The sequence below is a fragment of the Apostichopus japonicus genome, chromosome 20 (assembly GCF_037975245.1).
Source record: "Apostichopus japonicus isolate 1M-3 chromosome 20, ASM3797524v1, whole genome shotgun sequence".
NCBI lineage: Eukaryota > Metazoa > Echinodermata > Holothuroidea > Aspidochirotida > Stichopodidae > Apostichopus > Apostichopus japonicus.
The window spans coordinates 29,455,478-29,509,526 of record NC_092580.1 but is presented as its reverse complement, the minus strand read 5'-3'; the positions used below and the strand labels follow the sequence as shown (position 1 = coordinate 29,509,526).

The 54,049-nt window shown below is 39.0% G+C and overlaps 3 protein-coding genes across 3 annotated transcripts; all 3 read right to left on the bottom strand.

Moving 5' to 3' along the window:
• Positions 1-22,903: 22,903 nt before the first annotated feature.
• Positions 22,904-23,626, bottom strand: LOC139961370 (putative nuclease HARBI1). Its single transcript, XM_071960515.1, has one exon. It carries the CDS (start codon positions 23,624-23,626, stop codon positions 22,904-22,906), a length of 723 nt encoding a protein of 240 aa, XP_071816616.1.
• Positions 23,627-30,750: 7,124 nt separating this feature from the next.
• Positions 30,751-45,204, bottom strand: LOC139961521 (cytochrome P450 2J6-like). Its single transcript, XM_071960740.1, has 3 exons — positions 44,505-45,204; positions 35,251-36,204; positions 30,751-34,778 (listed from the first exon to the last, which is right to left on the bottom strand). The coding sequence occupies exons 1-3, from the start codon at positions 44,908-44,910 to the stop codon at positions 34,600-34,602; spliced, it is 1,539 nt and encodes a 512-aa protein (XP_071816841.1). The 5' UTR covers positions 44,911-45,204; the 3' UTR covers positions 30,751-34,599.
• A 4,185-nt stretch (positions 45,205-49,389) lies between these two features.
• LOC139961518 (cytochrome P450 2J6-like) lies at positions 49,390-53,780 on the bottom strand. Its single transcript, XM_071960739.1, has 3 exons — positions 53,207-53,780; positions 50,107-51,060; positions 49,390-49,707 (listed from the first exon to the last, which is right to left on the bottom strand). Exons 1-3 carry the CDS (start codon positions 53,544-53,546, stop codon positions 49,526-49,528), a joined length of 1,476 nt encoding a protein of 491 aa, XP_071816840.1. The 5' UTR covers positions 53,547-53,780; the 3' UTR covers positions 49,390-49,525.
• Positions 53,781-54,049: the final 269 nt, after the last annotated feature.

Sequence of the window (54,049 nt, the reverse complement as noted above, 5' to 3'; positions counted from 1 at the left end):
CACGCAAACGACAATCAGACGACAATCAGACAATCAGACGACACGCAGACACGTAAACGACACACAGACGACACTCCGACAATCAAACGACACGCAGACGACAATGACACAATCAGACGACACGCAGACGACAATCAGACAATCAGACGACACGCAGACGACACGCAGACGACAATCAGACGACTATCAGACACGTAAACGACACGCAAACGACACTCAGACAATCAAACGACACGCAGACGACAAGAACACAATCAGACGACACGCAGACGACAATGACACAATCAGACGACACGCAGACGACAATCACACGACACGCTGAAGACAATCAGATGTCACGCAGACGACAGTCAGACGACACGCAGGCGACAATCAGACGACACGCAGACACGCAGACGACAATCAGACGACACGCAGACGACAATCAGACGACACACAGACGACAATCTGACGACACGCAGACACGCAAACACGCAGACGACAATAAGATGACAATCAGGCGACACGCAGACGACAATCAGACTATCAGACACGTAAACGACACGCAAACGACACTCAGACAATCAAACGACACGCAGACGACAAGAATACAATCAGACGACACGCTGAAGACAATCAGATGACAATCAGGCGACACGCAGAAGACAATTAGGTGACAATCAGGCGACATGCAGACGACAATCAGACACGTAAACGACACGCAGACGACACTCAGACAATCAAACGACACGCATACGACAATTAGATGACAATCAGGCGACACGCAGACGACAATCAGACTATCAGACACGTAAACGACACGCAAACGACACTCAGACAATCAAAACACATGCAGACCACAAGAACACAATCAGACGACACGCAGACGACAATCACATGACAATCAGACGACACGCAGAGGACAATCGGACGACAATCAGACTACACGCAGACGACAATTAGATGACAATCAGGCGACACGCAGACGACAATCAGACTATCAGACACGTAAACGACACGCAAACGACACTCAGACAATCAAAAGACATGCAGACCACAAGAACACAATCAGACGACACGCAGACGACAATCACATGACAATCAGACGACACGCAGAGGACAATCAGACGACACGCAGACGACAATCTGACGACAATCAGACGACATGCAGACACGCAGACTACAATTAGATGACAATCAGGCGACACGCAGACGACAATCAGACGATACGCAGACACGTAAACGACACGCAGACGACACTCAGACGATCAAACGTTACGCAGACGACAGTCAGACAATCAGACGACACGCAGACGACAATGACACAATCAGACGACACGCAGATGACAATCAGACGACACGCTGAAGACAATCAGATGACACGCAGACCACAAGAACACAATCAGACGACAATCAGACGACAATCAGACGACACGCAGACACGTAAACGACACGCAGACGACACTCAGACGATCAAACGACACGCAGACGACAGTCAGACAGTCAGACAATCAGACGACACGCAGACGACAATGACACAATCAGACGACAATCAGACGACAAATAAGACGACATGCAGACGACAATCAGACAATCAGACGACACGCATACGACAATCAGACGACAATCAGACTATCAGACACGTAAACGACACGCAGACGACACTCAGACAATCAAACGACACGCAGACGACAATCTGACGACAATCAGACGACACGCAGACGACTCGCAGACGACAGGCAGACGACAATCAGACGACAATAAGACGACACGCAGACGACAATCAGACGACACGCAGACGACAATCAGACGACAATAAGATGACAATCAGGCGACACACAGACCACAATTAGACGACAATCAGACTATCAGACACGTAAACGACACGCAAACGACACTCAGACGACACTCAGACCATCAAAAGACATGCAGACGACAAGAACACAATCATACGACACGCAGACGACAATCACATGACAATCAGACGACACGCAGACGACAATAGGATGACAATCAGACGACACGCAGACGACAACCTGACGACACGGAAACGACACGCAGACACGTAAACCACACGCAAACGACAATCAGACGACAATCAGACATTCAGACGACACGCAGACGACAATCAGATGACAATCAGGCGACACGCAGACAACAATCAGACGACAATCAGACAACACGCAGACACGCAACGACAATCAGATAACAATCAGACTACACTCAGTCGACACGCAGACGACACGCAGGTGACAATCATACGACAATTAGACGACACGCAGACGACAATCTGACGACAATTGGACAATCAGACGACACGCAGACGACAATAAGATGACAATCAGGCGACACGCAGACGACAATCAGACTATCAGACACGTAAACGACACGTAAACGACACGCAGAAGACAATCAGACGACACGCAGACACGCAGACGACAAGAACACAATCAGACGACAAGCAGGCGACAATCAAATGACAATCAAACGACACGCAGAGGACAATCGGACGACAATTAGACGACACGCAGACGAGAGTCTGACGACAACCAGACGACACGCAGACACGCAGACGGCAATTAGATGACAATCAGGCGACACGAAGACGACAATCAGACGACAATCCGACAATCAGACGACACGCAGACACGCAGACGACACTCAGACAATCAAACGACACGCAGACGACAATGACACAATCAGACGACACGCAGACGACACGCAGACGACAATCAGACGACAATCAGACGACACGCAGACGATAATCTGACGACAATCAGACGACACGTAAACGACACACAGACGACACTCAGACAATCAGACGACACGCAGACGACAATCAGACGACACGCAGACGACAATCAGACGACACGCAGACGACAATCAGACGACACGCAGACGATAATCTGACCACAATCAGACAATCAGACGACACGCAGACACGCAGACGACAATCAGACGACAATCAGGCGACACGCAGACGACAATCAGACTATCAGACACGTAAACGACACGCAGACGACATGAACACAATCAGACGACAAGCAGGCGACAATCAAATGACAATCAAACGACACGCAGAGGACAATCGGACGACAATCAGACGACACGCAGACGAGAGTCTGACGACAACCAGACGACACGCAGACACGCAAACACGCAGACACGCAGACGGCAATTAGATGACAATCAGGCGACACGCAGACGACAATCAGACGACAATCCGACAATCAGACGACACGCAGACACGCAGACGACACGCAGACGACACTCAGACAATCAAACGACACGCAGACGACAATGACACAATCAGACGACACGCAGACGACACGCAGACGACAATCAGACGACACGCAGACGATAATCTGACGACAACCAGACGACACGCAGACACGCAGACGGCAATTAGATGACAATCAGGCGACACGCAGACGACAATCAGACGACAATCCGACAATCAGACGACACGCAGACACGCAGACGACACTCAGACAATCAAACGACACGCAGACGACAATGACACAATCAGACGACACGCAGACGACAATCAGACGACAATCAGACGACACGCAGACGACACGCAGACGACAATCAGACGACACGCAGACGACAATCAGACGACACGCAGACGACAATTAGATGACAATCAGGCGACACGCAGACGACAATCAGACGACAATCAGACAATTTGGCGACACGCAGACGACAATCAGACTATCAGACACGTAAACGACACGCAAACGACACTCAGACAATCAAACAACATGTAGACGACAATCTGAAGACAATCTGACGACAATCAGACAATCAGACGACACGCAGACACGCAGACGACAATCAGACGACACTCAGACGACACGCAGGTGACAATCATACGACAATTAGACGACACGCAGACGACAATCTGACGACAATTGGACAATCAGACGACACGCAGACGACAATAAGATGACAATCAGGCGACACGCACACGACACGCAGACGACAATCAGACGACACGCAGACACGCAGACGACAATAAGATAACAATCAGGCGACACGCAGACGACAATCAGACTATCAGACACGTAAACGACACGCAAACGACACTCAGACAATCTGACGACAATCAGACGACACGTAAACGACACACAGACGACACTCAATCAGACGACACGCAGACGACAATCAGACGACACGCAGACGACAATCAGACGACACGCAGACGACAATCAGACGACACGCAGACGACAATCAGACGACACGCAGACGATAATCTGACCATAATCAGACAATCAGACGACACGCAGACACGCAGACGACAATCAGACGACAATCAGGCGACACGCAGACGACAATCAGACTATCAGACACGTAAACGACACGCAGACGACATGAACACAATCAGACGACAAGCAGGCGACAATCAAATGACAATCAAACGACACGCAGAGGACAATCGGACGACAATCAGACGACACGCAGACGAGAGTCTGACGACAACCAGACGACACGCAGACACGTAAACACGCAGACACGCAGACGGCAATTAGATGACAATCAGGCGACACGCAGACGACAATCAGACGACAATCCGACGACACGCAGACACGCAGACGACACGCAGACGACACTCAGACAATCAAACGACACGCAGACGACAATGACACAATCAGACGACACGCAGACGACACGCAGACGACAATCAGACGACACGCAGACGATAATCTGACGACAATCAGACGACACGTAAACGACACGCAGACGACACTCAGACAATCAAACGACACGCAGACGACAATGGCACAATCAGACGACACGCAGACGACAATCAGACGACAATCAGACGACACGCAGACGACACGCAGACGACAATCAGACGACACGCAGACGATAATCTGACCACAATCAGACAATCAGACGACACGCAGACACGCAGACGACAATCAGACGACAATCAGGCGACACGCAGACGACAATCAGACTATCAGACACGTAAACGACACGCAAACGACACTCAGACAATCAAACGCACGCAGACGACAAGAACACAATCAGATGACACGCAGACGACAGGCAGACGACAATCAGACGACACGCAGACGACAATCAGACATTCAGACGACACGCAGACGACAATCAGATGACAATCAGACGACACGCAGACGACAATCGGACGACAATCAGACAATCAGATGACACGCAGACACGCAGACGACAATCCGATGACAATCAGACGACACGCAGACGACAATCGGACGACAATCAGAAAATTAGATGACACGCAGACGACAGGCAGACGACAATCAGACGACACGCAGACGACACTCAGACAATCAGACGACACGCAGACGACAATGACACAATCAGACGACACGCAGACAAAGATTAAACGCGGATAAATATCTGTGGCTTAGAATGATTACGAATAGGATTAAACTATAAATATCTGTGGCTTAGAATATTTACGAATAGGTTTTAATTACGAATAGGCTTAAGATATGAATATCTGTGGCTTACAATACTTACAAATAGGATTAAACTATGAATATCTGTGGCTTAAAGTACTTACCAATAAGATTAATATATGAAATATCTGTGGCTTACAACAGTTACATAGCTTATTTAGTTATGAATATCTGTGGCTTAGAATACTTACAAATAGGATTACACTATAAATATCTGTGGCTAAGAATACTTACTAATAGGATTAAGCTATGAATATCTGTGGCTTAGAATCATTACGAAGAGGATTAATCTATGAATATCTGTGGCTGAGAATATTTACGAATAGTATTAAATTATGAATATATGTGGCTTACAGCAGTTACATAGCTAATTTACTGATGTATATCTGTGGCTAAGAATACTTACGATAAGGATTGAACTATGAATATATTTGGCTTAGAACACTTACGATCAATAGGCTTAAACTATGAATCTCTGTGGCTTAGAATACTTACGAATGGGATTAAATTATTCATATCTGTGGGTTAGAATACTTACAAATAGGATTAATCTATGAATATCTGTGGCTTAGATTAATTACGAATGGGATTCATCTATGAATATCTGTGGTTTAGGATACTTACGAATAGGTTTAAACTATGAATATCTGTGGCTTCGAATACTAACGAATAGGCTTTACTCACAAATAGGCTTAGGATATGAATAAATGTGGCTTTTACGAAGAGGATTAATCTATGAATATCTGTGGCTTAAAATACTTACAAATAGAATAAAATTATGAATATCTGTGGCTTAAAATGAATAGGATTAATCTATGAAATATATGTTGCTTTAAAACAGTTACACAACTAATTTACTTATGAATATCTGTGGCTTTGAATATTACGAATAGGAGAAATCTATCAACATCTGTGGCTTAGAATACTAACAAATAGGATTAAGCTATGAATATATGTGGCTTAGAATACTTAAGAATAGGCTTAACTAAGAATATCTGTGGCTTAGAATATGACAAATAGGATTAAGCATTGAATATCTGTGGCTTAGAATACTTACGAATATGAGTAATCTATCAACATCTGTGGCTTAGAATACTAACAAATAGGATTAAGCTATGAATATATGTGGCTTAGAATACTTAAGAATAGGCTTAACTAAGAATATCTGTGGCTTAGAATATGACAAATAGGATTAAGCTATAAATACCTGTGGCTTAGAATACTTACGAATATGAGTAATCTATGATTATCTATCGCTTAGAATATTTACGAATAGGCTTAAACTATGAATATCTGTGGCTTAGAATACTTATAGGAGTAATCTATGAATATCTGTGGCTTAGAATACTTACGAATAGGCTTAAACTTTGAATATGTGTGGCTTACAATAATGACAAATAGGATTAAGCTATGAATATCTGTGGCTTAGAATACTTAGGAATATGAGTAATCTATCAACATCTGTGGCTTAGAATACTAACAAATAGGATTAAGCTATGAATATCTGTGGCTTAGGATATGTACGAATAGGATTAAACTATGAATATATTTGGCTTGGAATACTTACGAATAGGATTAATCTATAAATATCTGTAGCTTAGAATACTTACGAATAGGCTCAAGCTATGAACATCTGTGGCTTAGAATACTAACAAATAGGATTTGGCTATGAATATCTGTGGCTTAGAATACGTACGAATAGGATTAAACTATAAAAATCTGTGGCATAGAATACGTACCCCTAGGATTAAAATATGAATATATGTGGCTTAGAATATTTACGAATAGGCTTAAGCTGTGAATATCTGTGGCTTAGAATTATAGGATTAATCTATGAATATGTGCCGCTAAGAATACTTACGAATAGGATTAAGCTATAAATATCTGAAGCCTAGAATACGTACGATTAGGTTTACCTATGAATATATGTGTCTTAAAAAACTTACGAATATGCTTAATCTATGAATATTTGTGGCTTAGAATACTTACGGATAGGAATAAACTATGAATATCTGTGGGTTAGAATACTTACAAATAGGATTAAGCTCTGAATATCGGTGGCTTAGAATACGTACGAATAGGATTAAACTATAAATATCTGTGGCTTAGAATACGTACGTCTAGTATTAAAATATGAATGTATTTGGCTTAGAATACTTACGAATAGGCTTAAGCTATGAATATCTGTGGCTTAGAATAATAGGATTAAGCTATGAATATCTGTGGCTTAGAATACGTACGATTAGGTTTACCTATGAATATATGTGGCTTAGAAAACTTACGAATAGGCTTAATCTATGAATATCTGTGGATTTGAATACTTACGAATAGGAATAATCTATGAATATCTGTGGCTTGGAATTTGAACGAATAGGCTTAAGTTATGAATATCTGTGGTTTAGGATACGTACGATTAGGTTTAAACTATGAATATCTGTGGCTTGGAATTTTAACGAATAGGCTCAAGTTATGAATATCTGTGGCTTAGGATACGTACGATTAGGTTTAAACTATGAATATCTGTGGCTTAGAATACTTACGGATACGAGTCTTAAGCTATGAATATCTGTGGCTTAGAATACTTCAGCTAAGAATATATATGGCTTAGAATACTTACGAAGAGACTTAATCTATAAATATCTGTGGCTTAGAATAATAGGATTAAGCTATGAATATCTGTGGCTTAGAATACGTACGATTAGGTTTACCTATGAATATATGTGGCTTAGAATACTTACGAATAAGCTTAAGCTATGAATATCTGTGGCTTAGAATACTAACAAATAGGTTTAAACTATGAATATCTGTGGCTTGGAATTTTAACGAATACACTTAAGTTATCAATATTTGTGGCTAAGGATACGTATGGTTAGGTTTAAACTATCAACATCTGTGGCTAAGAATACTTCATCTATGAATATCTGTGGCTTAGAATACTTACGATTAGGTTAAAAAAATGAATATCTGTTGCTTAGAATACTTACGAATAGGCTTAATCTATGAATATCTGTGGCTTAGAATACTGACAAATAGGATTAAGCTATGAATATATGTAGCTTAGAAAACGTACGATTAGGTTCAAACCATGAATATCAGTGGCTTAGAATACTTACGAATAGGCTTAAGCTATGAATATCTGTGGCTTAGAATACTGACAAATAGAATTAAGCTATGAATATCTGTGGCTTAGAATAACAACGAATAGGCTTGAACTATTAATTTATGTGGCTTAGAATACTTACGAATAGGATTAATCTATGAATATCTGTGGCTTAGAATACTAAGGAATAGGTTTAAGCTATGAATATCTGTGGCTTAGAATACTTACGAATAGACTGAGGCTATCAATATCTGTAGCTTAGAATACTAACAAATAGGATCAAGCACTGAATATCTTTGGCTTAGAATACGTACGATTAGGTTTATACTATGAATATCTGTGGCTTAGAATACAAACGAAAAGGCTTAAGCTATGGCTTAGAATGTGTACGATTAGGTTCGAACTGAATATTTGTGGCTTGGAATCTTAACGAATATGCTTAAGCTATGAATATCTGTTGCTTAGGATACGAACGATTAGGTTTCATCTATGAATATATGTGGCTTAGAATACTAACCAATAGGCTTAAGCAATGAATATCTGTGGCTTAGATCACGTACGATTAGGTTTGAACTATGAATATATGTGGCTTACAATACTTACGAAGAGGCTTAATCTATGAATATATGTGGCTTAGAAAAGTTACGAATAAGCTTAAGCTATGAATATCTGTGGCTAGAATACTAACAAAGAGGTTTAAGCTATGAATATCTGTGGCTTAATATACTTACGCATAAGCTTAAGCTATGAATATCTGTGGCATAGATTTCAAACGAATAGGCTTAAGCTATGGCTTAGAATGCGTGCTTAAACCATGAATATCTGTGGCTTAAAATACTTACGAATGGGCTTTATCTATGAATATCTGTGGCTTAGAGTTTTGAAAATAGGATTAAGCTATGAATATTTGTGGCTTAGAATACGTACGATTAGGTTTAAACTATGAATATCTGTGGCTTAGAATAATAACGAATAGGCTTAAACTATGAATATCTGTGGCTTAGAATACTAAGCAATATGTTTAAGCTATGAATATCTGTGGCTTAAAATAATAACGAATAGGCTTAAACTATGAATATCTGTGGCTTAGAATACTAAGCAATATGTTTAAGCTATGAATATCTGTGGCTTAGAATACTTATGGCTTAGGATACGTACGATTAGGTTTAAACTATGAATATCTGTGGCTTAGAATACTTACGGATACAAGTCTTAGGCTATGAATATCTGTGGCTTAGAATACTTCATCTAAGAATATATATGGCTTAGAATACTTACGAAGAGACTTAATCTATGATTATCTGTGGCTTAGAATACTTACGAATAAGCTTAAGCTATGAAGATCTGTGGCTTAGAATACTAACAAATAGGATAAAGCTCTGAATATTTGTGGCTTAGAATACATACTTATAGGAATATATTATAAACATCTGTGGCTTAGAATACTTTCGTATAGGATTAAAATATGAATATATGTTGCTAAGAATACTTACGAATAGGCTTAAGCTATGAATATCTGTGGCTTAGAATAATATGATTAAGCTATGAATATCTGCGGCTTAGAATACGTACGATTAGGTTTACCTATGAATATTTGTGGCTTAGAATACTTACGAATAGGAATAATCTATGAATATCTGTGGCTTAGAATACAAACGAAAAGGCTTAAGCTATGGCTTAGAATGTGTACGATTAGGTTCGAACTATGATATCTGTGGCTTGGAATTTTAACGAATAGGCTTAAGCTATGAATGTCTGTGGCTCAGGATACGAACGATTAGGTTTATCTATGAAAATATGTGGCTTAGAATACTTACGAATAGGTTTAAGCTATCAATATCTGTGGCTTAGGATAATAGGATTTACCTATGAATATCTGTGGCTTAGAATACTTACGAAAAGTATTAAATTATGAATATCTGTGGCTTAGAATACTTACGGGTACAAGTCTTAAGCTATAAATATTTGTGGCTTAGAATACTTCATCTAAGAAAATATATGGCTTAGAATACTTACGAATAGGCTTAAGTTATGGTTAACTGTGGCTTAGGATACGTACGATTAGGTTTAAACTATGAACATCTGTGGCTTAGAATACTTCAGAATAGGCTTAATCTATGAATATCTGTGGCTTAGAATACTGACAAATAAGATTAAGCTATGAATACCTGTGGCTTAGAATACTTATGAATAGGAATAATCTATGAATATCTGTGGCTTAGATTACTAAGGAATAGGTTTAAACTATGAATAACTGGGGCTTAGAATACGTACGATTTGGTTCAAACTATTAATTTCTGTGGCTTAGAATACTAACAAATAGGATTAAACTATGAATATCTGTGGCTTAGAATACTTACGAATCGGTTTAATCTATGAATATCTGTGGCTCAGAAAACTGACAAATAGATTAAGCTATGAATATCTGTGGCTTAGAAAATTTACGAATAGAAGTTATCTGTGAATATATATATATATATATATATTTTTGTGGGCTACAATATACTAACATAAAAGCTGTATCTATGAATATATGTGGCTCACAATACTAACATATAATAGATGTATCTACGAATATATATGCCCTAACACACTAACATATACTAGATGTATCTGTGAATATATATGGCCTACAGCACTATCATATAATAGATGTATCTATGAATATATGTGGCCTACAACACTAACATAACAGCTGTATATATGAATACATGTCGCCTACAACACTAACATAACAGCTGTATCTATGAATATATGTGGCCTACAATGCTAACATAAACACTGTATCTATGAATAAATGTGGCCTACAATACTAACATAACAGCTGTATCTATGAATATCTGTTGCCTAAAACGTTAACATAACAGCTGTATCTATGAATATATGTGGCCTACAATACTAACATAAAAGCTGTATCTATGAATATATGTGGCCTACAATACTAACATATAATAGATGTATCTATGAATATAGGTGGCCTACAACACTAACATAACAGCTGTATCTATGAATATCTGTGGCCTAGAATACTAACATGTAATATATATATATATATATATATATATATATATATCTATGAATATATGTGGCCTACAACACTAACATACAGCTGTTTCTATGAATATCTGTTGCCTAGAACATTAACATAACAGCTGTACCTATGAATATATGTGGCCTACAATACTAGAATAAAAGCTGTACCTATGAATATGTGGCCTACATTACTAACATATAACAGCTGTATCTATGAATATATGTGGCCTACAATACTTACATATAATAGATGTATCTATGAATATAGGTGGCCTACAACACTAACATAACAGCTGTATCTATGAATATCTGTGGCCTAGAATACTAACATGTAATATATATATATATGTATATATGAATATATGTGGCCTACTGCACTAACATACAGCTGTTTCTATGAATATCTGTTGCCTAGAACATTAACATAACAGCTGTACCTATGAATATATGTGGCCTACAATACTAGAATAAAAGCTGTACCTATGAATATGTGGCCTACATTACTAACATATAACAGCTGTATCTATGAATATATGTGGCCTACAATACTTACATATAATAGATGTATCTATGAATATATGTGGCCTACAACACTAACATAACAGCTGTATCTATGAATATCTGTGGCCTAGAACATTAACATAACAGCTATATGTATGAATATCTGTCCTACAGCACTAACATAAAAGCTGTATCAATGAATATATATGGCCTACAATTCTAACATATAATAATATATCTATGAATATATGTGGCCTACAGCACTAACATAACAGCTGTATCTATGAATATATGTGGCCTACAATTCTAACATATAATAATATATCTATGAATATATGTGGCCTACAACACTAACATAACAGCTGTATCTATGAATATTTTTTAGGCCAACAACATTAACATAATATATGTATCTATGAATATCTGTGGCCTTCAACACTAACAACAAATGTATCTATGAATATATGTGGCCTACAGCACTAACATAACAGCTGTATCTATGAATATATGTGGCCTACAATTCTAACATATAATAATATATCTATGAATATATGTGGCCTACAACACTAACATAACAGCTATATCTATGAATATTTTTTAGGCCAACAACATGAACATAATATATGTATCTATGAATATCTGTGGCCTTCAACACTAACATAACAAATGTATCTATGGATATATGTGGCCTACAACACTAACAAAACAGTTTTATCTATGAATATATGTGGCATACAACACTAACAAAACAGTTGTATCTATAAATATATATACTACAACAATAGAGCATTTATAAGCCTACACTTTTTACATAAATACAAGCAACTTGTGACAAGAATAAAACAATGTTGTGATAATTAGATAACTTACTGTATACTGACATCACCGAAAAGTGCACATAGCAAATTGAACTTGACACGGTTTTATTTTCATGATCGGTTGTAGCTGGTGTAACCGGTTTCAGAATGCTTCGGTATTGTCTCTATTTGACGATACCGTCCATACCGCATCGAGAATGGAATCGACATCGGCAGGTATGGAACTGCCGTTCGGTATAGTGCGTTTTTACATACATATAAATACACTTGCTGTATTATCCCTTCGTGGTCTTCCGTTCGCAGTTATTTTGCACAAGTGCATGAGTTACATCTACGTCATACCTTTTCTGAAATGGAAGATAAGGTGTGGTGGAATTCCAAGGTAATGTTACGTGGTTGGAAAAGTAAAACCAAACGAGCTGATGTCTGGAACATTTCTTTGAGATATTTCCTAACGAGGCACGGTGTGGATATAATTGGGTGAAACGCTCGTACCCAAGCGACATATTTTCATGAAACAAACTTTTGTACTGTTTCACTGAAAACTGGGTCCTTTAATGAAGTAGATATTTCAAAAAAAAAATGTATTACTGAACTTTAAATGCAAGTGTAATGTCATAGTAACGCCTTCAGCTACATAATAATGTTCCCCCGCCCTAAAAAATACTTTACAAACGTGCGCTTTCTGTAAAAATAGAATTAAAAAGTGGTGTACAGCAAAATCCTAAATTTGTTCTTTTCGCCATCAGCGATAAAGATACAAGTGAGCTACGAGGCAAAGGAAATGATTGATACTTTCGTGGTCTTCCAATTTGGAGAACGTAACAATAATGGGAATGGAACTGAATAATTAAGCACGTTTTGTATCTATTAAAGTTGTTTATATTCCCGTTTGTAATTAGATACTTAAAAATTGTTTAAATAAGTCCGAGTTTTGTTTACACATTTTGTTTATCGATAGAATAAATGGCTTATTTTTGAGTTTGATTTATTTCCACATAAAATAAATACAATGGTGAATATTTAATATACAAGGAGGTGGAGAAAGGCCAGTGGCGGACATTTGGGCAATGCCCGGTGGGTCGGTGGGCTGGGGAGCCTGGTAAAAATTACAGCCCATTTTCACAGTATTTAATAGAATACAGACGGGCTGTGTAAAAATATATTTTTAACTGTGGGGATCAGCTCATGAAATCACCATGTTAGTTAGGCTGTTAGTTCGTAACAAAACAACGTGCCATTGGCAACCCGTCCTTCGTAATATTTTTACGACAAGATGTACGGTGAACAATGCATTCTGACATATACATAGCATTGGCAGAGAATACAGATTGTATTAATCTGCACCTCGTCCTCCAGAAAAACGAAGCAAAAAAAGGTAAAATCTTATTAGATTATTTGGATATCACTCAGTAGCTAAGTCCTGAGAGATTATGTATGAATAAAAATGACCCACACACAGTAGGGTGTTTGTACAATGACACAAGAACATCTTGAGGCGTTCATGTTGATGTCTGTGGAAAAAAAGGATCTTGGCCAAACTTGACACTAAAAATATCATTGATGGTGTGGCTGTCAGAAGTAGCGAGCTGCGTAGGCTCCTGTGCTCGTGTTATTGAACATATATGTTTTAGTGGACTTTATGTAGGTTTTTATCCATATTTTCAAGCGAGTTGTCACAAAATGCTTGAAAAACTAAATAAAATCCAGTCTAAAACATATATTTTTGTCTATTTTTGTTTGCCTTTTTAACTTTTCTCAGTTTAATCAAGTGTTACTTCTGGAAAATGACTTTTAATGATGATAAAATGACTGCTTAATGGAGAGTAAACAGGCGATTAAGGTAAGATGAATAGATGTTTCCCCAAATTATAATGCAATAAGACAGCTTTGAATTAATAAGGGAATCGTACAGTGTTTTAAGTGTATGCAATGGTACAAAATAGCGAATTCCAATAATTTTTGAGATATAAGGGAGCATAGGCTGTGAATATGATACTTCCAGGTAAGATTTGAGTCAAGATGATTACCCCAAAATTTAACTTTTTCAGCAAGAGTAATATCACCATTATCATTACATATACGTTAACTGTATCAACCCTTCGCTGAACAGGACGAAATATAATGAAATTTGTTTTGCTTACATTTAAAGACAACTTATTTGCTTTAAACCAGTTAGATACAGAAGATATAGTTACAGAGTTAACGACACGAGCAGCACAATGAATATCACTGTTTTTAAAAGGAATACTTGTGTCGTCTGCAAAGAGTGTAAAGTTAAGGATATGAGAACAGTTACACATTTCATTTATGTAGATAAGAAAATGTAGTGATCCAAGTACAGAACCCTGTGAGACGCCGCAGCTTACTGTACTGGTCTTAGAAGTTTGATCATTAATGCGTAAAATCTGTTCTCTCTTGAAAAGATAGCTTTCAAACCAATCATATGCAACCCCACTGTTTCCATAATGGCTAAGTTTTTTTTAGTAAGATGTTATGGTTGACAGTGACGAATGCTTTAGAAAGATCTAGAAATACACCAATAGTAAATTCATTGTTATTGAAGCCATATAAGTGGAAAGATTCTCACGAAAACCAAATTGTCGTGATGAAATGATATCGTTCTTGTCTAGGAAGTCTGTGAGTTTCTTATACATTATTTTCTCACTTTAGAAATTGTTGAAAGAATCGAGATTGGTCGGTAGTTTGAAAGCACCGAGTGATCACCAGTTTTGAAAAAAAGGCGTTATTCTAGCAATATCTTGACTATGCGTAGTTAGTTTGGAATTACAAATAATTATTTATAATTATGTTGGGATTTGTAATTCATTACGCTTTGTTTCGCATCCGTTGAATAAATGTTTTAAATGGGTCTTAAATGGGGTGTCAATGTAGGTCAATAACAAATTTTGAGTGCGACTTCTTCCAGTGTTAGTCAGACGATCCGGAACATTTAGTATAGAAAAAGTGTACTCACGGTTTTTCTTCCTCATCTGTTCCCTTCCTTTCCCCCTCGGTTCCCTTACTGTCCCTAGATACTTACCACGGACCGGTTAAGTAAAAGATCAGTTGGTCACCACGATTGACAAATAGAATCCGACACAACTTAGATTGGGAATAAAGATATCCAATGAAATTATCCAGATCAAAGGAATTCAAAATGGCGCCGTTTGATTGTTTGTGTTCGGTACGGTGTATGGGCAGAGAGCCTCCTTATCCGGGGCAGAGGGTTGCCATAAAGTAGTTCATTGATCTACACAGGTTCCTTTTTGAATCCAATCACTCCGAGAACGCACGAAAATCCTGTGAAAGTTTGGTTCCGAAAATCCTGCAAATACATAAAAAACAATTTCCATGAATATCGGTGGCTTACATCCCTTAAATAATAGATGAGTCTATGAATATCTGTGTCTTAAAATACATACGAAATTCGTTTAGCCTATCTATGAATATTTGTGGCTGAGACAATTATTACATCACTTACATAGCATTTTTACATAGATGAAAATGTGTGGCTTAGAAAACTTTTAGAGTTAATTATTAATATCTGTGGCTTACATCACTTACAAACTAGATGTACATTGAATATATGTATACATATACGAAACATACTTGGCCTTATCTAACTTGTAAAAATATCGACTCACAAAATGGACAGAGAGCCTCATTATTTGGACGAAGGGTTGCCATAGGCAGCTCATTGATCTACGCAGGTTTCGTTATGAATTCAATCACTCTGAGAGCGCAAGAAAATCACGTATTTAGTTCGAAAAATCCTGAATTTAGTTCCGAAAATCCTGTATTTAGTTCCGAAAACCCTGAATTTAGTTCTGAAATCCTGTAATTAGTTCCGAAAATCCGGTATTTAGAACCGATCGAAAAGCCTGTATTTAGTTCAGAAAATCCGGTATTTAGTTCCGAAATTCCTGAATTCAGTTCCAAAGATGTTCAATTTGGTTCCAAAATGTAGAATGCAGTTCCGAAATGCCTGTTTTTAGTTCCGAAAATCCTGTTTAAATTCCTTTACGAAACCCATTAGCCTCCAGCAGCTTGTTCATGTGGAATAAACGCGAGTTATTCCGGTTATACTTTCTGCCAATGATAAGATATATAATATTGTTCTACTGGAAACCGCGATAAGGAAAATTTGTCCGTAAATATTATTGGTACTAACATAAAGATAATTCGGTACCAAAACTTTGGAGAAAATAAGATATTCCGAAGTGTGCAAATGAAGTTTCTATTAAAGAAATGTCACCCAAAATAGAGCCTGTGTAACAAACAACTTGTTCACTCTCAACCCCAGTCCCATTGAAGTTATAGTGGTTCAGATAACGTCTACTAATAAAGGCTATATACCGAAAGCCCGCGTACAGTGTACACAGACAGGCCTGCACGTGTACAGTGCATCGATAGATCAGATAAATTTAAATAACAATATAGCAGTTAAATTCCTGCATACATTGATGAATAGCTGATGAACGCACAAGCTGGTAACGACATTCGGGATTAGTATCTGAACAAGGTATACTTACCCTGCCTGATCTAGCATTGATGCGCTTAATCCGACCACTGCAAATAAAAAACAAAAAGAGAAAAGCCTTTTATAACAGTTTGGATGAAAGCATCATGCAACAGACTGAACAAATACCCAAATTCTGCCGCCAAGAAGGACAAAAAAGAAGAACAAGATGATTTAGCTTTATATTGGCTATATTGTATTTACACTGATTTAATTGTGAGCGTTAAACAAACTAACATTCCCGTAACATTATGAATATTCCGGCACACTTTATTTTTCTCGTATCATAACGATCAAGTTATATCTTCTGAAATTCTTGCACAGATTTCAATAGATTAGTCTTTACCAATGCTAGAAGTATTCGTAAAAATTTTGCTGAATTTACTGTGCTTCTCGAGGATCTGAAACCGGATGTGTTTGGTATCACCGAGTCTTGGTTAAGGGAGGACATTGATAGTGCTGAGGTTTCTCACCCGGGAATGTTGTGTATTGTCAGGACAGAAGGGATACTCATAATGGGGTTGGTGGGGGAGTTTTACTGTATGTTAGGGATGACATTGTAAGTGTTGAGAAATCTCAGTTGCAAGGGTCTTTTGTTAATTCTGTCTGGTGCGAGTTGTCCACAAACAACTCCAAGAGGTACAGGGACGTTATCACTGTGGGTGTTGTTTACCGCTCTCCCAACAGCAGCGATGATAATGATGTCGTGCTGTTTGAATCAATTAGAAAGGCTGCTAAAGGTGATGTTGTTATAATGGGCGACTTTAATTTTCCTGACATTAATTGGATAGATGGTTCTAGTAGTAGGAAAGGTAGTAATTTTCTAGACGTTGTGCATGATTGCTTTTTACATCAACATGTTACTTTCCCTACTAGGGGGGATATCATCCTGGATCTTGTTTTGAGTTCTAATCCAAGCAATGTTGTTGATTTGACCGGTCTAGGAAAACTAGGAACTAGTGATCATGATATACTAGCTTTTGATGTTGTTTGCAAGGTCGTAAAGTTCTGTTAGCAAGGAAAAAGTCCCTGATTTTTCGAAATCAGATACAGAGGCAATTGAAACTTTACTAAAGGGTACAGATTGGATTAATTTGTTTAGTGATATGAGTGCTTCTCAGTCTTGGATTTGTTTCACTGATAAATTAAAGGTCATTATGGAAAATCATGTTCCGTGGAAGAATCGTCGTCGTAAATGCAGTATGCCTCACTGGATGAATAAGAAAGTTAGATGTGCAATTAGGCAAAAACGTAGAATGTGGAAGTTGTTTAGGAGGACTAAATCTGAATCTCTTTTGGCCAAGTTTAAAATTCATCAGCTGAAGGTAGAATGCTTAGTCTCTGATGCAAAATTGAATTTCGAAAAGAGCATTGCCCTAAAAATTAAGGATAACCCAAAGGCCTTCTTTTCTTATGTCAGGTCAAAGCAGAAAGTGAAAGATGCAATTGTTTCCCTTAGGGCACCACAGGCTGATAAGATAGTTGCTGATAGTCAGGATCTTGCAGAACTTTTGAACGACTATTTTGTGTCGGTTTTCACAAGGGAAGATAGGAGTAGTATTCCAGATTTTCAGGGGGACAGTGATAGGCCTAAACTGGATACGGTCTTATTTTCGGATGACGTTGTCTTAAAGGAGCTGCTTCGTCTAAATGTTTCTAAAGCTTCTGGACCGGATGCAATCCATCCGTATTTGTTGAAGACTTTTGCACACTATTTCTGCGTTCCACTCTCGTTGATTTTTAGTAAATTTATGGATGAAGGTTATGTTCCTAGGGACTGGAGATGTGCTAATATTACCCCAATTTTCAAGAAGGGTGATAAGACTAAGCCCTGTAATTATAGGCCCGTTAGTCTCACTAGTGTAGTTTGTAAGGTCATGGAGTCTATTGTTAAAAAGTCTTTGGTCTGTCACTTCAGCAGTCAGTCTTTGATCAGAGAGTCTCAGCATGGCTTTTGTCAAAAAAGGTCTTGTCTCACTAATATCCTTGAGTTTATGGAAGATGTAACAAGCTCACTAAATAGGCAGAGGTCTGTAGATGTTGTGTTCCTGGATTTCCAGAAGGCCTTTGATAAAGTTCCTCACCAGCGTCTTTTACTTAGGCTGAAGAGCATGGGTGTCATAGGGAATTTACTGTCTTGGATCGGGAATTGGCTTGGTAATAGGGAACAGAGGGTGGTAATTAATGGCTGTGCTTCTTCTTGGCAGAACGTTACTAGTGGGGTTCCACAAGGGTCTGTATTAGGTCCCCTGTTGTTTGTTGCCTATATAAATGACATCGACAGAGATGTTTTGTGTACAGCTAAGAAGTTTGCTGATGACACCAAATTGTATTCTGAGGTCTCTTCCAAAAGCGATTCTGAGAAATTTCAAGCGGATTTAGATAAGATTTTTTCTTGGTCTCAGGGGTGGCAAATGCTTTTTAATATTGATTAATGTAAGGTAATGCACATTGGTAGTAGTAACCAAAAGTGTACATACAATCTAAATGGTGTGGAGTTACAGGAGGTCTCTGTTGAAAGAGACCTAGGTATCTACATTGACTCGTCTCTGCAACCTTCCAAACATTGTCTTGAAGCTGCTAAAAGAGGTAATAGGGTTTTAGGTATGATCAAGAGGAACTTCAGTTTTCTGAAAGAGGACATCGTAGTTAGGCTTTATAAGCAGTTGGTTAGGCCTCATCTGGAGTATGCTGTGCAGGCTTGGAACCCTTATTTTGCTAAGGATAAGGAAGTACTTGAAAAGGTCCAGAGGAGAGCTACTAGGATGATTAGTTCCTTAAAGAGGGTTCCTTATTATAGGCGGTTACAACTGTTGAATCTCACCACACTGGAGCTTAGGAGGTTACGTGGGGACTTGATCCAGGTTTTCAAGATTGTGTATGGTTTCGACAATTTATCCTTTACCGACTTTTTCATGTTTGCAAACAATAGTTGTACTAGAGGTCATTGTCTTAAACTTCAAAAGTCGCATAGTAGGATTAATATTCGGCATAACTTTTTTCTAATAGGGTTGTGAATGAGTGGAATAGTTTGCCTGAGAAAGTTGTACTTGCAAGTAGTGTCAATGGGTTTAAGAATGTTTTGGACAAGCACTTTAAGCATTGTAATCGGGTCTGAGTGTTTGTGTCTTCAGTTTTTTTCCCTCTCTTTATAGGGTCCTTGATGGGGACTTAAGTGTCCCTTCTGATCCTTTTTTCTACTAAACTAAACTAAACCATTGATCAGAGTTCTTTAGTTGGATTTGCCTCTGACATCACGACAGATAACGGCGCGTTATGGAAAGATATGACTGTAAGACCGACAATAGGTGCATTCGACTCCTCTACTCGAGTTACACGAGTTCAGCTGATAAACGTTCGGCTTGTGGAAACGTCACGAAAACGTCACAACTCGAGTAGCAGAAAGTAACCACCTCCGGGGGTCGGTTACTTGTGTAGGTATGACGTTATTTACGTTACAATTAAGATGGCAACACACGAAGTAACACTGCCTTCGGGCAAAACAGTGCCAGTTAGATACAAAGTGGCCTAGAGGAAACATTCTCAAAAAGTAAGTTTGTTATGGGTACAGAGTATTAAGTACCAGAGATCTCCACGTCAGTGTTTACGGCCCATTTGGCTTGTAAACCAGCACATGGCCCTTCATTTTGACCTACGAATAAGATCTCGAACGTGTTGACAACTGACATGCATGATCGGTGTCCCGTATCTGTAGTGTAGGCTATTACTCTAGCTTATACAGTATATTGATTGAGATTTGTCAACATAAGATTATTATGGAAGTTAAGGTAGGCTAGTACCCTCCAGAAGCGAATAGTGCTAGACATTACAGGCTATCGAACGAGATCCAGCGACCCATTGTTGCCTGTTAATGTTACGATAACAAATATAACCATATATTTGTACTAGTAAATTGACAGTCAAATTAGGTAAGCTATACATGCATAGTCTAGAGAGATAAAACATTCCAGATTTATAATTAGGTCACGCCAGCATCGCATCGATTCATTGGCCTTCGGCAACCAAAAGTCCTACGTTTGGTCTACAAAGTCATACGTATGTTCTGTTTTATTGAAAATTTTGTTGATCCTACTTTTTCACCCGGGTCCACTTGAAGGCCTGCCAGTAATATTTTTAATGACTGCTTAATATTCTGTCTGGCCAACAGTATAAGAACAGTATTAGAACAACTGTGTAAAATTTTGATCTCACAGTAAGTATCAGTTTACAGTTGTATTCTATGTGCATCATATTTTAAATATATTAATCTTCTGATTTCCAGACTTTGCAAGAGTTGTGCAGGTTCTACAAGACTTACCGCAGGGTGTAAGCTACCCGCTAGCCCTTGACTTCAGTGAGAAGGCTGCAGTAAGTACACCAGCTGCATTGAATGACATTCTTCTCCAGCCTTCAAAAGCTTCATCTACTACAACCATCACACCATCTACCGAACCCAAGACAAGTGAACCAGTAGCGTCATGTACCCCATATACAGAGTTGGTTTCATGGGAAGATAGCCAGGTAAAACTCTACTGAACATCATACAGGAAAAGAAGGACCTACTCAAGGTAAAAAACACGAAACCAATCTGGAAAAATATTTCATCTGAGCTGTCTGACACACTTGGTGTGAAAGTAACTGCTGATCAGTGCTATGACAAATACAGAAACATTAAACAGGCTCTGCGCAAACATGAAGATAAACGTCGTCAAACAGGTAATGGTCAACCGAAGCCGTTCAAATTTCCAGACATTTATGATATAGTTGGTGATGACCCCTCTCTTCAACCAGCCTATACCTGTGATTCAGATGGAAACATGTCAGAAATTGGGGGCCAGCTAACAAGTGATGAGGACACAGAACCCACGCGTAAGAAGATTAAAACTCGAAACCGGTCATCTCTCATAGTAAATGAGATGAAGGGTATGTTCATGGAAAGCCAAACACAGTTGCAAGAAACCCTAATGACTATGCACAATGAAAACAAGGCCCTTCTTACAAAACTTATTGATAAACTGTAGATGCATTTGAGCTCAGATAGCATAGGTGTTTTTGTTGAACAAGTTTAATCTTTAATTTTTGTTCTTTCTTTTATTAACTTCATGTATTAACTTCATCTTGAAAAGAGGTCGGATTTTACAAAAGGAGAAATTACTAGACTACATAATCAATAAATTAAAAAATGATCCTGTTGAACAAAGCACTTAGAAGACAAATGTTGTACTAGAAAGATAACCTTTGGAGAAGTTGTAACATAGTTTACAAGAAAAAAAAAGGACAAAAAAAGTTATCTATAATCTCATACTTAAAGAATTATAAGAGCTGCCTTAAATTGTTTGTTGTTTAGTAATAACTTTACAAAAAATGCTTTCCAGTGTATTTTTAGTTTTATTTGCATATGTAATTGTTCTGTTAGCATCATGCTTTTAATCTGCTAGAAAGCAAACAAGCTTATAATGTTAGTTGAACAATGCCATAAGCTCCTGTCGCCTCTCCTGACCTGTTACTTCCTCGTTGTAAGGATAATCCTGCTGCTCTCTGTCATGGTCACGGTTTTCGTGAAACTCCTCCATAAGCTCATGATGATGCACACATTATGAAGGGTGCAGGTTGCCAGTATGGTCTTACAAAGAAATGTTGTATCCTCTGCTCTAAAAAATTGTAGGCGAAGAAACCGCCCCTTCAAATGACCAAACGCACGCTCTATGACATTCCGTTGGCGACTCAATTCTTGATTGAATCTTCTTTCCTCAAATCCCAGATTTCCATAATCTCTAAAGGGAGTTATGAGGTACCGCAAAAGTGGGTAGGCAGAATCACCTAACAAGTAATATCCAGGAGGGAATTTGTTATCATCCCCCATTAAAGAGCAATTTCTGAACACTCTTGCATCGTGAACACTGCCAGGCCATCCCGTCAGGACGTGTGTGAAAAGTAAATTACTGGTACAAACTCCCTGTAACTGCATTGAATAGAAGTGCTTCCTATTGAAATATGACTGTGGGAACTCTCTCGGTGCTGTTATTCTGATGTGTGTGCCGTCGACTGCACCAAGGGTATTTGGCAGCCTCCCAATCCTTCGGAATCCTTCAGATACAGCTCGCTTGCTAGCATCACTAACTGGCCAGGAAACAAGTCGTGGCATAACATCTGTTACTATGGCTTCAGCAACTCTGCAGCAAACATTGTGATATGTGGACTGAGACACCCCAAATCTGTCAGACATTGTCCTGAAGCTCTCAATGTTGCCTATAGAAAAAGAAAATGTGATCTTACTAAAAGATTATTAAGCCACTCTAAAACAGCCCAATCAAAGCCTGCTGGTCGGCCTGGCATCTAGGTAAAGCTCATATGGACCTATATATACATCGGCATGCTGGCCAGGGTACTTTACAAAGAGTACGTACGGGCCGGACCAAGCTTATAAAAGTTGTTTACTAGCATAACTTTATGATGACTGATGTATGCGGGTCAATGGAGGCACGTACGGGGAAACGGATAGTGTTGTAGGTGCAGTACCAGTGTCACACCATTTCTTGGAATGAATTTCAAGGGAGACCACAAAGAAAAAGCAGCAGCAACTATAGGCGTACTTACCAACGAACCACAGAAACATTAGGAGCCTAGGCAGTTTTCAGGCGTTGGAATATTCGAGCTCGCTAATTGATTTGTAAGTATTTCTGCGGTGGAGCTGTCTAGTCTAAAATGAAACTTGAAATCAAGGTCGTCGTATCGATGCTCAATGTTTTCTGCCAATCCAACTACTCGAGGAACCTCTTCCCTTTTCACCTTACTTGCCGACATGACTGGAAAAATCGCTTTAGTATGCTGCACAGCAATTAATTGTTGCATCTCACATTCCTGGAGATAAATCTGTAGAATCATAGCAATGCAAACTTTTCTCCTTCTTGTCTGGGCATCCATGCTCTGTTGATAACATATAAACCACACTATCTATACGACTACTTCATGACGTTTTGCCCATTCAGTCGTTCGTGTCGTCTATTCACCACGCATGCGTAACGAAGTTAACTGACGTCGAGAAGATTACTCGAGTTGCTACGCGAGTAGAGGAGTCGAACGCACCTAACGTCTGTAAGGTGACGTCACACATTTTTCATGTGAGATATTTTGACTTCGGTGGATGGTGGGGGGGGGGGGGGTCAGCATGTGTGTTCTATTGGATATAGAATGGTGAAACGTTTGTTCTCATGATAGGTTACAGCTGTATATTTATCATAGAAAGACAAATATAGCTTGAAACGTATTGTTGTTATATCATAGAGAGACAACTTCAACTCTAACGTCAGTATTGCTAGAAATCATACGTTCGGACCCTCATAGAGCCTGTCTGACAAAGATAATACGAAGCTGTGACCAATTACTGTGAAATAAATCATCGAACCTACCAGGGCGTTACTACTCGGGTCCATTTAATTTCTGGACTCGGATTTGGATCTTCTGGAATCCACTACATTCGCTGTGAAGTGGCGGTGTTATTGTAGAAGTTTGTCGTGGATTGAGGATAAATATTTGGTGTTTCATTGAAAAAGAGTGATCCTTTAAACCAATAGTCAAACAACTTTCTCGAGATATTAAAAATGCATGAATCTAACAAAATATTTTAGGCTGTATTATTTGCGTGCAGAGAATGTTAAAGTTACCAATGCAGCAATCTTGTTTTGAATTATTTTAGTTTTATCTTTAATTTAGTGGCTCCTATGAAAGGTCTGCTTTGATCGTATTACTTACAGGTCTACAAATTATGCGAAATAAGTGTACGATATATGAAAAGATAAATTTCGTTTAACTTATTCTTTAAATTACAATATTGCTGTACTGTATTGATCATCGGAAAACGTCATTGAACATTACCTAACGTATAACGTCAAGTTTTTACGCAATGACGGCAACATACCGTAATAATTGGATGATCACGTTAAAATCGATCAACAGTGACCTCTTTAATAAAAATGGACTGTCACAAGTAAAGGAGTAATCCCCCACCTGGACACGTCTCAATCTGCTTAGCGTTCGACACCCGAGACGAATGACATAAATAAATGACAGACCACCAAGAATTTTGCGAAATGAAACATATAATTTATTTACAACTCGACCAATGACTTTTTGGTCTTGACAAAAGAAACATATATATATACCCAACACAAAAAATACACACGTCGGTTAACATTCGCTAACCCAACCTAACCTTCCAAATAACTCTACTAAGGATCTACCCTATCGCTTAATTCTTCCCTATCGCTTAGATTTCTTCTCTATCGCTTAGATTTCTTCTCTATCGCTAGATTTCTTCCGGCTGGTACCCTGCAGGAAGCTCCAGACGGTACGGCGAGCCCCTCACACCAGCGTAGCCGTCGGGCCCCAACACTCCAACCCTATATGACAAAAACACAACAAAACTACTCACAGACATGCGCCAAATGGCAAACACATGGCTATACGTATATCTATACCAACGATTATTGTCAAACTATGACGTCAAGAGCCCCTATCTGACGTAAAGTCAGCAAGCAACACACAACCAATATGGTGTCACTATTTACCAAATAATACCAAGAACCTCCGGGTCAACCCTTACCATGAAACACATAATAGCTACTCGATACTACATATCACAATAACAAAATGGCGGCAGCCCGATGTTTGGAAACAGAACATGGTTAGAACGCCCTCAAATTGGCGATAACTACCCGTTCCACTACATATGATAATCTACAAAATCAATCAACCCAACCAAAGGCACTAAGGCGAACTTATAATTCGCACACACTCATACGACCTAAAAATACCTTAAATGCTTTAAACGCATTTGACCCTAAACAATTACAAATTTGTATGCCTAAGCATGGATAAACATTTTAACAAACTGACTGAATTGCGAGCCATAGATCGAGGACTCTTTGAAATACAATACATTAATTTCTCCACAAACCCTACTGTGCGATCAACAATACAGATACCAATTAAATGCGTAATACGGACAAAAAAATCAACTTACGGGATCGTCCTATTAGTAAATCCCGGATTAACTTGGTCAAACGGCCAGGGACGTAACACACAGTAAAACGGCCCTTTGCGGTGTACATATACACAGAAATGTGTCCAAAATGATTTCGTCGAATAAGACAAGAACGGATACACACAGTAATCCTCAGGATACGCTGATATGGCTTAGGCTAAAACGCAACGCCACAAAATATCAACGTTCCCAGTCTTTAGGCTCATACAAAGAAGCCTAGGCTCATACAAAGAAGCCTGGATAACGGCTAACACACAGAAGCCGAGGAATAAGACGGCGAAGACCGGACGGTGGTGAGACTCACACAGAATGCCTCATCCAACCACACCCCAATCCTTATATAGCGACCTTAAGTTGACCCCTGCCCTTACCCGCCAAAGCAAAATCTACGAATTCCGATGGACCCGTTTCCCATTATGCACTTGCTCGGATCTACATACATTACCCGAGAAGAACCCGTCTCCCCATTGTTCACCTCCTAGAATTTGCATACATTACTCGAAAGAAGAAATGAACAATTTGCAAAGGCCTAGGCTACCCGGTGGAAATTTCCAACCACAAGGAATGCTAAAATACAATGCAGGCGTGACATGGACAGAAAGAAAAATTATATTAAAAAAATCGTCTGGCCTATATCGATTATTACGTCCTCCAACGTAATTACATAATGACACGTGCACAGTCTTCATGCAATTTTATTCCTTTGTCACGAACGACTTTATTCATTGTACGTGTATTCAGTATATGCTGGTCAGGGTGATAAGTAGGTCACTCGTCGTGACTGACAACTTGTGCGTTTTTTCTGGAAGCGTCGAGAAATGATGGCGCTATTCGGTATTAGCGAGTGCAAATTTCCAGAACATACGGGAAGTAATTTTTAGCAGGTGACCGGATATCGTCGACCAATGAACGATGCACTATCAGTCGTATCTTCGAGACATGGATGATTCTCGATGTTTTTCCGTCAGGATTCCTGGAAAAGAACTTTCGGGAGATTAAACCCGGCTATATATAAGAAGAGATATTTTCGGTGATGAAGAGTTTAGTTTAGTTTTCCGATCTATTGTGAAAGAAAATCATCGAGATAAAAGATTAATAATCGAGAGGACGGACGGAGGAACCGGTGGACTGTTTGTTTATTAGATTGGTGCGTCGTTTAACCGGGACAGGCGTGACTTCGGCAGAGTTTTTCGGAGTTCACCCAGGAGGAAGCCATCCTTGGGATACAAACGTTGAGTCGAATTGGACCAGCGGGGAACGGTTTTGCTCCTGACCAAGTCACGGGATACCAGCCTACGAGGGAGCCTAATCCCGACATCGTTGCTGGTGACGCAAGGAGGTCAGAACAGCTACGAAAGGAACCGAGAGCCGGCACGCGCCGCGTAAGATAAGTTAAGTAATCTTTTAAAAATTTAACGGCCGTATAATATTGTAAAATCTGTCTGTAATATTCCAAATTTCTAGTACCAATAATCCTTGTACAAATCAGTAGAGATCGTATCATTGTAAATATATCGTTTTTGTTAACTTTCAGAAACCTCTCAGTAGTCTTTTGGTCCTTTGAGTTTACTTCCCTGAATCTATCTAAAATTTTATTTTTATCGGCTTTGAAGGCCAAAGGAAAAACCCGGGGTCGCAACAGAGGGGGCGCTAGAGGGTGCCATTTTGTATTATCCCACGGAAGTTGTGACATCCTTCAAACCCAAGCAGGCTCGAGTGAGCATTATTACGTGTAGATTGCGCCTATAAGGCACGACTTAGACGCTGATTTCGGGGATAATTAGTACATTTCTATATGAGTTTTATATAGATACACTATGGTAACCTTTCCCACGGTCAATAAAAAGCTATTACCGATCGGCTACAGGCAATTGCTGTGATTACGTCCCCTATTTCTCGTGTTGTAGGTATACCGATAGCTATTACAGACTGGCTGGAAGCCAACCTGTCGAAGCTATGTATACTGTGCTGCCATCCATGTTAGCTTATGTTATAGCGGCCTGTTGGGCGCAAGGTACGGTTCTCGTTTTGTGTGCGCGAGGTCCCGGGTTCGATTCCACGTCAACCCTTTCTTCCTTTTCTTGTTTTTTTTTCCGCGTAGAATATATTTCGATTTGCCTTTGAAGCTGTTGCATTTTAAATACTAAATTGTATTAATTGTTTTACGTTTCACTGTCAGTAAATAGCTATTACCGAGCGTTTATAGGCAATTTCAGTGTTCAAGTCATCTATATCTTGTATCGATTACGTTGAGATTAGGTCTCGAAGCTTCGTGTTAGCGTTAAATGCCCCCGTCGCGTCGTCAATACATAGTTATTACCGATCAGCTATATGTAATTGCTGTGATAAGTCTTAATAGGACATTCCAGTCACCCTCGACCCCCCCCCCTCCCTCATTCCCACTCAACTAGTGGAATGACAACATAAAACAATTGTAGGTATGATGTCTACATATTAGGGTATTATGAAAGGGCTTATCCTGTATGCCTGATTCCCCAGTGGCCCATCCCATTTCCCTCATGCGATTAACGAGGTGATAGAGTACAAATTGTAACTTTTAAGTAATATCAAACTTGATGCTGCCCCACACCCACCACACCCTTCCCTCTACCCTCCCATCCCCACACCACCTTCCATTCCATTCAACAAGGATGAATTCACATAGAATCCTATGCTTGCAAATATACTAACCTGCGTACCTGCTTCCCGAGTTGCCCCCCCCCCCCCTTCTGCGCCTCACAATGGTTTCAAAGATCAGCGGAGCAGGCAAAACTTGGAACACTTGGAAACGGTAATATTCTACAATGTTTTTGTTTAGATTACACAGTTAACCAGTTACACAGTTTGGAATGAGATGAATGCATTGAAATGGTTCATATAGTATGTTGAACAATTAATATTAGACTGTTCATTAAATTCCCACACACATTATGGGAACCTTAAAAGTTGAAAATAAATACGTTCATCTAGCATTTAATGATCACCTTAATCCATGCTACTGGGAATTGTGAAAAATCTTTGTCAAACAGGAGAAAAAGTTACCAGGGTACAACCTTTTCCTCTCTTAGCTATACCAAACTTCGTCAATGTAACTTAAGCAACAGCATATAATCTTAATAGGACATTCCAGTCAGCCCCCCCCCCCCTCATTCCTGCTAAAGCATATAGTCTCATCAAGCATATAGCCTCAGAGAGCCCCCCCCCCTCATTCCTGCTAAAGCATATAGTCTTATCAAGCATATACCCTCAGAGGGCTTAACCCCCCACACCCACAGTTGCCAAACCACACCCTTCACCTTATTCAAGAAACAAAACAATAAAAAGTTCATCCAGCATTTAATATCCAATATGCTGCTGGGGATGGTGAAAATCTTTGTCAACCAAAAAGGAGAAAAAGATACACGGGTAAAACCTTTTCTTTTCTAAGACATATACCAAACTGCATAAATGTACTAATATGCAGCAGCACACAGTCTAAATAGGATACCAGTCATCCCCCTACCCAGCCCCCCCCCCCTCATTTTCACTCAACTAGTGGAATGACAACCAAAAAATTACATAGGTATGTTATCTAAATATTAGGGTATTATGAAAGTGCGTTGAACGAGGTGATGGTGTAGACGTTGTAACTTTTAAGACATATAAAAACATATGTAACAGTTGCTAAACAAAATAGTCTAAGTGGGTTTCAACAAGGATGAATCCACATGGAATCATATGCTTTCAAATATTCGATGCTAATAAATGCTCTAATCTGGATACTTCCTTCCCCAGTTGCCTCCTTCCCCTCCCTTCTACCCATCACAATGGTTTCATGTATCAATGAAACATGTAACACTTGGACAAGGTAATATTCTACACTGTTTTTTTAAAATATAGATTACACAGTTTACCAAATAGAATATCATGAATACTTTGAAACGGTTCCTATACTGTACGATGTTTAGACTGTTTATTAAATTCCTACATACATTATTGGAACCGTAAAAGTTGAAAAATGAAAAAGAAAAAGAAAAAATCATCTAGCATTTAATATACATCACCTTAATATATGCTGCTGGGAATGGTGAAAACTCTTTGTCAAACAAAGGAAACTTGATGTAGCAGTTGCTGAAAATTCCCCTCAATCTCACTCAACTAGTGGAATGACAACAGGAAAACTGTGTAAATGTAGCATATGCAACAGCATATAACTTCAACAAGGCTTCCCCCACCCCTCCCCTCCACATTTCCACTTAACAAGTGGAATACATAAAACAATATATACACATAATAACAAAATTATAGGACATTATTGTGCATACCTACCCCCCAGTTGCCAGCCCCCCCCCCATTTCTGCCCCACCCCACAATGGTTTTAAAGGGTGGGGCCTGTAAACGGTTTACAACGTAATATTGAACACTTATGTATTTGAGTTTTAACAGTTTCACAATTTGGCATAACATCAAACTTTTACTGTAAATGGTGGCTATGAGATCTTCAACAATAATATTAGACTGCTATTAGCATAGCATAATGGAGACCTAACATAAGCATTTAAAATACATCACTTTAATGATGCTAAGAATAGTAAAAAAAAGCATTGTCGAAGGATAGGCGAAAGAGATAACAGTGTAAAAACTTCCCCTAAGACATAAGAAACTGAATGTAGCGTATGCAACAGCATTTAAACTCAATAGCTCTCCCATTCCACCTCCGCCCCCCCCCCTGCACTGCTTTCCACCAATCGGTGGGATTACATGGAAATATAAAATAATACATACAGATAATATCAAAATATTAGAGCATTATTGTGCATACATACACCCCCAGTTTCCCCCACTTCTCCCCCTCCCCCGCAATGGTTTAAAATGTAAGTGAAGCCTGTCAAAGTTGGATAAGGTAAATTTCTATACTTAGTTTTTTAGACAGTTTAAACAGTTAACTAATTTGAAATAACATCAAAGCTTTGAAAGGATACATATCATATGTTCAACATTGAATGTGGCACTGTTCATTAACTTCTCCCACACAAAATTAGGACCTTTAAAGTTGAATTAAAAAATTGCTTTTACCTAGCATAAGGACAAGGTCATTTTTCTACATTGACTTTTTTTAGATTAAACAATTCACCAATTTAGAATAACATCAAAGCTTTGAAATAAAGGATGTATAATTTGTTCAACAATTTCTATTAGATTGTTAAATATATTATATATCTATATACGCACACATTAAACCTTTAATGTTGAAAACAAACTTAGCATTTAAAATATATTCACGTCTATCTTTCTGTCGGGAATGGTAAATAAAATGGTAAAAAATTGTCAAAGGATAGGAGAAGAGGTAACAGTGTGCAACCCAACTTCTGCACATGTAATGGTATTAAAATGGGTGGAGCCTGTAAATGGTGGACGAGGTAGTTTTCTACACCCCAATGTATTTGAGGTTTACAGTTTACAGTTTGGAATGATATCAAACTCTTAAATGTTGGCTATGCAATCTTCAACAATTAATATTACACTGCATATTAGCATAAAAAGCATAACGGGGACTTAAACTTGACAACAAACTTTTACCTGGCATTTAAAATACATCACCTTAAATCATCTATGCAGCTAAAAATGGCGTAAAAGCTTTGTCAAAGGATACCTTATGACAGGGGTAACAGTGTACAACATTTTGACATAACACTTGTAAATAGTCAGAAAGTACAAAGGAAATGTTTGTTTTTATTATGGGCATGCTTTACCTCTTGCATATTCACAACTACATTTACGGATGACGTCATCTCTACGTCATCGACCTCGTAACAGTCCACGCTAGTACCACGTCCTGATACCAGTCAGAGGTTTATACACCGTTGTTGGGGAACCATCGCCTCTCACTCCGTTCCAATAGCACGGTTCTTTATTGTTTTGCCGTAACATTGCTATACCTGTTTTATTCCTTTTGTTACTACGTACTGTGCATCTGTTCAAGTTTTGACTGAAGGATATTCAAGTCTTTAGTGACTTTCATTTCATCTAATTATCTAATTACTTCTACTACGGAATAGACTTTCCCTTTTCGATACCATATGTAACATCGATACAGTGAATTGAAGTGGATCCCATTCTGGATGAACTTTTAATCATTTATTAATTCCGCGCCGCGCCTTTTGATGAAGCACTCTTTATCTTGGGTCATCGCAAAGGCCCAGCTCTACTACACCATTGATTTCATCGACTTCAGACCCAGTCTTAATAGATAAGTTATTTCTTTCTATCTGGCGCCTTAAGTTAACTGTACTCTATGCTATTCACTCATTTTTACCATTCACCTTTATTATCCATATTATTTGTAGAATATAGAAATATTTTTATTCAAAATACCATACGAAACCTCGTCCATCTTTTCTTTTATGCGTTTTAACACCCTTGGAAACCCTTTCTGCCGGAATACGAATTACAAACATGTCGTTTCCGTAACAGACTTACAGATGTGATATGGAACAAGAGTGGGCTGGACCAATTTTCATGTCAACTGCCTCATAACAAAGTCTGTGATCGACACCCATTGCACTCCTTGTCTTCCAGTGATGCGGGCATTATGCAATTGCAATTCAAACACGGTCCTTGAAGAGCATTATTTCACATCACAATTACACGATAAAATACGTGATATAATATACTAATAGGAAGTTATTCATGATCACCCTCCTCGTTTTTAGCTTAAATGCGCGCAGCATTGATAATTCCTTTAAAGAAAAGTCACCGGCCTCAGTTCCGAGTCACGGTTATCCAATGCACTGCCAATAACTTACATGCATGGTGTCCTCCTTTGAAAATCCATTGAAATAGAAATTCTATTAAAATGTGACTAGCCTATCCTTGTTTTTGCTAGTTTCAGTTTCCGGTTAGCAAAGATGAGGGAGCGTCAAAATGAACGATTAAACAGGTAAGACAAGTTTTGAGTTTATAATTGAAACAAAATATATGTCAGTCTTCCTTTCTTTATAAAGTTTGATACGTAACATTTAAATTCTTGTAATAATAATTTCATTCAGTCTTCAGATCTCATTAAATTTATAGTTACTTGACCACGACATGGACTCCACCAGCTCGACCGAGGTATTTGACACGACCATTAGCTATATCTTCAATCGCTGTCTTTGAACCGATGTTTCTTAATATTTTTGGGTAACTATTATAGACCAACAAACATCAATGTATTTCATGTTGAATTAGAAGGTTTGGTTGCCTTTAATGTATATAATTTGATTCCAAGGTCTTGATCTCATGAGAAACACTAGTGTGGTGGCGTTGTTCATCGGGTACAACGTTTGCCACCGAAAAGAATTTACAATGATACATATGTAACAACAAAGGTATGGGTATTGATGAATATCTGGTTGAGAGGGAATTGACGGGAACATGCCAAATGCAGTAAGGCCATCTTTGGGATATCGTTTCTCAACTATTGGCGGACATGTTTTTTTTTTTTCACGGACTTTTGATTTATGAAACCATAAACATTCCTGGAATACAATTAATCATTATTTTAAGGGGATACTATTTGCTGTAGAGATGAAATTAAGTGAAATATTATGAATTCATTTGGAAAAAGGAAAGTTGCTGATGTTAAAGTAATTAAACTGCTTATATTTTAATTATTATGTAAACGCCGTTTCCACAATAACCGAAAAGAATATATACATACCAATTGTATAATCTAACTGAAGAGAACATTGGCAATTTAGCAACCATTCCCAACGTGTCGCATTTCAGTGCCAGATTGACAATAATAAAATAATTGAAAGAAAAGCTTTTGAAGGACATCTCAGTCATGGTGACGCAATAGACCACCTATTATGCTCCACTTTCTGTAGTAAGTAACAGTCTATCTGTTAAAAAAAGGTTTACATTCCTAACAACCATCTCTAGAGTTAGGCACTAACAGTCTATCATATGTTTCATTTCCATAGATTTGTCACGATGTCTCACTGCCACCGGAATATTCCTTTAGCTAAGACACCAGATAATACAAACTGTTTCATATACATGTGCAACATTATGTTTCAATTTCTTTCCTCCTTTAATTAATGCTATTCAATTTCTTTTGGTACGACTAGGCCTACGAGACTAAAAGTTACAATGAGTATGAGTACGGAAAGTCTGTTTGTATCGTCCAAATATTAATCTTCACATTTTCGGATGAGAACATTGTACGATTGTGGTTTGTGTGTAAAACCGACACCTTCTACCGATGGATCGTGTCCTTCGGGAACAGAGAGAGCAAACTTGTGCATGGTGTGGGTAAGGAAAATAAATATCTCCATTCTCGCTAGTTGCTCACCTATGCACTGCCGACGACCTGCGTGGATATGAATCAAAAGGACAGTTAAAAAAGTATAGGTTATTAAAATGCAATGTTATTTAAAAAATAATACTAATACTCAATTCATATGTGGAAATGTCGCACAAGCAGGATTAAAGGATTTCCACCCAAAAAATCAAACGTTATATGATATTTGCTGGATCGAAAATATCATTTTGTGGAGAAATTTCAAAGTAACTGTCGTTACTAATTCCAAATATTAAATTATAACAAGTTTTGTCTATTTTTCAAATGCGAAATATTACAGTATAGCCTGTATCACTTGGCGTTGCTTAAGAACGTGGATATAGTTTCGCCACATTTATCTGTTGTAGGTTGAATGAAACACTATTAAAGGCTCCTCAAGTTTGTCGCCAATGGATATATAATAAAAATGGCAGTTTATGAATATTCCTAAGTTGAAAAGTTACCATGATGGATGAATAGGATTATAATTAGTTTGTATTACCTATGCTAAAAGGTATGAAATCTTCACGCCTCACAAAGTTCCCGACCTTGTCCAAAAACCGTTCCGGTCTAAATTCTTCAGGTTCCTCCCATTTACCCGTATAAGTAAAAAGAGCATGGAAATTTGGTAGCAACAGTGTTCCCTTTGGTATGAAGTAGCCTTGTAGAGTCGAATTCGAGGAAGCTACGTGTGGGATACCCACAGATGAGACGGTACCCAACCGCAGACTTTCAGATATTACAGCTTCAATATACGGTAAGTTGGATCGATCGGAATATCTTGGTAATCGGTTACGGCCAACAACACGACCCAGCTCTGCTCTCACTTTGGCCTCTGCCTCGGGATTCTTGAGAAGGAAAAGGATAATCCACAATAAGGTCAGTGTAGTGGTTTCAGTTCCAGCCCCAAAAAGATCACCGACTGTGAACACCATATTGTCATCGTTGAAGATGTCAGAGTTTCCGTTGTCCTTCTTCATTTCAATCAGGTAAGCATCCATAACATCTCTGATATTAGTCTCATCGAGTTTGGCTTTATGCTCAGATACCAGTTTATCAAGAAATTTGAAATATATCTGAACCTTCTGTCTGATTTGATTGCTACCTCCAAATGGGATATACTTTGTTATTGGGAAGAGAACAGAGAGGACCAATTGGAGTGCGGAACTTTCGACGGTCTCTTTGAGCATTTCCAGCACAGTTTGTAAACTTTTGTCGTCATAATCAAATCTTCTACCGAATGACACAGAAGATATCACATTGCAAACTGCATTGTTGATCAGATGTTCCAAACAAACTGATTGACCTTCCAACTTCAAAAGAGCATCGGTTAAAGCCTCGGCTTCGGCGGCTATAGAGTCTTCAAAACTGGATTTTCCTACTCCAAAGTCTCGAAAATGTTGATGAACAAATTTCCTCTGCTCTTGCCACGCACGACCATCGGACATCACGATACCTAGAAAAGTATAGAAAAGGAAATGTTACGAGAAAAATATCACAAAATGTACTGATTATTTCAGCACAAATAAGAGTCGCGTAACAGGCAATTTCTTACATAATTAAATTTAAAATGCTAATTACAATTTAAAATTGCTTCGTTGTAGGACCAATTTTATCACCAACCAAACAAAGTAATGACATAAAGCTCAAATGTCCTCATTCTCATTTTTCCGGGTACTCAAATGTAGAATTGACTGCATAGTTACAAACAGCCTAAATATGACATTTTCTCAATTTAACAATATTCCTTGTTTTTCAAAGGAAATAGTTTTCGCTATCGCCATTCCGGTTGCAATTTCTAATGAAATATTGGTCAAGACATTCGTACTGTACAACTCCATCGTCGCTGTATATACTGCATATACTTAGATCATAAGCTTCTCTGCAATTCGGCGCCGAGGGCGCGCTTTCACTTGGCTATTGCACTCGAAGGTTATTTTATGCACAAACCTCTTATAGATTAAAAATTGCAGGACGTAATAAAGCACCCAAGCACCTATTTCATAGCAGCAACGAATACCGCGATAGCCTAACGCATGTTTGCTTTACCACTACTGGGGTCTTTAACGAGACAACTTGTATTGGTGAGTGGGGACATGTTGACCAGGGTATAATGGTCACAATTCGGTCTTGAACCCATAATAACAGCATCTTTGGTATGAGAGGGGGGGGGGTGGGGCACCGGAGGGTAAGGGTTGTACCGTCGTCGGTGGTTAAATGCAAACTGGTGCTCTATTTTGCATGTTACGAATAATGTTGAAGATTTTGTATACGTTTCGGTTGCACTACTTGTTAGTTGTGTGTTCCCAAGCCACGTGTTTTTTCACATGAGTAACGTAAACTATACACAAGTTAGTTAGTTGATTCCCGGAGAAATGTGAGGTCAGTCTCGCGTCTAAAACTACTAAAATCGCCGCACTGTCGATGTAACGATGGCAGATCCAACAGGTTATGGCCCCAGACGTGATCCAGGAAGTCGATGGCAGAGACTTTGCTTCATGGGACGAAAATTAATATTATGGGAAACGAATTTCTCGGACACCTACGTATGATGACACTGAAATATACCATACTAGGTCTATCGTATCGTCCGAAGGTGAGGCTGGCAGTGAAGAGCCTAATGTTAATGATGCCGTAGGTAAGAACGAAGAATGTTATGCTGAACTTATACAGTTTTTAGATGAAAAAAAGCCTGTCGTTGGTAATAAGAGATGCAGCCGATGACGGAAGGAAAGCCCTACAGATACTGAGAGAACATTACTGAAACCAGGTAAAGCCCCTTATCATTTCGCTGTATACAGAGCTAACAACCATTAAGGAAGGACCAAACGAGAGTGTTACTGATTACATAATCAGAGCAGTAAAAGTCATCACAGCCCTACGCAATGCAAAAAGAGACCCTGAGTGATGGGTTATTGATAGCAATGATTCTAAAAGGATTGCCAGACTCTTTCAAACCCTCTGCGGTTATTCACATCACACAGAGCAATGGTAAGATTAATTTTACTAAATTTCAAAAGCATATAGAGAAGTTTCCAAGTCGAGTCTCATGACAAATCTGACAAAGTTATGAAGGCAGGACGTACAGGTGCAGTACCCACTGGAAGTGGAAGATATAAAGGGTCACTTACATGTTAGAAGTGTGACAATGAAGGAAATATTGCTAGATTGTGCCCTTCAACCTTCAAACAAGTAACAAGTCTCAAAACAATTTTCCAAGATGGAGTAATAACCATAACTGTTCCACACACTGTGATGACACTTGCAGAAGACATAAGGCAAGGACAAGAAAAAGCAAACAGCAGAACACACCGCTGCTAGAGAAGATAAAGAAGATCACACATTCTCATTCAAGGCTGGTAACAAATACAAGCAACATAAGTTAAAGAGGAGGGCCAGGAACCTTAATGGTAGATTGTGGAGCTACAGCACTGATTTTCAAAATTTGTTTCTTTTGACAATACATTCCGCCTAAAAAACTACTACATGGGACAAGAGAAACTTATGTAGGGCTAAAACGTGGAAACGCACGAGTTACCTTTGCTCATTACAGAAGGCAAGAATGTAGAATCTACGCTGGAAACGGCATTGTATATCCCTTCATACCCACAGGACATGTCAATCAAAGCTGCCATCAACGATGGAGCCACAGGGATCTTCAAACCTGCAAGCATGCAACATACGTACCCACAAAGATGGGACTACGTTCAACATTTAAGAACGACAATTGTACTACCTGAACGTTGTGGACGAAGAGGTAGTAGGTGAATGATGTTCATACATGGCATGAAATATTTGAACACTGTAATTTTTAAGATACACTGGAATTACAAGATATTGTCAAAGGAATGAAATCAAAGGTGAGGTTGATAGGTCAATATTTGATTCAGAAACGTGTACTCAAGGAAAACAATTAACAACAGGAGTAGGAAACTGGATTCTGAGGCCACGAAACCCCTGTAGTCGGTAAGTACAGACCTTGCAGGACCTTTAAACCTGTAGCTAAGGATGGGTTGAAATATGCATCTACATTCACTGACTATTCAGGAGCCATATTTGTTTATTTCATTAGAAACAAGGGTGACACTGCATTAACAATGGAAAACTTTTGAGCAGATTGTGCACCTTATGGCAAGGTAAAGTGTATCAGGTGTGACAATGGTTAAGAATTTACAGGAAATGCTTTTGAGTCAGTACTAAGGAAAATGGGCATAAGGCATGAAACCTCTTCACGGTATTCACCCCGCCAAAATGGTACCGATAAGAGGCAGTGGAGAACTCTTTTTGAAATGGGGGGATGTCTTTTGAAAGACAAGGGTTTGGCTAAGACCTTGTGGACATATGCCGTCCAAACAGCTGCCCATATTAGAAACAAATGTTGCAACAACCCTTTTAAGTAAACCCCTTATTAAATTATAATAGGGCGCCAACCTGATCTATCTAAAAATGTAAAATTTGGAACACAATGTTATGCCTTTAAAGGACGATCCAAAGAAACTGGATTCAAGCTGTGATAAAGGAATTTGTGTTGGGTATGACAACACTAGTCCTGCATACCTAGTGTATTATGCAGCCACTGGAACTTGTATAAAACAGGCTGGTTAAGTTCTTTAAGAAGAGAGGTGTAGAGAAACAAACCTAAACTGATGTATTGGATGATGAATTTGAGTTGTTTTCTCAACAATACACATATGAGGATTCAAGTGGTAAGGCTTCTATTCCTAAGAACAAAACGGGAAGTAACAAAAGTGTGGCTCAAAGAGAAATAACATGAGTAAGGTTAAAGGAAAGTGATTCAGATGAAAACCAAAGGGTAGGGAGTAGGGGTGAGTAATTCAAGGACGTTACTACCCAAAGAGGGAGGGAAAACCTTTCGAATACTTATATGAGTATGCATCACATTTTGAAGATGAAGAATCTATTATGACTGGTATTGATTACTGTTATAAAGTAGGTGGAATTCCCCAACCCTACAAAGAAGCAGCTAATTCACCTTACCTATCAGGATGGAAAAATGCCATGGAAGAAGAGCTAAATTCATTAAGAGCGAATGATACTTTGAGAAAACAGCGTTACCTGAAGGTAAACATTCAGTAAAGGTGGGGATATAGTATATATATATATATATAGTGTATGCAGTTAAAGAGGATTCAGGACGAAAGGAGTTTCAAGGCAAGATATTTCGCCAAAGGTTACAGCCAAGTAAGAGGGATATATTACAAAGAAACAATTGTCCCGAAAGCCAAAATCACATAACATTAGGACTTTAATGCAACTGGCAGTGCAAAATGACCTGATTGTTCATCAGATGGATGTCAAAACTGCCTCCCTTTATGCTCTTATCGGTGAAGAATTTATGCAACCAGTAGGCTTTGAAGCTTCATCAGAAACAGGAGAAAATTTGGTATATCAGTTTAAAAAATCACCGTATGGCTTGAAATAGTCGGGTAGAAATTGGAATAAAGTATTACAGGAGAACCTTGTTAAAAAGGATTAGTCTAAATACATCAGATCATTGTGTTTACAAAAAGGAGATTAAAAATGACATAATGATAGCCATAATTTGGGTTGATAATCTGATTATGGCAGCTAGTAACACATGCGTTCTAGATCAGTTCAAATAAGTTATGAAAAATATTGAATAAATGACTTGGGAAAGATATCATATTTTCTTGGTAAAAAGAATTATCGTAAATTAGTTGGTAGTTTGATTTATGCCACAAAATAAAAATGTAATAGATCAGACCTAAGTTGGGTGGTAAGTAGATTTCATAGCATCATAGCATCATAAGGTAGAGAACATTTGATTTGATTACTGCCAACCATGTTCTAAGGTACGTAAAAGGTACAACTGATTATACTTCAAGAAATCAAGTCAACCCTTAAGGTTACTTGCTTACATTGATTCAGATTGGGCATCTTCAGTGGAGGATATAAAAAGTACAACAGGTAATTGTTTTAGTTTGACTGGGAATGGTCCACTTGTTTCATATGCAATTCTAAGAAGCAACCCACAGTTGCATTATCCACTCGCACCTTATTATGTCAGCGATATTTCAGTACGAGATCTAATCCTAATTTAGAACTATTAATGCATTTCTGTGGGTCAAACTCAAAGCTATTTCAATGTCTTTTTGTGTACCAAAAAGACATTGAATAAGGGCCATGCACAGCAGTCTTCTGCACCATTGATTCAGGCAACTGGCTTGGCGATACAGAAAATGGAGCCTCGCATTGGCCTTTTTGAGCATAGCATGCTCGTTAAAGCACAAGCGGTTGTCGATTCAGACACCAAGGTATTTGACAACATTAGTAGCAGAAATGGAGTAGCTGCCACTTGTAGTAATTTTGAAGTCACCAGCTTTTTTGAACATGCTATCAGTACCAAAAAAAATTAAGCGAGTTTTCTCAACATTTAGAAAGAGTTTTTTTTGTCAGTAAACCAGTCACTACACGCTTCCAGGGCCTCTCAAAGTCTTTGGGATATCACCCTGGCGCTCTTGTGGGAGAACAAAATCGCACTATCATCTGCATAAAGCAAAAGCTTAAAATCAGTGTTCAATGAAATACACATGTCATTGATATAGCAGAGAAACAGGATAGGACCCAAAATACTCCCTTGAGGAACGCCGTAGGTGAGATCCATTAAAAAAAAAATCAGGTACTAATAAAACAATTTGGGTACTTATACAAAATGTTAATTGCTAAAGTAGGAATCTGCCGAATTAGATTTTATTTCTTGTTAAGAGCTCAACAAAAGTTTTCCATTCGAAATAGCTTTAGGTTTGACCCACAGAAATTCATTAATAGTTCTAAATAGGGATTAGATCTCTTACTGAAATATCGCTGACCTAATAAGATGATCAAGAGTACAATTTGTACGTAGAAAAAGGGCACATTTTTAACCTGAGGAAAATACATGGCTTTGGCAGCTGCAACACAAGAAAGTTTGTACTTAACTCAGCTGTTGAGTGTTATGCCCAAGAAAAGTTATGGCTGTACTAATATCCTTGAAGAAAACCAGTGTGCTATTTCATTGAGTAAAGATCCTGTACACCGACACAGATCAAAACACATCTATATGTGAAGTACCATTTTATTCGTACGATGGTCAATGACGGTAAGGTTAACATTGCATATTGCCCAACAGAAGCCATGGTTGCATATACTTTGGCAAAACCAGCAACAAAAGTAAAGATTAACAAGTTCAAACGATTCCTGTTTGGGTAACTGATGCTCTTAACATTACACACTCTGAACACAAGAAGTTACTATGCATATTGCGTAATGTATTTTTCAAACCATGATGCTTATTATGTGAGCAAGTGGGGTTTTTAGTTGTGTTCTCCCAGGCTACGTGTTTGTCACATGAGTAACTCAAAATATACACAAATATACACAAAGTCATTGGTTTCTGTTTGAGATGACACGAGAACTTCCTTTTATCGTAACGATTTGTCAAATATGAGTGAATATTCTTAGGTTGTTTGTGATAATTAGTTTCTGTGAGACATACCATTATAATTTTTTGCATAGTACTAGACAATAAGTTTAGGGTAGTATTAGTAATTAAGATTCAATATCCGGAACTTTCCTTTTTGACCTTTGACCAACACGACGGAAAACGTCCAATAGCACCGATGTATGTACAAAGAGTACACCTCTTTGCACGCAATGTGTGTAGCGAAATCATGCAGCTCAAGCGACATGATAAAACCTATGCAACTTTGTTTGCGAGAATTTTATTTGATTCTACGGATGCCCATAAGCTAATTTCCAATTACCAACAGCCTCCAATTCTTATGAGGAGTAATGCACATGCTATCTGATAGGCTGGTCGGTGGGAGAAACGGTAGCTTATAAACAAGGTTTTCACAATATGGCGTATGGTGACTCCAAATAACATTTGAACTCCATACAAAAACAATATTCTTCTTGTACTGAACGTGGCACAACAACATACTAAATATGATATTGGTCCAACCTTCCCTTCTTGAGATATCGTTTTGACAAGGTTTTCACATTTTGACCCCTAGTGGCCCCAAATGACATTTGACTCTTAAAAACAATAGGCTTCTTTTACTCAAAGTGGTACTCAACTCACCAAATATGACATTGTTCCAAGCTTCCCTTCTTGAGATATCGTGTTTACAAGCGAGGCGTCACACACGCACAAACACATACTCATTCGCCTGCGTGACTGCATAGGTTACGATTATCATCGAAACCAAACATGTTTCGTGTCACAATATGAATACACTTAAGGTGGCCAAACGTCTCGTAAATGATTTCTTAAGGCTTTTCCTACATGCCATCAGTCATAATTCGCACTACAATTTAAGGAATTTTTGAGATAAGTTTGCTGTTATTGCTGCTAGGAATTTTTTGCAAAGATTTTTAATTAATCACCGGTTGCGAGTGGAAGATAGATGCTCTTTCAACCTTAGATGTTCAGTGCGTAAAAGATCGCTTTGATTTAGGCAGTGTAATGGAGTAATAGCGATAATTTTCGCGCACCAATCTGCAGCTCAAAGACAAGATAACTAATTGGGAAAATGTACGAATCACGCTAATCGAGTATAACAGTTCAAAGTAGCAGTGATGTACTGTATTGGCTTAGGGATCGCGCACACCTAGCTACTGTGTAGTATAGGCTATGCCTAGCACTATAGAGGAGCCCTATTGTAACATAATCCAAGCTATCTTCGTATGTAACTTTGAAGATGTTTTATTTTAATTTGTTTGAGACACTACAGTAGGCCTAGCTGCCCATTTGCGATTCTGCGACATGTTTTACTTTGTTCATCACTTACGTTTGGTGGGAAAAGGTTAAATTGAATACCGCACAGAAATATAATTTTCCAATGTGCACCATGTATCTGCCTAAGTGGCTAATCTTTGTTCATATAAAGTATTGATGTTGTAGACCTGCACTATGGAGATTTAAACACCAATCATAGTAGCTAGTGAATTTTGCGTTTTGGCGCGTAGACTTTTAGTCACGGTCGCCAAATAGCGAGTATTTTTGAAAGTATTTCAATGAAACCTTTAAAACATGATTTCTCATAGTAGAAATCATGGATAATTTTCATACATGGTATATGGATTTGCCATATTGAGTACAACACTCCCGTTGCTTGTGATGTCAAATCCCATATCCGGTCACCAAAGGTCAAACTCTGAAACCCCTTTACATGATATCTAACGATGGGAATCGTGGATACTTCTCATACTTGGTGGTGTATGGATGCATCACATTGAGTACAAGACCCCATTGTTTTTGGTGGAGGTGTTTATTGCCATATACAGTAGACTGACCTTTGTTTACAACGCCATAGTGTAATTCTACATCAAAATAGCGGTTCAGGCCTTTTATATTGTGACAGCTCTCTCAGATTAACAAGCTTAAGCGAAGTGCAATGAAGTCATCGAAACAACTAGCATACACCCCTACAGATGGCGATATAGGGCAAAAGGGGTACAGAATTTTGCGGAATGTTCTCCAATTCGCCCACCCAACCCATTGTCAAAGCCACTGTTAAACAACGCCAACAAGGAATTACGAGCCCTACATATGTCAGATTATATTGGCATATAATATAATGAACATTAAAGTAGTGTATGCTAATATGCATATTGTTAAATCCAATTTCAACCATAGGGCTTCCCACTCTGTCCATATCCCTTTCTTAATCATGTTTCAGACGTTTTTATACTTTACAGCTTAAGGCGTCACTGAACACAACATTCACCTACCTTCTCCTGCTCTGCCCAGCATGAAATCAACTGGAAGTCGACCCTGAAACTCAGGGTTTCCGAATGCTTCCTTAAAGCCCTCAATTTCATTGAGAACCACTACGTTGATAGCACCAACCTTTGTGTTGTATATCGGACCATATCTGTGGTACCAGTCCTCAAAAATCTTTCGGCCGGTCCTCCTTGAGAAGATGAAATAAGGTATACATCCGAATATCGGTACACCCCATGGACCAGGGGGTGAATTTTTAGGACGAAGAATGAGTGCAGCTAGCAAGCAAAATGTAACGACACCAACGACTATTGTCGTGATGTTAAAATATTCCGGCCAAATCATCATAGCAAATACGTTCAGACTGCTGTGATGGGTCTTTTTGTAACTGTCAGTTTCACGTTCTGTGTCCATTAATACTTCCACTGACCTCAGTTTTTCCTTGTGATATAATATTCTAGCTAAATATGTGCACACACTATGAGGTCAACGACAGATACCTCACAGCCTATAAATCATTGTGAGGTCGTTGCATGTTGTTCGTGTGCGATATATCTAACATATTGATCGGCCGCACTCGCTGCGGGTAATAGAACAATATGCAGTGTGGTATTGTCTGTATAAAATATCGTCGTATTGCTATCTATTCACATATCTATCACAGCAAGGTCAATGTGAGTGATCATTTCCCATCACTATATGGTTTTGCACGTCCAACACGTACATGTACGTACGAGCCTATACCGGAGCTTAGCAAATGTATATGCTTTTGATAGCTTGTATGAGAAAGACGTTTAAGTTATACCAAGGGCGGCGGAAGCACTTTTAATCTGGGGGGGGGGGGGAGCACCGACATCAAAGGGCACTTTGCAGAAATTCGATTGGACTGATGCAGCCTGATATTTTGTACCCTAGTATAACTCTTATTGTATTATCTTATTTGCGTATACACATCACTCCATCAACGCCCCCCCCCCCCCCCAAAGAAAAATGCATACTAGCACTGCAATATCCAATGTGCAAATTGGGATACAAGGAACAAGTTTTTTTTTCAGAAAAAATGAGGTGAAATCATACTAGTTGCTAATGTAGGAATCTTCCGAATTAGAGTTTATATCTTGTTTATATCTTAACAAATTTTTTCCATTCGAGATAGCTTTGAGTTTGACCCACAGAAAATCATTAAAAGTCAGGGGCGTAGCCAGGATTTGCAAAGTCGTATGCACGACTATCTGAGCGGAGCGCCACCATTGGTTGGCGCGGAGCGTACAAGAAAATTTTTGGTTTACAAACCCCTCAGATGGCCGGAAACGGCCCTTCCCGAGTGTTCATTCTGGTTCCCTGGCCTCTTGCTAACTTAAGACACCTCAATTTTTATGTAGAAAAAGGGCACATTTTTAACCTGAGGAAAAGTGGGGGGGGGGCACGTGCCCCCTGTGCCCCCCGGTTCCGCCGCCCTTGAGTTATACCTTGGTTAAAATATTTTGCTGAAAGGAAAGGAGGAAAAAATTTTCGCGGGCAGGGGGACGGCGGGAGAGGTCTATATCGACGGGCCCATCTTACCCTTTGTGAAAACAAATATTACATGAACATGGTACCAGATTTTAAGTTAAAAATTCTCAGAATGCCAATATAAGAAAAGAACGGTTGACAAAATGTTACGAGTCCTACTGAAAATTCACATTTCTGTTCCTAAAACTGGAATAGCTATGTCGAGAATATTTCCCCACTGTTTTAAGTACACCTTTCTTTACTACCATATGTTCGGGCGTTTTTTATTAAATTTTAAATCCACCCGGAAGCTCACATAAGGACAAGGTGATTTTATACTGAGATCACTTAGATAGGAAAATCCTATGTATATTTCAGGGGCGGACTGGAGACTAACTGGCTATCTGCACAGTGGTCCGACTGGAGACCCTGTGAATTTGCAACAAATGCAACATATGGGCAGGGGCGTAGCGAAGGGGTTTTTGTTGGGGGGGGTGTGGAGAATTTGATTTGCCGACGGATCTGGAAGTGGTGAATGAAATGGGGGAGGGGTCTAAGGGGAGGGGTGGCAATTTTTTAGATTTGAAACGTCCTTAGATGCAATCTGGTGCATATTTTAAGTCAAATTTGATTTGCCGACGGATCTGGAAGTGGTGATTGAAATGGGGGAGGGGTCTAAGGGGAGGGGGTCTACCCCTCCCCTTTGGAAAATTTTTAGTTTTGAAACGTCCTTAGATGCAATCTGGTGCATATTTTAAGTCAAATTTGGCACGGAAGAAGCTCCCGTTCTCCTTTTCTCTATTCAGCTTTCCTTCTTTCTTCCCCTTCCGCTCTCTTCACCTTTTCTCCTTTTGCCGACAGACCCAAAATTTGCCGACAGCGACCAAATTATTGGGGGGGGGGTGTGACACCCCCCACACCCCCGCTCGCTACGCCCCTGCATATGGGCCTAGTGCCGTGGACGAAACCCGTGACCAAGAGGAAAACTGATTCTATGAAGGGCATCTGCTCTAGTTTGCAATGTGAGATAGTGCCAGGAAATTGTTTATTGGGATCCCCAAGGGCAAGTGGCCTCTACGGTGTAGAGGCATCAGTGATCACTTCAAGGCAATTTATGTACCAACATTTCATTTCGAGGTAGTGCCCCCCAAAAAAGGGAACAAAGGCGAGGCAAGTACATATGGTTTCTTAGTGCCCCATTGCATATCCAATTCGTTACTGAAAGGTTCATAACCAGGAACACGACATTTCAAATATGCGAGCATGAATTTTGTGGCCAATGTGGATAGATCTAACAACGTTCAGGAAACATATGCTAGTACATACATATGTATTGACAACTGGGTAATGGAATGTAAAGACACATTTTAATGTACCTGTACTAAACTTACTTTACTCGAATATGAGAAGAGAGCCCTGAGAACTGTCACCAGGAGACTCCCTTTTGGAATACCTTAACCGTGTATTGTGTAGTCCAGGGATGACAAGTTGGTAGCAGCAGTGTTCCCTTTGGTACGAAGTAGCCTTGCAGAGTCGAGTTCGAGGAAGCTACGTGTGGAAGACTTAGACCTGAGACAGTACCCAACCCTAGACTTTCAGATTTTACAGCTTCAATATACGGTAAGTTAGATCGATCGGAATATCTTGGTATACGGCTACGGCCAACAAAACGATCAACCTCTGATCTTGATTTAGCCTCTGCTTCCGGATTCTTGTGAAAAGCATGAAAGCCCACAATAATTTTGTTGTAGTGGTTTCAATTTCAGTTCCATAGATCACCGACTGTCCACATCATGTTACCATCGTTGAAGATGTCAGAGTTATCAATTTCTTTTCTTCTTTTCAATCAGGTAAGCATCCATGACATCTCCATGATATTGGTCCCACCGAGTTTGGCTTTATATTCCTATGTCATTTTATCATGTAACCTCGTGTTTGTCATCCAGTTTTCTCGTATTCTCTTGCGGTTGGCACTTGGGATGTAGGACTTTGTTATTGAAAGGAAAACAAAGAATATCGCAACATCGAAGCTTTCATGTTATCGTCCAACTTTTCCAGCACTGTTAATCTGGGAGACTTTTTAGCGGAAGCGGCAGAGTCATTCTTGTACCTTCCAAGCAAATGTTTGTGATAATTGTATGCATCCTTGTTGAGGTTACGAAGTGATAAATTGTATTTCATCACAACGTTCGTATACACATATGTGAGTCACCAAAATGGAGATTACAAATTAAAACAATACAATTTACAGTAAAAGAGTCTTGTATAAGACAACATTGTAACATGGCAGACTGCAGCTAAATGCCGCAATAAACTTTGTAGGCCAACATCTATCATTTATTTCGCAAGCATGTATATACCTGTTTCCACTTGGAAAATCTGATACTTCAGATAGTCAGATAGTAGAGAGTAAGTTTTATTTGCGAAGGTCTATCTAAAATCATTTTGTAGATATGATATGGAACGAGAGTGTGCTGGACCAATTTTCATGTCAAATGTCTCATAAAAAACTCTGCGATCGACACCCATCGCACTCATTGTTTCAGGGATTCGGGCATTATGCAATTTAAGTTCAAACATGGTCATTAGATACGTAAAATTTTAAAATTTGTCAGTAACAATTTCACACAGCATTCAGATCTCATTAATATGTATAGTTAGTTGGCTACGACAGGGACTCTACCATCCCGGCCGGGGTATTTGGCACTACCATTGGCTTTTATCTTCCATCGATGTGCTTCGATGTTTCTACATACTTTCTGGTACATATAGACTAACAAACGTCAACTTATTTCATTTTGAATGAGAAGGTTGCGTTGCCTTTAAACAATATCATTTGATTACAAAGCCTGGAAATCTTGAGAAAAACTTAAGTGTGGTCGAGTTGTTCATCGGGTACAATACTTGCCACCGAAAAGAAATCATACTGATGCATATGTAACATATTTACAGCATAAATGTGTGGTTATTGAGGAGTATCTGTTAGAGAGGGGTTTGGTAGGGACATGAAATTGCAACATTCAGTAACGCCATCGTGGGCCCATTTTATAGCTATTGGTTGACATAATTTGGTATTATTCTTTTTCACGAGCGTTTGATACCATATACATTCCTGTAATGCAATTAAGCAATGTCTTAAGGGGTAATCTTTGTTGTAGAGATCAATAAAGCTTTTGAAGGACATCTCAGTCATGATGACATCTAAACCACCTAGATTTGATTCACTTTCTTGAGTAAGTAACATTTTATCTGGTAAAACTAGCCTTACATTCCCCGAAACCATCTCTACGGTTAGAAACTAGCAATCTATCATATCTTTCGTTCCATATATTTGTCACGTTGTATTCATGACACCCAAATATTCTTTTAGCTAAGACACAAAATAATGGAAGCTGCTTCATATGCATGTGCAACATAATGTTTCAGTTTATTTCCTGTAATTAGTGCTAACAACATCCCTGTAGTACCAGTAGGCCTACGAGACTCTAAAAGTTACGATGAGTATGAGTACGGAACGTCTGTTCGTATCGTCCAAATATTAATCTTCACATTTTCTGATGAGAACATTGTACGATTGTGGTTTATGTGTGAAACCATCGGTACCCTCTACAGATGGATCGTGTCCTTCGGGAACAGAGAGAGCAAACTTGTGCATGGTGTGGGTAAGGAAAATAAATAGCTCCATTCTCGCTAGTTGCTCACCTATGCACAGCCGACGACCTGCGTAGCAAAAAATCAAACGGATAGTTAATAAAAGTATAGGTTATTAAAATGCAATGTTATTAAAATCTAATACAATTATTCAATTCTTACTTGGAATGTCTCACAAGCAGGTCTAATGAATTTCGTCCAAGATCAGCCGTAATACGATATTGGCTGGGTCGAAAATATAATTTTTTGAAGAAAGGTCAAAGTTAATGTTGTAACGTATACCAAATATTTAATTTTAGTAACGTATATAGTTTCGTCAAATTTATCTGTTGTAGGTTGAATGAAACATTATTAAATGCCACTCAAGTTATCACTAAATGATATGTCATAAAGCAGACAGTTTATTAATATTCCTAAGTTGAAAATTTACCATGATGGATAAATAGGATTATACCAAGTTTGCATTACCTATGCTGAAAGGTATGAAATCATCACGTTTCACAAAGTTCCCGTCCTTGTCCAAAAACCGTTCCGGTCTAAATTCTTCAGGTTCCTCCCATTTACCCGTATAAGTACAAAGAGCTCGAAAATTTGGTACCAGCAGTGTTCCCTTTGGTATGAAGTAGCCTTGTAGAGTCGAATTCGAGGAAGCTACGTGTGGGAGACCTAGAGCTGAGACGGTACCCAACCGTAGACTTTCAGATATTACAGCTTCAATATACGGTAAGTTGGATCGATCGGAATATCTTGGTAATCGGTTACGGCCAACAACACGTTCCAGTTCTGCTCTCACTTTAGCCTCTGCTTCGGGATTCTTGAGAAGAAAAAGGATAATCCACAATAAGGTTGTTGTAGTGGTTTCAGTTCCTGCCGCAAAGAGATCACCGACTGTGAACACCATATTGTCATCATTGAATATGTCAGAGTTTTCGTTGTCCTTCTTCATTTCAATGAGGTATGCATCCATGACATCTCTGATATTAGTCTCATCGAGATTGGCTTTATGCTCAGATGCCAGTTTATCTTGAAATTTGAAATATGTCTGAGCGTTCTGTCTGATTTGATTGCTACCTCCGAATGGGATATACTTTGTTATTGGGAAGAAAACAGAGAGACCAAATCGTAGTGCAGAACTTTGGACGTTATTGTTGAATTTTTCCAGCACGGTTTGGAAACTTTTGTCGTCATAATCAAATCTTCTACCGAATGACACAGAAGATATCACATTGGAAGCTGCATTGTTGATCAGATGTTCCAAACAAACTGATTGACCTTCCAACTTCAAAAGAGCATCGGTTAAAGCCTCGGCTTCGGCGGCTATAGAGTCTTCAAAAGTGGCTTTTCCAACTCCAAAGTCTCGAAAATGTTGATGAACAAATTTTCTCTGCTCTTGCCATACACGACCTTCGGACAACACGATACCTAGAAAAGTAGAGAAAGGGAAATTTTGCGAGAAAACTATCACAGAATGTGGCACCGTGGTTATTCCAGGACAACTAAGAATCGCATAACAATCAATTTCTGATATTTAAATTAAATTTAAAATGTTACCTACATTAGAATTGCTTCGTTGTAGGACAAATTTTATCACAATACAACATTTTTGCCATGATGCTCAAATGTCCTCATTATTATTTTTTTCGGGGTACTCAAACGTAGTATTCACTGCATAGGGACCGACAGACTACAATTGGCACTTTCTCAATTTAAAGATATTCCTTGTTTTTCAAAGGTAATATTCTCTCGCTATTGCCATTCCGGTTGCAACTTCGAATGGTCAAGACATTCGTACTGTATGCTGCTCGATCGTCGCTGTATACTGCATACACTTATATCGTATGCAGCTCTGCAATTCGGCGTCGAGGGCGCACTTTCACCTGGCTATTACACTCGACGGTTATTCTACGCACAAACCTTGTATAGATTACAAATTGCAGGACATAATAGAGCCCTAAAGCACTAATTTCATAGCAGCAACGAGTACCGCGATAGCCTAACGCATGTTTGCTTTACCACTACTGGGGTCTTTAACAAGACAACTTGTATTGGTGAGTGGGGACATGTTGACCAGGGTATTGGTCACAATTCGGACTTGAAACCTTAATAACAACCATCTTTGATATGTGGGAGGCAGGATTGTCTAGTCGTAAGTGGTTAAATGCTAACTTGTTTCTATATTTTGCATGTTTCGAACAATATTGTTGCATATTTTTGATCTGCTCCGGTTGCACTCATGCAGTACTATACTATAGTAATTTTCCTTTAGCATCTGTCTGTTGGAACTAGGAAGGGATGGTGCTGGGGTTGGGGTAGTATGGGGAAGATATGATAAGAATGACAATATGTTGCTTCTCCCACTGAGAGACTATTAGCTTTAAATTCGGATAATAACATAACACTTGGGGAAACAGGATGTTCCTGTTCACGCAGTTGGCTACGTGAACTAAAGGCTTGCGTCGTTTACATACACAGCGTCAATAATACAAAATGCGCCACAACATGTTTAGTAACCTAACTATAACATGTTAGTGTAAGTTTTGGCACTGAATGTATAATATGTATGCGTTTCTATGCCTAGTTTTCATCACCACAGATGGCGCTGGGACTAAAGGGGTACGGGGAATATTCTCCCATTCCCCCACCCGGGCATACCCCACCTCATGCCGAAGCCATTGTTTAAAAAAGAATTACGAGACCTACATGTGTCACATTATAATGGCATATTATATATACTACACATAGTGTATGCTAATATCCATATTGCTAAATCCAATTTCGACCAATATTCATACGCATGTTTCAGACGGTTCTATACTTTACAGCTTAAAGGTGTGCTGTATAGACCCCAACTATAGCACGCTATCATTAACAAATTTCTTGAGATTATGTAATCGACCTGCTTTGGTCATGAAAATGACCTTTTTTGTTGTATGAGGGTCTTTGTGTGAACGCTGTATGACTATGAACGCTGTATGTGAGCTGCACTGTAGACAGTGGCGTAGGAAGGTACTTTTGAGTGGGGGGCTGAAGACTGATGGCCCGCCTGGGGGAGGGGTCTAAGGGGAGGGGGTGTCCCCTTTGGAATTTTTTGCATTTCCAGGTGGCCTCAGATGCAATTTGGTGCAATATAGCACACTTCAACACCCACTCCATTTTGTAAACTTTAATTTTTTATTTTCACCTGGCCTTAGATGCAATTTGGTGCTCCAAATGAGATTTTTTTTTCTCATTTGGAAATGAAAAAGGGGTTTTCGGACTTGCGAAGCGGGGGGGGGGGGCGGAATGATACTTCCGCCCCTCCACATTTTTCACTGGGGGCCTGGCGCCCCCCAGCCCTCCCGGTTCCTACGCCCTTGACTGTAGACGTGAACATATTTCCACACAGTGTTTACACAAAGAGCCTAATGGCGTTTAGAAGCTTTACACTTAATATTAGACCCTGAGGTGGATTTACGACCGCGGCAAGTCGATAACGTAATCAAGAAACTTTCCTAGCTATATAGCGTGCTATAATTGGAGCCAATAAAGCAGATTTTTAAGTCGTTACTGAACACAGTATTTCACCTACCTTCTCCTGGTCTGTCCAGCATAAAGTCAAGTCGAGTTCGACCCTGAAACTCAGGGTTTCCAAATGCTTCCTTAAAGCCCTCAATTTCATTGAGAACCACTATGTTGGCAGCACCAACCTTTATGTTGTATATCGGACCATATCTGTGGTACCAGTCCTCAAAAATCTTTCGGCTGGTCCTCCTTGTGAAGATGAAATAAGGTAAACATCCGAGTATCGGTACACCCCATGGACCAGGGGGTGAATTTTTAGGACGACGGATGAGTGCAACTAGCAAGCAAAATGTAACGACACCAACGACTATTGTCGTGATATTAAAGTATTCCGGCCAAATCATCATAGCAAATATGTTAAGACTGCTGTGATGGGTCTTTTTATAACTGTCAGTTTCAAGTTCTGTGTTGGTTAACACTTCAACAGACCTCAGTTGTTCCTTGTGATACAATAGTCGATTTTTTTAACACGTAAATATGTGCACACACTATATATGAGGTCAAGTCAGATAACACAGTGCCCTATAGACCATTGTGATATCGTTGTTGATCGTGTGCTAATTTTATCTAACGTCACTGGAACGGCACTGCGGGAATAGAACAATATGCAGTGTGGTATTGTATGTATTTAGTATCGTCGTACTGCCATCAGTCAGTAAACAGAAGTGACACTGTAAGGGTAGATTGCATCTGCGTTATTGTCACAGCAAGGTCAATGTGATTCCGATCTGTTGGTTTATTTCCCACCACTATAGGCTATATGGTTTTACACGTCCAACAAGTACATGTACGTATAGGCCTATACCGGCACTTAGGATAGGAATAGGTTTTTGATTGCTTTAATTTATGA

Excerpts from the sequence above, each read along its gene's own strand:
- LOC139961370 (XM_071960515.1), bottom strand. The coding sequence starts at position 23,626 with ATGTCTGACAGATTTGGGGTGTCTCAGTCCACATATCACAATGTTTGC.
- LOC139961521 (XM_071960740.1), bottom strand. The coding sequence starts at position 44,910 with ATGGACACAGAACGTGAAACTGACAGTTACAAAAAGACCCATCACAGC. Across the intron at positions 36,205-44,504 it reads GCTGGGCAGAGCAGGAGAAG|GTATCGTGATGTCCGATGGT; the intron begins GTAGGTGAATGT and ends ATACTTTTCTAG. Across the intron at positions 34,779-35,250 it reads TTTCATACCTTTTAGCATAG|GTCGTCGGCAGTGCATAGGT; the intron begins GTAATACAAACT and ends ATATCCACGCAG.
- LOC139961518 (XM_071960739.1), bottom strand. The coding sequence starts at position 53,546 with ATGATGATTTGGCCGGAATACTTTAATATCACGACAATAGTCGTTGGT. Across the intron at positions 51,061-53,206 it reads GCTGGACAGACCAGGAGAAG|GTATCGTGTTGTCCGAAGGT; the intron begins GTAGGTGAAATA and ends CTACTTTTCTAG. Across the intron at positions 49,708-50,106 it reads TTTCATACCTTTCAGCATAG|GTCGTCGGCTGTGCATAGGT; the intron begins GTAATGCAAACT and ends TTTGCTACGCAG.